This window comes from Panthera uncia, chromosome B4, assembly GCF_023721935.1.
Source record: "Panthera uncia isolate 11264 chromosome B4, Puncia_PCG_1.0, whole genome shotgun sequence".
NCBI lineage: Eukaryota > Metazoa > Chordata > Mammalia > Carnivora > Felidae > Panthera > Panthera uncia.
In genome coordinates, this window is record NC_064809.1 from 39,752,531 (window position 1) to 39,815,831 (window position 63,301).

At 47.0% G+C, this 63,301-nt stretch overlaps 1 pseudogene; it reads left to right on the plus strand.

The window, feature by feature from the left end:
• Positions 1-42,077: 42,077 nt before the first annotated feature.
• Positions 42,078-60,005, plus strand: LOC125919790 (60S ribosomal protein L34-like; annotated as a pseudogene).
• The last annotated feature ends 3,296 nt before the right edge of the window (positions 60,006-63,301 follow it).

Here is a 63,301-nt window from a genome sequence, read left to right on the forward strand (position 1 = left end):
CAAAAGCAGAACGTGAAACAGACACAGACATGGTGAGGTCATGAAGGAGGATGCTTGCACAAAGGCTCCTCCAGAGGAGTCCACAGCCCAGCATCAAGGAATGAACAAGGCTACTTCAAGCAACCTTAGAAAATGCCAAATGGATTCCTGGGATACAGAGCAAACCCACAAGCCTACCTGAGACCCAGGTCTTGGATCATTGGCTTGGTGCTTTCTGCCCAGGGGAAGAGTATACTCATTCCCCAGGGCTTTCATAACAAACTACCACAAAGTGGGTGGCCTGAAACAGCAGAAATGTATGCTCTCACAGATGTGAAAGCCACAAGTCTGGAATTGGGCTGCCAACAGGCCTCCACCCCCTCTGAAGGCTCTAAGGGGAAAACCTTCCTTAGGTTCTGAGGGCCCCAAGCATTCACCTTGGCTTGGAGCTGCATTCCTCCATTCACAGCCTTTGTCTTCACCTGGTCTTCTTCCCTGTGTGTCTGTGGATCTCAATTATCTTTCAGCCAATAATTGGATTTGGGCCCACCCAACATCCAGGATGATCTTATCTTGAGATCCTTACCTAATTCTATCTGCAAAGACCCTTTTTCCAAATAAGATCGCATTCATAAGTTCCACAGTTAGGGCTTGGATACCTATTTTTGGACACACTATTCATACCACTACAAAAAAAGGATTATGGACCTTAAAAAAAGCACAAGCACTTGTGATGGCTAATTGTATGTGTCAACTTGACTGGCCACGGGGTGCCCAGATATTCGGCCAGCATTATTCTGAGTGTGTTTGGAGGATGGTTTTTGGATGAGATTAACAATTTGAATGGATACACTGAGTAAAGCAGTTTGCCCCCCTAATGTGGTGGCCCTCCATCCAATCAGTTGAAGGCCTCAATAGAACACAAAGGTTGACTAAGAGGGAACTTCTCCTGCCTGCTTGTTTGAGCTGGGACATTGATTTTTTTTTTTTTTCCTGCCCTCAGACTGGAACTGAAATGGGCTCTTGTTGGGTCTCCAACCTGATGGGCATTTGGACTGGAACTTATACCATTAGCTCTCTTGGGTACCATAATCAGCTTACCATAATCACTTGGAACAATTCCTCATAATAAATATAACACACACACACACACACACACACACACACACACACACACGTCTTATTGGTTCTATTTCTCTGGAGGAACCTGATTAATATAAGCCTCATCTCTAGATAATTAAGAAGCAAGAAGTGCTGTGGTCCTGACTGGGCAGAGTACCTGAAGCTGGCTGGACACCATAAGCCAGAGGGAGAGTCTTCCCGTGGAGCTTTTGCAAAACCACAGTTACCAAATCAGAATCTCTAGAGAGGCAGTAGCAGGTATCCGAGAACAACTTCTAATAATTTATAAGGCTTAATGGAATTAATATCTTCCTCTAAGGGGCCATTGAGGCTAACCAAAATGCCAAGTTTCTTTGCTTTTAAGATGAAATTCTAATAGTTCAGTGTGGTAACACCAATTTCTTAATGGCATTTATATATTTTTTCAGTTAATGAAAATCAAATGATGAACTATTCTTTAATAAATGCAGTTTGGTAGATAAAAGAGATCTCAAACCAAGGATTCCATGGAGAGACTTAAAAGATGAATGCTATTTCTGCCCTTTTCTCTTTGGATCATTGACTCACCAGAAATTTCCACACATTACTTTGTACTACAATCCACCTTGCACTGCAGTTTAACACGGCAATGTCAGCTTTTATCCAAAAGCAGTTAAAAGATTCCTATGTAAAGAACATTCCAGCACTTTATATGAACTCATTACTAAAAATACGTCCCTTATATTGTTTCTGTCCTTTACATTGCAATTATACTTTAACCACAGGAAAAAGTTTGGGTCCTCTGACAAAACAGATGCTCATCTCCATGGATTACATGAACCACAGTCCTTCCTTCCTTGGCTACCAGGAAGCTCAAAGGGAAATCTGTCACACTTGCATTAATCACTCTTATTTTTTTCATTTCTACTGTCATCATTTCCCCTGCACTTCCTTACTGTCCCCCAATCACAGGGTTCTTTTCTATTTACCCTTTGTTAAAAAATGATCCCTTTGTATTTATGATTTTGCTTGTAACCCATCACAAATCCTGTTTTGCAAAATAGGGTAAGATATGAATCAACCCCAGGTTCAGGGGGGCAGAGCCAATAGTGAAACTCAAGTCTCCTTTTGCCACATCTGCTGTCTATCCCTGGAAATGGGCACCTTCAAGACCTCCCTCCTGCACTGCGGGGCTGAGCAGTCTTCCTGCTGACTCTCCCAGGGACTGCACCACAGGTCTCACACATGCAACCATTATGTTTAGGGACACCCCAAGGAGCCATGCTCTAGGAAACAGAAATCCCCCAGCACACAGTGCAAAGGCCATCTGTTCCCGCCTCTCCCCAGACTCTATGTCTGGGCTTCTGGCTGCCGTTGCAGGTTTAAGGAACTAGGTCCAGTTTCCCCCAACGCTGCAGATGCTGGCTGTGAAGGGAAACAGCAAGAAAGAGTCGGCCGATTCATTGCCGACTGTGCCGCCCTATTCACATCACGTGTGAACAACAACGACAACAGTAAAAGTACCCGCTATCATGTGTTGTGTGTGCCTCTATGCTAGACATCCGATATCATCACCACTCCTTTCAACAACCTGCCACGACATTTATTACTCCTGTTTTGGAGATGAGGCTTGCTCTAAGCCTGCTTTCCTAAAAAGATACAACTTGCTGGAAGTTAACAGCATCTCCTTGCCTGCGAAGGACTCATAAGCTAAAGTCCTCATAGACTTCAGGGAACAGCAAAAGTAGCCCCTGCAATATCAGTCTCTCTACTCAAAAACAGCTACATAAATTTTGACAGACTGGACAAAAGTGATTTTCACCCACCCCAGGCATATCACTTCTTCCAAATTTGGTGGATTCTGACTAGATTAATATGACCTCATGGACAAGAATGGACTCTGTTAACTCCCCCTTGTCTGTTTCCACCCTTGTCTCTGTTGCAGGAAGCACTTGGAGAGTCAGTGAACGTAAGGGGTAAAAGAGGGGGGAATGTTCGTTTATATGGACAAAAGGCGAATGAGGGAGAAACATAAATGTTGAGCGCAATCTAGAAGGCCCATTTTGGTAATGAGCAGAGGTGAGAAAGGCACCCATTTCAAACCTTCCCAGGCTGCCCCGGGGCCAAAGGCCAGGCCTCCCCACCCCCTTCCTGTGCACGGAGGTTGAGTGTCCCTCACAAAATGCTGGCTCTTCTGTTGTTGTTCTTGGAAAACAAATGTTTCCTTCCAAGATCCCCCTCCTGGTTAATATCTGTGTTCAGGACTCTGAGTCCCTAGACGCGTTACTATGGATTTGTCCAGGTTTAGAGATCTTGATTTCGCGATTTCCTCCCCATCTTCCTGGTCTCTCCAGACCCTGCTGAGTTATGATACAAACCTCCACTGGCCCGGAGGATGCTCAACTAATCCCACACTGTGCCTCAGCCTTCCTCCACGTTCCCCCCACCACCAGGATGTGGCTCTCTGCAAACGTAGTTTATTCTCACCGTAGTCACTTCCCAAACCCACTAAAACAGGAGGAAAATGCCAGTGGCCCCCATACTAACCTTGCACAGATTTCCCTGCCTCATCCTCCCTGTCCATGCCTCTGGGTATAGCCCCCACCTCCACCCCTGTGATCAGGTTCTGTCAGCCTGATTTTGAAAAACATGCATCCTACCCTGCCTACCAAGTTATACCTCCTCTCCTGCTTATGACATCCCCCGTGAGGTCAGCCACTGCATCCTATGACTACAAAGAAGATCAGGGCCATGTGGCTGGACCCACAGAAGGATGACACACAGTCCACCTGTGTCAAGTATGGGACCCAGAAACTTTGGGGAGAAGTTCCTTCTGTTATATCTGCAGCCTTCCAGGAGCCACCACCTGGCTTTGCTCTCCCCAGATTCCTTGCCCCATCGTATTTACATATAGATCTGTGCTGTGCTAATGAGTTGCCATTTGAGATAGTGTTTTACTCATGCTTTGATGTCTGCGTATGTTTATTCCTGATGAGCCCTTTGTAAACTCTCTGAGAGCATGGATTATTTCTGTGCCCTTCAGTGTCTCTCCAAAGACCCCCTACAGTGGGTCTTCCATCAGTGTTGGCTGCAGTGAAGCTGGCTGGGTCGGGGAAGGGCTAGGAATCGAGAATGCACATAAAAATATTTGAGCACACAGACACAATGATAAACTCCTACACTTCCATAACACCAGTTAGGAGTTAGAGTCTTACAACACCCTTTTAAGAAAAAATAGGGCATGTACTATTATAGCCTATATCATAGATGAGGAAACTGGGGCTCTGGAAGATGAAGTGACATCCCCAAATCACACTGCAAATAAACATGGAACCAAGGCTAGAAGTCTGGTCTTCTAGACCCTACCACAGTGTCTACCACCCTCAGCCTCTAAAAGGAAAAGGAAGGGGGTGGGGACAGCCTGACTGTGCATCAATCAATGAATGGATACAGAAGATGTAGTATGTGTACACAGTGGAATCTTACTCAGCCATGAGAAAAAAAGAATTCCTGCCATTTGCAACATAGATGAACCTTGAGCACACCATGCTAAGTGCAATGAAAGCAGAGGAAAAAAAAACTGTACTATGTAATATCACTTATATGTGGAATCTAAGAAGCCAAACCTATAAAAACAGAAAGTAAAATGGTGGTTGCCAGGGAATGGGGTGGGGGGATAAAACAGCTGCTGTTTAAAAGGTACAAACCAGTAACAAGTAGTAAATAAGCCATAGAGATTTAAGGCACAGTAGAGTGAATATAGACAACAACGTTGTACTACAACCAGAGACTAGAACTTAATTATTCCAACCGCCAAAAAGAAAGAATAATTATGTAACAGTGATACAGGTGCTAATTACCTCTACAATGGCAATCATATTACAGTATATAAATGTGTCCAATTTACATGTTGTATGCCTTATATTTACACAAGGTTATGTCAAATATATTTGATTTCTTTTAAAATGCAAAAAAAAAAAAAAAAAAAAGACAAAGAAGGAGGGAAACTCAGAGATGGCTGCACTGTAATATGTCCTTGCCCTAATCATTCCAACTACAAATTCAAGTGCAGGTACTACCCAAACTATAGATGGTAGTTCCAACAGGCTAAGCGTATGGGGACACATGACTCTGCAGGAAAATAGGTCATTTAAGCAGATCTATGCTCTCAAAGGTATGAGCCTATGCAAGGACAAGCAGAGACCAGGGGCAGGCATTACTTGGGGGCTGAGTCTGGGAATGAGGAGGAGAGGAAGGTGGTAGAGAAATGAGAGGTATGGTAGGATGTCCCAAGAACAGAGAGGGAGGCAAGGAAAAGGCACCAGGAGAGAGAGGTACAAGGGAGAGGGAAGAAGGATGGCAAGAAGAGCAAAGAAGAGACAAAAAGGGGAAAGAAGAAGGATACACACTTCTTCTGTGTCTCTGGCTTCCCTGCTATTAGGAGCATCCTGGGAGATAGAAGCCATAGCATGGGCTTTGGAGTTTTGCTCACCTTCTTTCCAAGGATCAGCCAGCAGAGAGAAAGTTAGAAGCCAGAAGAAAGAGAAGTGAAACGGTTAGCCAGGTTGTGACACCACCAGAGGGAAGCAGAAGCCTCCATCCAAGACTGATACTTGAGGCATGTTGCCAGCAAACCAGGAAATCCTCTAATCATCTATGGAGGAGGAGTGGAGGTCCACAATAAAGATGGCGCCTGCGTTCGAGGACAATGGGATTAGGAGCAAGAGGTCCAAAACTAGGAGACAATGCAGCAGTGCAAATGAAGGGACAAAGGCCCTGGTATGGTCCTTGTGAAAACAAGACACTCAGGCAGGTGACCCCAAAACATTTACTTCTTTTGGCAGAATATCTGTAGCTGATATTCACGTCTGTTTGTTCATTGTTTGTCATGTGTCCACCTGCCACGAAGGTATCGTCTGTCTTAATAAACCTATAAAAACAGAACCCACAGACTTTACCCTCTTGAGTAGGGGATTCATGAGGGTAGCAAACATGTTGGTATTTGGTGAGTGAATTTTGATGGGGACGGTCGATCTATTGGTAGGGAAGACGGTATAAGCATAGACAATGACGTTGATCAAAATGGTGCTGCTGACTCTGAGGATAGTGATGAGAGTGAAGACGGTGATAAGGCAGGTGGTAACAGTGGCAGTGCAGAAAGCAACAGACATGGAGTTCTGTTCCTGATGGGGGTAGAAATTCTGGTGATGGTGGTCAGAATGAGGAAAATGATCTCTGCAAAGTTAGGTCACCACTTATGAAATACTTTGTGTGTGTGTGTGTGTGTGTGTGTGTGTGTGTGTGAGAGAGAGAGAGAGAGAGAGAGAGAGAGAGAGAAGGAGACAGAGACAAAGAAACCGAGAAAGAGAAAGAGAGATATCATCTATAAATCACTCATTAGACTAGAGTAGCATGTGCCCCAGAACCCTTCCTAGAGAAACATCACAAGTGGCCAAAGTCAACAGCCACTGTTTTCTCCTAAAATGCCTAACAACAACAACAAAAAAAAGAATAGTAAATCTGTGGACACTTTTCCTTTCTCTTTGGAAATGTTCACTGGATTTTGTTATACATGGAGACGCTCACCTAGGAATTCCCTGGGGGAATTTTGAAATTATACATAAACTATACTAACTGAAAGGAACCTCAAAACTCATCTGAACTGTGTGGTTCTCAACCAAATATACATCAGAACCTCCTGAGGATTTTTTTCTTCACAATATTGGTGCCAAAACCTCATTCCATACCAACCACCTGAATCAACATCCCAGAGTTGGGAGGCTGGCATGATATTCCAAAAACATTCCTCAGATGGTTTTCTTTTAATCAACTCTCCTGATTAAGAACCTTCTATTTTACAGAGGAGACCAGCAAAAGCCACCACACAATACTTAGTGGTAGAGTCACAACCAGAATAGGGATCTTTGCAGCAAGTTCGGAGCTATTCTCCCTGCATGCTGTCTACCCAGTCCGCATGGCTTGCTGTCTGCTCTCATTGCTACATCTGGTCTTAAAAAAAAAAAAAAAAAAAAAAAATGCCTGGGAGTGTCAGGACCTCAAGAAGAGGGAGAGAGGAAGTATAACAGAGAAACCAAGAATCTGGACCAGAACAATGTCTGGCTTCCCGTGAGGCACATCCCAGGGGGAGCTCCAAGGTGAAGGGACATCCCAAACCCGGCCCCTCTCTGCACCCCAACTTGCTTTCCCACCCCACCCACATCACTGCCCCATACTTAGGGTCCCTGGGGAGGCAAGAGCAATTGCAACTCCACAAACCCTCATCCCCCAAACCCTGGCCTTGTTCCCACACTATTGCCAGCCAGCCCACCCTCCAGAGGCCCCCAAACCCAGAAGAAACATGCTCATACTTTCTTGGTGGGGACTTTGATCTTCAAGAACTCTGCCTCTCTGGCCAGCACCTGCCACGGGGCGTGTATCCGGACAAAGATGGATCCCTGGCTTTTACTCTGCAAGGTACAAAGGAAGAAGAAATGGAAACACTTAGAAGGACATAGCTTAAATTCCTGTTTCCTTAGCTCTCCCAAACTAGAAGCCCCGACCTGGCATTTCTTCAGTTTCTGGTGTTTGTTCTCTTTAACAAAACACCAGGGTCCTGTCCCCTCCTGCCCCTATCTAGTCACCAGCTCTGTTCCAGAAGGGCCCTATCAAAAACCACAGGGTAATGTTCCCAAAGTGTGGTCCCTGGAGGCTTGGTGGCTCCAGAAGAAAAGAAGAATTAAAACAAGTATGTTCCCAAGATTTGAAACATAAGCAATTACGATTTTTGCAAAAACCCTATTATAGTCTTCATAACAAGTACGGAGTTTACCTTTGCTAGCATTCAGTGAACAGCCTGCAACTCACCCCATTCACATATTTGTGCTCTATCATGCTGGGTCATAGCCTCAAATGACAAAAGTGGCTCACCTAAGCCCCAAAGTAAGGATACAAATAATAATGTAAACAGGGGCGCCTGGGTGGCTCAGTTGGTTAAGCGTCTGACTTCGGCTTAGGTCATGATCTCACAGTTCATGGGTTCAAGTCCCGCATCAGGCTCTGTGCTGACAGCTCAGAGCCTGGAGCCTGCTTCGGATTCTGTGTCTCCCTTTCTCTCTGCCCCTTCCCAGCTCGCTCTCTCTCTCTCTCTCTCTCTCTCTCAAAAATAAATAAACATTAAAAAAAATTTAACAATAATTATAATGTAAACAGTACAATGTAAAATGACATCATCAACATAAACCATGAACAGGGCTCCAGTGTGAATGTGGAATATGAATCTACGACTCAGGACAAGGAATTCCATGAGTATATAGACTTCACCCAAAAAATATAAAGGAAAGGAAATGCAGTGATGAGCATCTGAAATTTAGGTCATATTGATTTAGTAATCCATTTGGCCCTGGCCACAGTGTGTGTGATAAAAACTGGTCAGGGGGTCCCTGGGTGGCTCAGTTGGTTAAGCGTCCGACTTCGGCTCAGGTCATGATCTCACAGTTTGTGGGTTTGAGCCCCGCATCAGGCTCTATGCTGACAGTAAGAAGCCTGCTTGGGATTCTGTCTCTCCGTCTCCCTCTCCCTCCTTCTCTCTCTCTCTCTCTCTCTCTCTCTCTCTCTCTCTCTCGTTCTGCCCCTCCCCTGCTAGCTCTCTCTTTCTCTCTCTCTCTCTCAATAATAAATAATAAACATTAAAAAATTTTTGGTCAAATTATGATGTCAAGCCATAAGTTTCTCCCCATCTTCAAATAAAACCTCAAATTTTTTTCAAAACAAACACAAAAAGAAAACAACTACCTCTGACCTTAATTCAATTAGTTTTGTCACTAAAGAATGAAAGGAAACCAAAACAAGTCAGAAAAATGGGCAAAAGCCCCATTATTGGTGAGAAGCTTCTAAAACCACCTGCAGAGTTCATCACAAACGCGGTGTTCGCAGAGAAAGCAGAGCAAGCAGGCAGCACCATGCCTTCATTGGATGACTGTCGGAGATCACCTAAAACCCGTGCACCGTGGTGGGAAGATGCTGGTGTGCTGGCCAGCCTGCTACTGATGTCAGGGGGCAGCGTGGGAATCAGGTCCTAGTGAGTGTGCTCCACAGACAGACGTGCTTGTAGCTTCTTGACCCCCCAGGCCCCCTGAGGCTTCTACTGAATTACGGTGTATTTTGTGAAGCAGGAAGCACGGAGACCAGTACTGAGAAGACACCAACTCTGCATGCGACAAAGGTATTCCCGCTCACGTAAAAGGTGTCCCCTTTGAAAATCATTCCCCAGCTTCATTCATAAAGACCAGCTGGTGTTCATCAATCCATTCTCTGGTCTTGGTTTTGTGCTGAAGATAACAGTGGAAGCCATTCACATCCAGCCTCTTACCATCGGCTTTTCCAGTGTGCTAGGCAGAGAAACAGGTAGCAAACCAGAAGACTGCTCTCCCCATTGAAGTATATGGACTACTGACGGTGCTCACAGGACAATGGAGAAGATAAAGAGACACTTTAAGGTGTTCAGAATGCAAGTGAAGACTATCTCTATGATTCTGAACTGTGGGCGCACAATACATCCAGTAATTCACATACCCAGAACCTACTCCCCACTTCGGGGATGAAAGCTTATGATTTAAAAAAGGAGAAGAAGGAAGAAGAAATGAAGATTTTGTATGAAGACTGAACCACGGTATGAAAGTCTTGGAGGGTCCAGAGTTTGCAAACACCTGAAAATAAGAGCCATGGCCGTGATGCGTATATACTGAGTGCATATCATGTGCCAGCACAGAGCCAAACAGTCATGTGTTTTAGAACAAAGAAGATGTACGGCCACACCGTCAGGCAGGGACTATCACTGTCTCTCTTTTACAGTTGAGGAAATCAAGACAGGGAAAATTTAAATAATTTGTCCAAAGTTACACAGATAGTGTGACAAAAAGGTATTCGGATCAAAGCAGTCTATGCCCTCGGAGCCTGGAGCCTGTTTCCGATTCTGTGTCTCCCTCTCTCTCTGCCCCTCCCCCGTTCATGCTCTGTCTCTCTCTGTCCCAAAAATAAAAAAATAAAAAAATTTAAAAAAAAAAAAAAAACGCTGAAAAAGCAGTCTATGCCCTACCTGATGACTTTCTTGGCCATGGAGGCAGACATAACACACTACTGGGCAAAGTGAACAGCCACCTCCAAGAGCTGTAGCAGAGCATAAAGACACACTTTTCAGACTAAAGTCAAATCAAAGGATGGATAAGGAGTATACAAGGCAGTCCTAAGATAAACACTCAACCTTCCGGCTTCCATGGATGACATAGTTCTGACCAAACACTGGCAGTGGCTTTCAGCAAGGAATCTCCTCAATTTCCATGTCTGTCTGTGGTTACACTATCCAGGAGTACTAGACAGAGTTATCAATCACTTGCTGCTACTTCGAACTGTAATTTAAGCTTTTCTAACTTAGTGAAAATGAAGGGTAAGAAAGGAAACCACCTGGGAAGCTGACCTGCACCCCCAGCTCTCCATCATGGCCCCAGAAAAGATGTTTGTGGTGAAAGGCAGTGAACAGTACCATCCTTCTTACTGAGATGAAATCATGACTATTATTGATTTTAATACATGATGTTTTGTCTTTATTTTTAAATTGCGAAAAATGGTTTTTTGGTTTTTGGTTTTTGGTTTTTTGTTTTTTTAGAGAGAGAAAGAGAGAGCGCAAGCAAACAGAGGGAGCAGAGAGAGAGACTCCTAAGCAGACTCCACACTCAGCACAGGGCCCAATGTGGGGCTCGATTCCACAACCCTGGGATCATGACCTGAGCCAAAATCAAGAGTCGGACGCTCAACCTATTGAGCCACCCAGGCGCTCCTGTGATGAATGCTTTTTTTGAAAGTTTGCATAGAATTGGTAGCTCAAGTGTGCACTGAAGTGGCTACAGATGTTCAAAGTTTGAGGAAGGAATGAGAAAGCAAGGGTCAAATCTCATGACCTTGGTGGCAGACTGCTAGCTGTCCCCTGAAAGCCATTATCATCTCCTTCATCCACTTTAAAACTAAGTGTATAGCCATCCAGAATCAAGTCTGTATCTCTCCTGCAGTTAGATGTACCCATAATACTAATCATGAAGCAGCTGCCAGCCACCCTCTTCAAAGACAGTGTGCAGGTTCATCGTCCTCCCTACCCTTGACCTGCTGCCTGGAACATGGAGACAAGCATCTCAGACCTTGAGGTCAAAGTCAAGGCCAGAAACAGCAAAGTATCAAGAGAAAAGCCGAGTCCTAACCTCTCAGAGTGTTGTAACTGCCCTGGCCATCCCGGGGATTTTTACGTGAGACATAAAACTGTTGAGCCCTTGTGATTTTAGAGGATCTATTAATTGCAGCTCAACCTGTCTGCTCATTGCCTCCAGCAAAGCATACTTCATTCTCCTCAACTGGAACTTGTTTTAAATGAAGATAAAGGCTGGTATGCAATCATGTGGTGCTAACATCTAGTCATGACCCTTTCAACCCAGGCAATACTGTTACCTTCTCCTAAAAAAGAAAATCACACAGGGTGCCTGGGTGGCTAGGTCAGTTAAGGGTCCGACTTCGGCTCAGGTCATGATCTCATCATGGTTTGTGAGTTCAAGCCCCTCATCGGGCTCTGTGCTGATAGCTCAGAGCCTGGAGCCTGCTTCAGATTCTGTGTCTCCCTCTTTCCCTGCCCCTCCCCCACTCACACTCGGTCTCTCTCTCAAAAATAAATGTTAAGAAAAAAATTTTTTTAATTAAAAAAAGAAGAAGAAGAAAAGAAAATCATGGGAGCTGATGTGAAACATTAGCTCGTGTGACTGGCCATGTCTCCTGAAGAAAAACAAATACTTGAAAATCCCTGAGCAGAACCATCCCCAAATGCAGAAGCTCTCTTTACTAACCCAGGAATCTAAAATTGGAGATAAATATAGATTGAGCTTTAAATTAAAAAAATGGTTCCCTTCTTCTCCAGGCTCAATTGACTTCCATTCTTCCCCATATTTGAATTCTCTCAAGCACAGCAAGGGAGTGGAAAGAGCTTGGGCTTCAGATAAAAACAGATTAAGACTGGAATCCTGGATTTTATAGCTGGAGGACGTTGGACAAGGCACTGAACCAAAGGAGCCTCAGTTTCTTTATCTGAATAAGGATGAGAAATGTTGCAGGTCTGTTGTGAGGATTGAAGACAGTGTGTGAGGTCCCTGCCCCAGGGCCTGGCACACAGGCCATCTGAGACGTATCTATGGGCCATGACCATGGTGATTCCCTCCACCCAACTGAAATGACAGCTTTCTGACTGCAGGGACAGCATCTAGTGCTTCTTTTGTGTTCCTCAAGCACTTCCCACAGGGCTGGACACATAGGAGATCTTCCCTGAATCTCTGCACTCAATAGAAAAACTCAGGGAAAACCAGTTCCTGTTCCATTAAAATTGTGACTAAGTAATCCTTGTTTACTGCCCTTGAACTTTTAAAATTATCTACAGGATTTTCAAAATGTCCCATGTGTCCTAAAGGAATTCACAGGTTGAAAATAGAGCACATCTCCAGACTTTGAGGACAATGTCGGAAAACATGACTCTCTGAAATCAACACAAAATTCAACATAAACAGTGTATAAGAGCTTGCCTACCATGGCATATAACCCATCTCTGGAAGATATTTTATAAACATATCATCAATGCGACCAGAGGGACTCCCAAATCACATCAGGCAACCAAAATTCAAGTTCATGTAAAACAATCTACAACATGTAATTTGGTTCTGGTCATCAGACAAAGAAGAACCAGTGTCCAAAGACTTCTCTGAGCAAGCACAAGCACATCCATCTTGGGGACGCAACTATCCCAGAGGCAAGAAACGTGAAATATACAACAGAGCCATAAAATCTCTCCAGCTCAGCTGCAATGTCTTGTGCCACTCCTTTCACTATGGTTCTGTTTTCATAAAACCCTACAAATTCTGTCTGTCCAGCTCCCGGGTGAAGATGACTGCATCTCCCTCTTTCTCTGGTCAAAGGAAATGAATAGTATATGTAGGGCTCAATACCATCCATACTTTCAGGCATCCACTGGGGGCTTTGGAAGGTAGCCCCATGGATAAGGGGGCCTCCTGTACTCTTCAGTCATAACCTGAATTTTGGTTTTCTAGGTCTCTTTTAAGTTGTGCTGTCACTTGGTTTCCTAGACCTAGTCACCACTAACTACATTAATGGAGTACAGAGTTCACCAAGCAAAGCAGGTCCCCATCTCTAACCAGTGCCTTGCTTAATCGGCCAGTTTCCCACCCTCTCCCTCCTCCCTTCTTCTCTAAAGTTGCCTAGACAGCAGGCCCAATCAAATGCACCTTCTCTAAGGCACACAGTACCTCTGCCCTCTCCCTGGACTCCAGCCACATAGCCCTTCCCACTGTTCACCAACTGCTCCAGCCAGTGTCCCACTTCAGAACCTGCTTGTAAGCTATTTCCTCCTCTGCAAAGTCCTCCCCACCCTCAGACCTAGCCAACTCCTAACTGGTTCTCAGCTAAACATTCCTTCCTCCAGAAGACCTTTTCTGAACCCAGGATTATGCCTGGTCCCCCCTCTTGCCTGCATGGCTCCTGTCCTTGTCCTTCATAGCAATGGCCGACATTGCAATCACGGTGAGTAGGTGTTTAATGCTTGCCTTCCTGACAGACCTTAAGCTCTATGAAGACAAAGAATGTGTCTATCTTGTTGACTGCTTTGTCCTAAGCAGCCAACACAGTACTGACATATGGTAAACACTCACTAAATAAATATCTACTGTAACTTCAACATGCATAGATACCTAGTTCTGCTTAGATCTGTGATTAATTTTTTTAAAGTTTACCTATTTATTTTGAGAGAGAAAGAGAGAGAGAATGAACAGGGGAGGGGCAGGGAGAGAGATTGAGAGAGAGAGAATCCCAAGCAGACTCTGTGCTCCATGCACAGAGCCTTGATGCGGGGCTTGATCCCACAAACCATGAGATCACGAACTGAGCTGAAATCAAGAGTCCGAGGCTTAACTGACTGAGCCACCCAGGCGCCCCATCCTGTGATTAATTTCTAAAAATTGGCTACCACAGCCCAGAAAGTAACTGGTGACCTTTGGCCAACCACATTTAAATCTGGTTCTATTCTAAGAGAATAATTCAATTACCCTTAACTGTCATTTCTGAACTGTTTTCTCATGTTAACAACCCAAGTTATTCAAGATTCCACTTGACCAGGAAACTTATGAAGACCTTGCAGGAGGACCTCTCCATTCCTAACAGGAGCCCCCAGCCCTCACTGCATTTGCAGACCACTGCTTCCTTTCCTGGAGGCCTAACCCATCTGCACACATTCATCTGGTGCTCATAAAACACAATCTGAACTGAGCTGGGACCACATAATACCTGGAACCTCTCTACCTGATAGCATTAAAGGGTACTGTAGTATTAAGGAAAACAATCAGGGATACCTTGGAAAATAAAAGGGACATCAAATGTAAAAGTCTTTGGTATCTTTACTTGCCAAGTATCAGACTTCCATAGTACCATTCAACATCCTCAGCAGAGGATGCATCCAAAGCACAGCCAGCTGATGGGCATGTGGTGAATTTCAGAAGAATGTGCTGATTTGGCCAAAGTACTCTGGAGATAAAGAGGCCTCCAAAGATAGCTAACGTATCTTTCTCAAGTAACAAATGAAGACCTAGAACTCAGGAGACTCCGCTGCTTGGACATGGACATACAGCCAGTTAGTAGCAAAGCCAGGAATGAAATCCAAGTCTCCTGACACTCCATCCCATAATCCCCGTGTGGGATGGCAGCACACGTCCCCAGGGGCTCCGATGTGTCTGAGGTCAATCCTGAGCCTCTCCCTTCACAAGAAATCGGGCAAATGAGGGATGGAGGAACAGCAGTGTTAGAGGAGGGAACTGTACCCCCAGCCACCTTCCTCCAGTGTTCCCACCACTGCTCAAGGCCCTTGGCAGGGACCAGAGACCGAGCACTCCTATTGAGATTATCCATATTGTTTATGTCTTGCTGTTGTTATCCAAAGATTGCATGTGGCTTTGCAAGACCACGTCTTCCCTCTAGAGAAACAAGAATGAATGGGAGGCAGCCCTAGCCAAACACTGGAAACCGATACTCCACAAGCCTCCTTCCCACGCAGTCCTGCCAAGCCACCTCAATGCTGACCCCAGACGCCTGAGTGTACTCTGGTCCCGAGCCCTGCTGTGAGCTGAGAACATCAGCTGCAGCACATCATGGCCCACGAATGGGGCTGCCAGAGGAAGGGTGGGGAGATGAGCATGTAGACATGGAGAGGGACAAAGCAGGGACAGACTTATCTAAGATATCACCAACCTAGGCCATCTTGGATCAGCAGGGACCACAGGCATATGGTCCCACAGTGAGGGTGAGAGAAGCCCTCTGTGACTCCCACGTTCTCAAATCACCACAGCTGATGTGCATACACTAGAGGAGTTCTACCAGGTGGTGCTGAGACCGGGACTGGGGCAGCCATCACCACAGACTAAAGAGGAGTGTGGAGAAGTGGCCCTGAGACTTTTGAAATGTGAGCAGGAAATGAGGGGGTCCTCACAACTGCTCCATCTGAGGAACACCACGGTCTACCTGTGTCACTGTTAAGACCAAAGTCTTCACTTTTCTTCAGCCATCCGGAACTTCCAACCTACGGTCAGGGAGTGGGCTCTGGCCTGACTTCCTGGAGACCCAGGGACTTAGAATTGAGCACAAGTAAGAATGTCCTGGCTGGAGGAGGAGAGACGAAAGCTTGCCTTTCTGAGAAGCCATGGATGAGAGCAAGGGAACCCCCTCTTGAACCCTAGCCTCTCCAGACCAAGGTGGGGATGGGTCAGTGATCAACAAAGGCAAAGGGTAGGACTGAATGCCCACCTAACCCTGTCCCAGAAACCCAAAATATACCTGTGGCATGTCCCCTCTTACAGAAAAGACTTCACCTAGTCCCCAACCAAAGATTCAGGACAACCTCGCCAGGGTCCTATGGAAATTACAATTCAGCCAATCTTGTCCTTTACTGAAAGCAGCCATCCCCAAAGTTCCTGGAAGGGGAAGAGACACTCTATGCCAGGAGGATCTCTAGGGTCAGCTACCAAAATGGACAGGTGCCCAGAAGCGATTATCTCTGGACCCATACTGTAGTGTCTACTGTGTGTATCACCTATTACTGCACTCCAGACAGGAGCCCTCTAGAAAACCTCTGCTCAAAGCCCAGGTGAAGATAAAGCAGTGAGAGGGAACCTAGGAGAGCCAAGGAGTCAGACCCTCTTACACACCAAGGGCTGAGAGAACCTGTTCTCCCACCAACCCCTGAGTAGAGGCCCCCAAGGGCAATACAGCACCCTGGAAGGAGTATCACATGAATAGAGTGCGAATAAGTGTTCTCTGGGTCTCATTCTACTTCAAAAATACTGCAGAAGAAATGGGGGGAAATCTTCACCATACATGACACGACATGGGAAGGCTGTGGGTACTTGGGCCTGAGGACCCAGTCCTGGAGCTTGGCTCTGTCACACCAGCTGCGCCATTTATGACAAGTCACCAAAGCTCTTTTTTTTTTTTTTTTTGAGTTTATTTATTTTGAGAGAGAGAGTGAGAGAGAGAGAGCACACACATGTACATGTGAGATGTAGGGGCAGAGAGAGAGGGAGAGAGAGAGAATCCCAAGCAGACTCCACACTAGTGAGGGGCCTGACATGGAGCTCGATCTCACAAACCATAAGATCATGACCTGAACTGAAACCAAGAGTCGGATGCTTAACCAACTGGGCCACCCAGGGGCCCCATCACCAAAGCTCTTGAAACTCAGAGACAATGTTAAAATAATTGTAAAAATTAATAATAATACTACCTGGAGGAGAAAAGGATGAACTATACAATGACACACGTAGAATCTTCTGCGGAGTAGATAGGTTTGTTACCTCAATTCTGATGATGGCTTCACAGGTGTGTACACACATCAGAACTCAATAGATTTGATACTTTAAATATCTGTGGTTTATCACAGGTCAGTTGCCATGTATAAAGTAACAAGCTAAACAGAATCCATCAGCCAGGGACCAAATTTCTACAAAAATAGAGGACAAAAATGCATCAGCCCCTAAGATGCTGGCAGAAAGGACAGGGCCTCTTGCAAAAACTAAGGAAGACTGGCAGGGTTGGGGGTGGGGCTGATGACCAGGTTGCAGGGACACATGGCCAGCCCCAGACAGAGGGGGAAAGGTCACAGATAAACCATAAGGAAAGACCGGACAAAAATGCTGCCCTTTCCTATTCATCACAGTGAAACTATTTTGGACAGTCGACATCCCGCAAGTGGAATCAGATGCTGCAGAAGGGTAGCTCTCAGCGGTGTGTGGGCTTCCCACTCACCCCCAGCAGGACGCTGAGAGCATTTCAGTGCCCAGAGGAAGGAAGAGCAGATGCACAGAGGTGGGCAACAGGGCCCCCCGTTGGGTGGCCGATACAAACTCAGACCGGGGATGATCAATAGGTCCTGGGTGGGCTGGCACAGTCCCAGTTTACTTCTCTTGCCTCATCATCCCATCCTATACAGCACTGTAGCATTATCAAAAATGCTCCAGATCGGACAGTAAATCCTGGGGTCACCCTGTGATCAGCAACAAGCACCACTAAATTCAACAGCCATCAGACCTTTGGGCAGCAGTGCCCAGGATCTCCTTCCTGACCTTCCTTCCTTTGACCCTGTGATAAATGTCCCACTCAGAGAGAAGTATTTCCAGGCATTTAAAAGCCCACTGTATTACCTCTGAAAGTACCCTATCATTAATATCCCTCCTAACTCAAAACTTATGTGATTCTTTGATTTTGATACTTTTCTTCCTCCTTGAAGACACTTCTATAAAACATTCAAGCTATCATTAATTAACTCCTCTCCGTCCCAAAGATGTGCCCTTGTCTTCTCTTAGCGGTGACTCACCTCTTCCCTAAGGAACAGCTCCACTATTTTCTGTGATTCAATCATCTCAACATAGTTCAATTGAACAAGTATTTATTGGACAACAACCGTGTGCTCTGCAATGTGCTAAGAATTAAGGGCATACAGAAGAAATATAAGCTATCATGCCATCACACGGCTTTCAGACTCTTTGGAAACCAGATGAACGATATCTAACACATAAAACAGATGAATAACATCATAACTAGGCAGTAATTAATGTCCAAATAGACAGGACAACTAGTGAATGTTCACTTGATTCTTGCTTCCCTTTCACTCATCAGTAATGCCAGACTTCTGCTCTGAAAGCAATTCTTCTCCTGGATCTCAGCCTATGTTTTCAGTGACCTGATCCTATCACCAACTCCAGGGATGAGCCCAATTAGCCTGAGCCAATCAGCATATCCCTCCCCTAGGCCAAAACAATTGGTTCTGGAATATGTTTGTAATGCAGTCAGAACCAATACGATGTGAGGAAATGTTGGCCAGGGGTTCTGGAGAAAGCAGCTTTCTCTTTCTGGCACAAAACTCTGGGGAGAATAGTGGAAGTCAATTTGCTCCATAAGGGGAAGACTGGGTCAGCCAAGGGACCACTGAGTAAACAGAAGACGAAGTAGAACCTGCAGAAGGTTAAGCAGAGAGATGGAGAAGTAGGGAGTCCTTGGGGACATCATCTGAGCTGCCAGATCAAGCTTCACCAAATTCACTTATGAGCTTTCTGATTACATGAGCTCATCAATTCCCTTTGTTGTTTAAGCCAGTTTGAGTCCGGTTTTCTGTCAGTGCAACCAAGAGTTCTCACTGCTGTGAGAAACCAGTGAAAGAGCTGCGTCTGGGCTAGAGGAGCCAGAGAGGATGCCTTGGAGAACAGGGAGCTTGAGTCATACTGTGAACACGATATGATGGGATTTACATATGCGAAGCGTTCTGGGTGGCACAGAAGAGAAGAGACAGGCAGACAAAGGTACAAGGAGGAATGTGTGCAGTGTGTGGAGACCAGCCTGCCTACAGTGAGGTGGAAGCTAGGGAGCCAGAGGGCTGAGCTGTGGGCTGTGCTGGCCACACTGCTCACTATGTTACTGCTGCCCGTGAACCTAATGACAGCGACCTGGACGGATCAACCCTGTAAGGTCACCTAGATTCATTATATCTTCAACAGGAGAGAGAAGAGTAAGCATCCCGCTTTTCAGGGAACCCTGAGAAAATGCCTTCCTCCTTTCTCCAGTGGCGCTCAAGTTGGGAATTTCTTCCTATTCTCCAGTGAGCCCAAGAAATACAATAGGTGGGCAGTGACTGCCCATCCGCTCTGCAGTTGGTCTAGACTGTGGTCAATAGAATAAAGGAACAAGCCTCCTTTGTGCCACTGTGATCTTCTGCAGGTCAGGGGAAGCAGGCTTCGTAAAGGCAGGGCTCTGGCTTTATTCTAGGGGCCATTCATCCTTCATAACAGAGATCTTATATAGGAGGCAGGGTAGACTTTGAACATGTACAAAGAAGCTGTAAAACCTTCCACAACACTAGTTTATGCTTTATTCGGGTAAAGAACCCTTTCTTCAAATAGTTCAAAGGACTACCCTGGTTGAGCTGCGGAGGACCAGAACATCACCTGCTCAGCCATCTTTGGCCCTGATATAGTCTCTGTGCCACCTTTATGCAAACCACAAGAGGTGTACATTCCCCTTGGAAATGGGTGAAAGCTTCTGATTGTCACACTGACTAGGGAGCGCCACTGTCATTTAGTAGATGGAAGAAGGGATGCCAAATATGCTTCAATGTTTTAGAAAGCCCCGCATGAGAAAAATTCTCTTTCCTGAAATAAACAGTGCTCTGTCAAGAACCACAACCCTAGAGCTCAAGGACCTGTAGTCGAAAACCAGCATGCTGCCGGCAGATTGATCAGACCAGACACAGAAGCGGGCGTTAGCAAATTATCGCACCAGTTGCCTGCCCCCACCCCACCAGACCCAGACTTAAGACATATTAAGGTAGAGCTTAATGAAATTAATTTATGAATAAAGGCTATTAAATTAACCAAGATCTAGATCTTGGATCTGATACTGAGGAGCTGATGAGGGACACTCAGCAAACGACCCATCATGGTGATGATTAAGAACAGAGGAGTTGACTATTTTGTGGGCTTCAAAAAATACTCAGAACCAGCCCGTCTGCTAAGAATGCTACGAAAATAATCCATTAGCCTAGAGTGGTCTGGGGGCCAGAGGATGAAGTAGATGGGGTCTCTGGGAAGCAGGGTACATTTAAGGAAGAGTCCAGAGAGACTCTGCCTACATTCCAGATCTTTCATATGCCCCTGTGTGACAATGGATATGGTAATGTAGTTTCTCTGAGACATGCTTCTCTTGTTGGTAAAACAGAAAAATGATCATCTGAAGCAGCAGCGCCCTCACAGAGCTCCTGTGAAGACTAGCAATGACACAAGAAAGGTACCTCTCATGACACCTGGCACATAACACCAACAGCAATTGAATTTTGCAGATGGTGTCTTTAGGCCAGAGGAATTTGAATTGAGGGGGTTTGTGCAATCCGGTTTCCAGCATCCTCCCTCTTTTCCCAGAAAAACCTGGCTCCTGGCTCCTAGGGCATTTTTTCCCCTATATGAAGCAAGAGACCAGTTTGGAACATGTACCCTCCATGCAGCCAAAACAGGCTTTTCCACAGCCGTGGGAGCACACTGCCGTGGGGCTGGCCCTGCCTGAGACCACCCGTCCCTCCCTGTGGCCTCCAGTTGGGAAGAAAAGGGGTCATCAGCCATGCTAATTAAATCTACAGATGATAACAAACTGGGCGGAGCTGCAAACAGCACCAGAGAGGATGGGGAAATAAATGAGAAGGGACTTGGGGAGTTTAGAAAATATGGGACAGGAAATAACAAAATGAGATTCAATGCAGAAGAATGTGAATAACTAACTGGGGGGAATAATCAGAAACATAGACACTGGTGGGGGGAGGGCTGGGAAAAGGCTGGGAGATGAGGAGTTAGGCAGGTGACAGGTGGCAAGTGGGAGAATGGGTAGCAAGAGGTGAGCGACAAGGAAGGGATGGAAGCCTAGTGGTGAGGCCACACGGATAAGGGGCTGGTGTCAGCTGAGCCGGTGCCCCAGCTCCCACCGGGCTGGGCGATGCAGCATTCTCCAAGGCTCACTTCCAAAGGCAGTCCTCCATGCAAGCTGCAACTCAAGTCACACCTGCTCCAAGAAGCACTTCCGGACTCTTAAAGCAAGGGACACTGGTCTCCTCACATGTCACTCATCTGTGACATGCATCACCATGTCTGACTGTAGGCATCTCTGACTTCCTTGCCTCCAGGGCGACAAAGACCCAACTCTGGAGCTCACTGGCTCCTCCTGAAGCCATGTGCTAAGCCACTAAGCCCATAGTAGGTTTGCAACAAAAAGGGGGAGGAGGCAGTGACATCATCTCAACACAACAAAGGGAAGAATTTCTCTCCTCTTCATGGGTCAAGATGATTTCTGAGGCTTCTCTGTCTTTATCCCTATCCTGGTGCAATTAGCCTAGATCATGGTGTCCCGGAATCAAACACGTGTTGTCTGTTTAGCCCTTTTTCAGGCCAGAATACAAATCAGAGGTCACTCAGGGTCCAGGGAAAAGAGGACGAATAATGGGTTTGGGGAACACGATGAAGCATACACCCCAGCCTCGGCTGACAATTGATGATGACTCTTCTGATTTGGCTGTGATGCAGGCAGTGGCTTCGTAAAACTACAGGGGTTTCCCTGAGGCACTTGCCTCCTTTACGCAGAAGCTTCCATGCTCAACAGCAATTGGGAGAACAACATGTAACTCATTCTCTGGGAACCTAAGTGAGGCTCTGCAGAGAAGTCATCGCTGCTGGGGGCCACTGTCAAGTCAAGCTCTTAGAAGAAAGGCAGGAGTCCCTCATTAAATCCAAGAACACCACTGTTCTCACTAAACATGTGTGTTTCAAGGGATAAAAGGAGCAAACACCAAAAATTTACTTTGAAGCTAAGCCTACTCTGGCATCAGGGACAACTGGAGGGGAAAGTCAAGAACCAAACATGCAAAAAATCTGCCTCTGAGAAGCTGGGGGAAGGGAGTATTTTTAGAGCATCTTCTCGGCATAGCAGGTTTACCGTATCCCAACCCAGCAGGATCCTCCACTATTGCGAGGTCTCTGCGGAAAGCAAGCCCCCCGTCTTTCCTGCTCTCCCGGACCCACGCTATTCCAGCACCACTTCCCCCCAAGGACGAGCAGTGGGAGAGACTAGGCATGAGCTGATGACACAGAGCTCCAGGTCCTGGTGCCAGCTGTGCACTTGTACCTTAGGGACGTCACACCCGCGCCTCTCTGGGCCTCTGCTTTCTGCTTACCTGTACAACAATAAGGTTGAACTCAGAAGGTTCCCTTGCACTGACAGATCTTTGACTCCATGAAAGGTGGGAGTTTTCTTAGCAATTCATCCTGAAGCACGGGCCTTTCAGTCATTCTACCGCAAAAGTAAGTTGATGGGCTGCAAAGCCCCCCATCCTCCCAGGGGTAAACTAGAGCACAGAGTCACAAAAACTACCACCGCCTAAACAGAGTATTTCTTCTGTCTTCTTTCCCCAAGGCTCCCAACCCTATTCTCATATTCCAAAACTTGAAAGGGTCAAAGGTCCAACTCGGGAGAAGGCACCTCTCTGCTGGAAGAAAAATACAGCAGACATCAGCCAGCAAGAGTACTTACCAAACGTTAGTACTTACCCTAACCAAGTCGGCCCTGTACAGTTGTAAAGGCCATGTAATGCACAAAGATGTCACATTACTAGGGGGTCCTAACCATAGAGAAGTTATCTTAGAGTTGACAGTTTTCTGACACATGGCAGTAAAGTGTCTTGATCTAACAAAATCATGTTAAACCAATTTTTTTTATTTTTTAAATTTTTTTAATGTTTACCTAGTTTTGAGAGAGAGAGAGAGAGAGAGAGAGAGAGAGAGAGAGAGAGAATGCAAGCACAAGCAGGGAAGAGGCAGAAAGAGAGAGAGGGAGACACAGAATCCAAAGCAGGCTCCAGGCTCTCAGCTGTCAGCACAAAGCCCAAAGCAGGGCTCCAACTCATGAACCATGTGATCATGGCCTGAGTCAAAGTCAGACACTTAACCTATTCAGCCACCCAGGCGCCCCTTAAAACAATTTTTACAAGAATGGAAGCAAGGCATCTTGAGGAAGGGAGACCTTTTTCTAATTGGCACAAAGCTACCATATGGACTAGCTGTGGCCCCCGTCTTAACCCTGGATGTTGGCCCACAGGAAAACAACCAGAGAGGGGACAGGAGAGCTCAGTGTCCCTTCCAGTGCCCCAAAGCAAAACCTGCTCTCAAGAATCAATAATCTGGAAAAGTCTTCACAGTTGTAAATGACCGGTAGGTCAAAGCAGAACACCTCCTGTGAATATATATATATATATATATTAAAGGATCAAGCAAGGCAATAATTTCTTAAAGACTGGGTGCATGCCTTCCCCCATCAAGTCCCAAGGCACCCAACACAATGCTTATAGCAAAGTAAGCACCCCAACAGCTCACTGGAATGAAGGGAACCAATGGAGGAATGGAGAACCTACTAGTGGGTAATCAAAGAATCCAGGACTCCTATGTCCTAGCCTACAAAGAAACCATGGCTGGGTAGGAAACCCAACACACTCCACTTCAAGTCCCTTCAATAATTCCTGCACACAGGACATGCTCAGGGAGCTTCATGGGCGCCTCTGAAACCAGAGAAAGTTAGAGATACACAATCTTCTAAGTTCATTTTATTCATCCCTGCAACCAAGAGAATCAGAGAAGCAGTCCAGAAAATAGTCTCAGGATGTCCATCAGCCTTAACAAGGTTCAGGTAAATGAGACAGGAATAAAATACGTCTGCTGTCCTCCCTCTCCTGATACCCAGCTGTTTCAGAGCGCTCTCCATTGGACCCTCCACCTGCCTCTGTCTTGCTCTGAAGGGTCTGTGCCTTGAGCATTCCCTCATCCTGGCTCACCTGCCACTTAACCCACATCCTGTCCAGCTAAGGGAGGCCCTGGATGTCCTGAAGGAGCTCACAGTCTAACCCCGGATTCCCATGCTGTGAGATTACCAAGAGACTGATTTGTCAGTCTATGACAAGGCAACCCCCAGAGGCACTAAAGCCTGGGGTAGATCTGCTCCCACAATGCTGAACTGTGACAGGGGCTTGAACACCTTCTGCTACCAGTGACTCACAGCAGGCATGAAGGCCCATGGGGAGGCTGATGAGGGAGAAGACAAAAGTCCAGGGGTATCTCTAAAGAGGCTCAAAAATCATGCCACCTAGTTGATGGTTACACAGTTCTGTGAATATACTAAAAATGACTGGGGAAGCTTTTAGGGTATTAGAATTCCATTTCCATTTTTTTCAAATCATGCTACCTAGACCTCCACTTCTGCCCACAAAGAGGACCAGCCCTGTTAGGACTCTGGAAGAGCCTCCTGGATAGTGCTTCCCCAAGAAAAGGATGTGCCCATGGTCCTGGGAGAAGACAGGAAAAGAAATGGGTCCAGAATCTGATGGCCCTACTATTCCTTCGGTATGACTTTGGTGGTGATCTAACTACTCTGATCCCTGGCCCACAGAGTGGAAGAAATGGCAACCTTCACAAGACTGCTATGAGGAGCCGGTGTGAAGAAGTGTGGGAGACACCGTCTACGGGCATACGCATGGCAGGTATACATCTTTGTATTTCCTTTGGTGATAGGAACCACTGCACTTGGGCCTTTTCTTTTTCTCAATATTTGGTAACCTGGGCAGGTCAGCGAGGCTACTATATGTGACCAACTTCTATACTGCTGTAAATAAAAAAGACAGGGGGTGAGGACTGGGGAGGTTACAGGTCCTGCCAGGGTCGGAACTGTAATTTTTGCTCGAAAGTGCTGAAAGCAGTTTTCTTTGTCTCTCTCATGATACCTGGTGTCCCTGGGCTCCTGAATTCTGGCCTGTGTCCTCTGGCTCTATCACTGAGCTGCCCAAGCCTCTGACTGTGGACAACTTTTATGTTGCTGTACAGATGACAAATCTGGGACTGCGTGGGCAAACACTGGCCAAGTCATTTTGCACCGCATGGCTGTTGCATTCCCCTCCCCATCCATGCCCCTGACCTGTCTCTGACTCACTGGAGGGACCATGGCTGGCACCCGTCCAGCACACTGGGGGGAAGCCAAGGGGAGTCTGCTCAAAGACTCAAAGAGGCTGGGAAGAGCAGGTCCTAGCAATGAGGGATGGGCCGAGCTGGAGCATCATCTCTGGCTGCTCTTCTAGCCATTCCATCAACACATCGGGACAAATGAGGTGTTTCTGTCAATCACTGAAGATGCATGGCATCCCGACTGAATCCTCCCTGAGCTGATGCGGCTGCTTGGGAGACATTCAGCATCTAAAGAAGCTCCTTGTCCAGGCACGGTGAAGTGTTCTAGAGGAAAGGCTCTGCAGGTGGCCAGAGCATATGTGACAATCTGCATGGGGAGCTGTAAAGCATATCAGGGCTCAGTGACAGCCTCACAGCCTTCTTGAGGGGCCTCTCAGCCCCAGGGACACCAGCTATGGCCGTGAAGCAGTAACATGGCCCTACTCCCACTCCGACCGAGGGATACCCACAGAAGCCCAGACTTCACACCCACACGTGGGAAGATGGGAATAAAGTCCTCAAGGCTCACTTCTTCCACACACAGCCATGGAGACCCCAGTCTGAACAAGGAGGGGCTCACAGACAGAAGCCCTACCCAGACCCTGCCCTCAAGTAGCATACAGACTAGGGAACCCTCCAAGAGGCTAGAAAAAAGGCCTGAAAGTCTAAGGGCTGAAGAAAAGTCAAGAGAGAGGGACAGCTAGGAGGAGTCTGGGCTTCCCAGTCCTTTCTCCTAAAGAGCCAGGTTATTCAGTCAGTGTCCTGGGGCTCAGGTCACAAATGGCAGAGAGAAAAGAGACTTCCACCTGACCTGCCATTCACCAGCTGGGTAAGCTTGGACTAGACACCTCGATCCCCTTCCCTTCCCTTCACTTGTGCAATGAATGGTGGAGGCAGACCTGTGAGGACCCTTGCAGCTCCAGGGCTATGTGCTTCTTCGATGCTTTACACTGAGTCACTTTTATTACCACAGCATGGCCTGCAGTCCATGTAATCCTCTGTGGTCACAGCCTCCTGTCCTTGCTTAGCCCCCAGCTTTGGCCTCTCCTTGACCCTGGCTTCTGTGTGCACCTGTAAAAGTGTACCTGTGGGCACACAGCTCCCTCCCAACCCTTCATGCCTCCTGCCCGCCTGCCCTGTTTTCTGACTTTATACCTCCCTGTCAAAACCTCAGTCGTGGCTCCAAAGTTCTCCCCCAGCCAGCTCCTCAGGTCACCTTTCCCTGACTGTGTTTGTAGCTGCACAAACAAAACTTCGGAAAGCCCCTAAGAATAGGGTCCATGTCTATTTTCTATTCAGAACTCTCACCTGCTGAGCCATCATCTAGGTCAGGGGGCAGCAAGCTTTTCCTGTAAAAGGGCAAACACTCAATATTTCAAAGTTTCGCAGGCCCCATTGTCTCTGTCACAACTACTCAACTCTGCTGATGTGCAAAAGCAGTCATAGTCAATACATAAATAAGTGACTGCAGCTGAATTTCAGTACAATCTTATTCACAAAAATAGGTGGTAAGCTGGATTTGGTCTGCATGCCACAGTTTGCCAATGATTAATCTAGGGCAGGTCTAACTGATAGACACACCTCCGCTTGGCCCTTCTCTCAACACTGTGATTGTCTATTCAAAGCTGGCACTATGGGTTTTTTTTGATGTTTATGTATTTTGAGAGGAGGAGTGTGAGCCCATGCACATGCGCAGGGGAGGGGCAGAGAGAGAGAGAGAGAGAGAGAGAGAGAGAGAGAGAGAGAGAGAGAAGCAGTGCAGAGCCCAACACAGGGCTCTATCTCACAAACCATGAGATCATGACCTGAGCTGAAATCAAGAGTGGGACACCCAACCTACAGAGCCACCCAGGCGCCCCAAGCTTTTCGTCTTTTAACTGCTGGATCCCAGTCTAATACTGTGCCTCATATATACTATATATGTATATCCAATAAATGTCCTATTACCTCCCTGATATAATGGCACATGTTTCACATCTCATGACCTAGGGAGATCATCTCTAGGACAGACCCATGAGATATCAAGAGGCAGACAAGCCCCAATGTGAGGATGGCCCAGAGCCGAAACCCAGCCACACAAGTTTGTACAGCGCCTGCCAGGGAATGCAGGGGAGGGCAAGCTGGCCTGCTGGCCTCAGCACGGCTCTTGGAGGGAACTCCATTCTGCTACATCAAAGGGCGCACCTCTTGATCAAAAGTTTGGACCAGACACACTGCCTCCTGGATCTTCCTCCACCCCCTCCCACACTAACTAACCCCGACTAATAGCCCTCCAGGGACCGGGATCAACCATGGAAGGCAGACATCTGTGGGAGCTTCCAGGGCCTTTCATCTGAACCCATAGCAGATGCCTAGCGTCTACCACCAACACATTCATTATGCTGCACAGGTAAGACGGAGCATCCAGACCCATCAGGCCATTTGACTCGAGATATCCTTGTGACAGACTGGGAGGATCCTCATTCTACAGAAGACCAGACTGAGCTCAGAGAGGCTGTGACTTGCTCAAAATCACGGCAGTAAGTGGCAGAACTGGTCCCAGGGCTTCAACATGATATGAGCACTACGAAAAGCTGATGTGACCAAGGCTGCATCTAGAACAGCAGGGAGGAGGATTCTTTTCTCACTGATGCATTTCAAGGGAGCAGAGGGACAGACAAACAAGAGCCCATTCAGGGGAGAGACATGAGAAAAGAAGAACTCAAGACCACATCCAATGAAAAATGGATGAAGGTGTCTGAGTAGAGAAGGCAAGGGTATGGGTGAGGGATCACGATATTCGGCCACCTGAGAAAGAAGTAAATGTCCCTCATAGTCCACTGTCTGGCCATGCCCCTCCTCCCCTCCCCCCAAAAAAGAGATAGACAAACCAAGAAACAGACTCTCATCTATTGAGAACAAACTGATGGTTGCTGGACATTAGGTGGGCAGGGGGACAGGTGAAAGAGGTGATGGGGATTAAGCAGTGCACTTGCTGTGATGAGCACTGGTGCTGTATGGAAGTGGTGAATCGCCATATTGTACACCTGAAACTAACTGTATGTTAACTAACTGTAACTTAAATAAAAACTTTAAGAATCACGTTCTAACATACGATTAGGTTCTTAGAGCATTATTTTAATTATTTCACCAGCCTTTTGGAATAAAATAAGGCAGTAAATAAACATTCCTTCATCAATTGCCATCTTGAAGTGAAGAGAGAATGGTTATTATCGTGGGTTGAATAGTGTCCTCTAAAAATCCACTTCTACCTTAAACTCCAGAATATGACCTTATTTGGAAATAGGTCACTGCAGATACAGTCAGTTAAGATGAAGTCATACTGCATGAGGGTGGGCCCTAAATCCAATGACTGGTGTCTCTGTAAGAAGAGGAAGGGACACAAAGAGAAAAAAAGACAATGTGAAAATGGAGGCAGAGACTGGAGTAATGCGGCCATGAGCCAAGGAATGCCATGATTGCTGGCAACCACCAGAAGCTAGGAGAGGGTCATGGGCCAGTCCTCCCTCAGAGCCTCCAGAACGTACAAACCTGCTTGATTGTGGGCTCTGGCCTTCAAAACTGTGAAAGAATAAGCTTCTGTTGTTTTCAACCAACAAGTCTCGGGTAATTATTTATGGCAGCCTTAAAAAACAAATACAGTTATGGACTTAGAAATATTAGGGCGCCTGGGTGGCTCAGTGGTTAAGCATCCAACTTCGGCTCAGGTCATGATCTCACAGTTCGTGAGTTTGAGCCCCGCGTCAGGCTCTGTGCTGACAGCTCAGAGCTCAGATTCTGTGTCTCCCTCTCTCTCTGCCCTTCTCCCACTCACTCTCGCTCTCTCTCTCTTTCTCTCAAAAATAAATATTAAAAATGTTTTTTTAAAAAGAGAAATATTATCAGGCTAAGCAATTCATAGGTAGCAGTACAACATGGTGGTTAAGAGCACACAACATGAGGCCAAACCACCTGGGTTCACATCTGCAGCCAATGCGACCAGCTGTGCAACCTGGGGCAAGTTATGTAACTTTCCTGTGCCTCAGTCTCCCCTTCTACAAAATAATGAAAGTATCGACCTCCTAAGACCATTGTATGGATTTAGTGCATTAGTACATGTAAAGCACGAAGAACAGAGTTTCTGTTAGGGAACAAACCTTATAAATTTTCGCTATTACAATCAGCTAAAGCAGACTGGGGAATCTGAGTTTTATATTTTATTATAATCGCTACTCTAACAGTAGACAGTAATTAGGAGTCTCCACCTAATAAAGTGGAAAGCACTGTACCAACCAAATTATGTTTGATGTACTTTCTAATTCTTACAATGAGACTGTAAGAGAAGTAGAATAATCCTCACTTTATACGTGAAGAAACTGAGGCTCAAGAAGGTTGAGTAACTTGTTCAGGACCACATCGTAAGAAGGGATGCAATTAAGATTTATACTCAGGTCTATGTGACTTTAATGCCTTTTCATAATATCACACTGGCCCCTTGGGCAGGGACCAATTCAGTTCCCTACTATATTACCAGCCCTAGCACCATGCCTGGGTAATAGTACCTGTGCCCCAAACACTCGACTGCCCTGAATACTGGCATTAGTGACTTTCTCTTAAGCTCAGCCCACATGGCATAGAAGCAAGTACCCAACACCAACAAAGCTAGACAGCAATCCCCAAACGAACCAGGATGGGAACGTCAAATTCCCACACTGACCTATATAGCATCCTATGTGGACACACAAACTTCCTGAAAATGTGTCTTTTGTTACTTAGAGAAGCCAGGGAAGGTGGCACTGAGATTCAGCACTCCCCTGAAGGAACACGCTGCCTACTAACTTCACTAAGATTTCAATTTTCCATGGAAAATGGAGCAGGAAGAAAAGCTGTACTCTCTAAAATTTTATTCTAAAGCAGAGTGCTACTCCTGTTCTACTCAAGTCTATCTTAACATTTTATTGGAGAGAAGAAAGTGGAAATGGCCACTGAGAACATTAACCCTGGGACTGCTGGCATAACCACAAGCTTGAAGGGTCTGTAAGGATGGAACAAATCATTACAACATTTTCAAGGAGCAAGAAAAGTGGGAAGGAGGAAACCTAGGGGGTCAAGGAAGACTTCACAGAAGAACAGGCCTGAGCTAAGACCCATATCTTAGGGGAGGAAAGACCATGCCAGGTGGAGGAAAGAACGTGGGCAAAAGCCTGGAGGCAAGAGGCAGCGTAGCAAGTGTTTGGTGTGGCCGGAGTCTAGGGTGTGTGTCTGGGGTCGAGTCATTGAACAGACCTACTGGAGATAAAGTGAAGACATGGGCAAGCGGCTAATCACAGAAACCTGCTATAACATGTGTGAGGAGTGTGAAGTTGATCTTAGGTGCTTAGAAGCCACTGAAAGATTGTAAAGGGATTGACTTGATCAGATTTGTATGGAAAAGACCACCTCGATACAGCATGAAGATGGTTTGGAGCAGGCAATCTAGGGATCAGTTGGGAGATACTGCAATAATGTAAGAGTGGGGGCCAGGTACCGAGTGCTGGAATCAGAATGGTGGCACTGGGAAAGGAGAGGTGGAAACGGATATGGGAAACAGGACTGACGTGAGTTGGTCTCTAAGTGGATGTGAGGGAAGGGAGACATCTAGGGAGGCTTCCAGATTCTGACATGGTTGAGAAGGAGAATGGTTAGAACAACCCCCAAGATAGAATCAAGAAGGTTACAGGACTGACAGAGAAGATGTTAAGTTCATCTACGAACATGTGGAGTCTGAGACATCCAGGCACGTGTGGTCAGGAGACAGGCAGGAGAGCCCGGAACACATGGGCTAAGTTACGTAAGAGCATTTGAGAATCATCATATGCATGTAAATAATAACTTAGCCACAGTGACATGGGTGAAACATTCCAGAAAGAGTGTTTAAAGAGAGGAGTAAAAGAAAAAGGAGAAAAGGAGATGAAGATGAAACTCTAAGAACACTGCTACTTCAACGGAAGATAAGGGGGGGGGGGGCGGGGGGTGAAGCACATGAGAGGGAATAACAAGGATGCCCAGAGAAGCACAGAAAATGTAGGTACAAATCATGTTACAGACCCTGGAACCTTCGTAAGAGAAAATACCAAATTGGAAGTGGTCAACTGTGTCAAATGCAAAAGAATGATCAAGTAAAAACAGGACTGAAATGATCTTTGATTTCGCTGAATGGAAATATTAAACAAAATTAAATAATATAGAGCACATTAACATAGTTCCTAAAATTTAGCAGACACTTGCTAAATAGCATTTGGATGGATGGACAGATGGATGGATGGAAGCACTTCATACTGACCACCCCGACCTGAACTCACTGTCTGCATCATGGGTTGTATTTGCGATGGTTTCTTCCAGAGCCACAGAGACAAAGGTGACCTCACGGCATCTCTTCCAGGCTAAGTTATATAGTCATCTACCTATATCTCTACACAAAAAAGAACTGTCCAGTCCACAGAATAACAAGAAAAAAATTCATAGCTATTTTACCAAGAAGAGTCTTCCAAAGGTCATTCCATCTATCCCCCTGCCTCTGGCAGCATGTCAAGAACAATTTTTAACTCACGCCATCAGTAACATACAGAAACCCACATATGCATGCATCCAAATCAGACTTGCCAGAAGGAAGGGAGGAGTAGGCTTGCGTCTACCCTACCACCTCTTGCATCTGGCGGGGGGAACGGAAAAACTCGTCATCAGCATAGCTGCTGCCCCTGGAGCCAACAGCACAACCGTAGAGCCAAGTCTCTGTGAAATGCATCAGATCAAACTCAATGATCAATAATAAAATCAACAGCCTTCGCAAAGCCAAAGGGGTTGAAATTCAGAAGGGGCAATCCTGTAATTTCTCCTGGGGCCATACAGCACACTCATTTTTGTGAGATTTACAGCTTTAACCAATTCTCCGGATGCAGGACAATGTTACAGAAGTCAAACCTTCTGACTAGGTGAGAGGCCAGGGTCAGGGGAATAATGATATAACAATCAGAGAGGCTCATGGACCCCTAGACCCCCTACTCCCACCAACTCTAACAAGAGAAATCCAAACTGCTTATGAGGGTTAACCAATCAAACCAGAAAATCCAACAGCCATACAGTTCAGCTGGAAGAATGTTCCTTTATTAAACAAACAATGTGTCTGGAACACTTTTGGTCTCATTGTTCCATTCCAGGCTGGAGACTGAAGCTATAGAAATAAATTAGCAATTTCAATAATGCTCATCCTGGGCTGACTCTGCTGGCAAATTGAGACTCTTCCTGGCAGGGGCCAAGAACTGAGTTAACTCTTGCAGGCTATGGTTTGGGGGTGAGGGGTGGCAGCTGGAGAGGCATAGAAAAGAGATCTCAAATTGTAAACCACTAGTGAAAGAGGAAGACTGGATAGCACTGAGAAGAAAGGTGCTGCCTCTTCTTCAGGGATCTTTAAGAATGGAAAGGAGCAGGCAAAAACCTCTCTGGATTGAGACTGTATGCCAGCAATACCAGTAGACCCTGACCCATATCCACTCAGTCAGCACAACCCATCACCTCTCCTAGGGTCTGAAAGAAATAACGCCTCTCCCCAACTCAAGCTTCCATCAGTGGGCCAGGTACACCAGGAGAAGGTGGACGTACTCCCGCGAGGCTGTGGTCTGCATTTTACAAACGAGAAAGTCTAGAGTGATTTCTGGGGACCACTTGACTTCAGAACCTTCTGCTGTGCTCCATCTTCTCCACTTCTCAGGGAAGCGAATTTGGAGAGCCATGGCCCTTAAATGACACCTTCAAACAGCAAGGCCAGGATCTGGATGCCTCCCCACAGGCATGGAGTAGGGGCTGTGCCAGCTTTGGGTCGTGGCCCACCGGCTGGACAGAGGACAAGAGGACATTCACAGCTTGGTCAGACATCAGAGGGACTGGTGGCCAGAGGACTAGCCATGTGACAGGTCTTCTTTTCCAAGGTTCAGAGGAAACCGACATCAAAGCTAGGAGAGGCATTAGCTGGGTGGTCTGAGAGAGCAATTAGGGAACAGGAAAGGAATGGAGAAAGGAGAGCAGAGCGCCTGGTCGCCCACATCCCCAAACAGCGCTCTCTTTGTCTTCCTGACACAAAGTCCAGCAGCAGACAAAGGCCCCAAGAGAAAAGGCCACGACCTTGCTACAACTAGGCTCAGGGGGCATTGCGACCCACAAAGCCATGCAGTGCCGTCCACTGGAGAGATGACAGACAAAGGGAAAATTCTCAAGAAGAGAATGAGGTTAAGAGCTGGAAAGGGATGCTCCCAGGTGCCTCAGTCAGCTGAATGCCTGACTCTTGATTTCGGCTCAGGTTGTGATACCAGGGTTGGGGGACTGAGCCCCGTGTCAGGCCCCATGCCGAGCATGGAGCCTGCTTAGGATTCTCTCTCTCTTTCCCCTGCTCATGTTCCCCGCCCGCCCCCACCTCTCTCTCTCTCAATAAAAAAATACAACAAAATACCCATAATTTTAAAAGAGCAAGAAGGGGAGATGAGAGCAAAGAGGGGTGCTTGTGGGCAGAGATGCCTCCCTGTGGCTTTCCTGCTAGGAAAGGATCCTTAAGGCGTGTCAAGCACTCACCATACGCCCTCCTGGAAACCACTAAGGCCACCACCTGTGTGTTGGCCTCAAATCTCAGAGTGGCTCGGTTCCCCTCCTCCGGCTTCCTGTCACCAGCTAGGATGCTGAAAACTAAGATCAGTTAAATAACTGAGGCTCACACATACAGCCCACACTCACTGCAGTGCAATTTAACCTAGAAAGAAGATTCACACGCCCCAGGGGTAGGTCCACATACTCTACCTATAAAATAGACCTGGAGAAGACGGGTGCCCCAGAGCTTACACACAAACTTACAACAGCTCTGTGCAAGCACTCATAGAAATGTCACTTAGTGGTTTGTTTCATATGCATCCTGAGTAATTTCTCTTGCTCAGTCATCAATGCCATCAAATAGCACAAAGACTTGAGTGGATTTGTACCTGCATACGTCTGCTCAGCCGTCTGACCTCTGACTGTTCTGCAGGACTCTTCTCTGAGTTTGGAGAAGAGGGCCCCTCAGGGAAGCAGGGAGAGCGCTGGGCCAGGAGCTCAGGTCTTCACCTCAAGCCCCTGCTTTTCTACTAGCTAGAATTGAGGCCTTCGCAAGACACATTGTCTTGCCAGGCCTTGGTTTTTCCATGGAAGCAGGAGGTTGAATGCAGTGACTAATGTCACAGGTCATTTCTAGCTGTAACATTTTCTGGGCTTATTTAATGCACTTGAAACAGTGCCAAGTATTTATAATGAACAACTATAATAGCAAACATTCCTTGACCTGGTCAAAAGGTTTGAGCTCTGTAACACTGTGCCAATGTCCGGAAAACTGGTTGAAGCTGTAAATGTCACAAACGTGAGCATACCATATTGGCCTGGGAGAAATCACAGGATTGCTCTCTCTGCACGTCAACCCCTATGTGGCAGACACCTCTTGAAACCCTTCTGGTGCATTATCTAACTTACTTACACCTCACACCAGCCTTGGCGAGCGTATCTTATAATCAGCATTTGACAGAGAAACAGAGGTACAGAACAGTTTAAAATGTGGCCCAAGGTCACACAACTAGTAAAAACTGGAGATCTCAAACCCCAGGCATCTATCTCCAGACCCTGAACACCGAACCCTGACATTCTGTGGCTGCACCGGCAGTGAATGAAGGGAAGGGCATTTTGGAAATTTTTTTTTTTAACGTTTATTTATTTTTGAGACAGAGAGAGACAGAGCATGAACAGGGGAGGGGCAGAGAGAGAGGGAGACACAGAATCTGAAACAGGCTCCAGGCTCTGAGCGGTCAGCCCAGAGCCCGACGCGGAGCTCGAACTCACGGACTGTGAGATGGGAAGGGCATTTTGAATCTGGGCCTCTTCCCAGCCAAGGTGCCCAGCAACACTAGACTGTGGCCACGGTGGGCAGTGATTCTAGCTGCTGCCAGCAGGGTGCTGTAAAATTCATGAGAGCAGAGGATGCAATTACTGGCATCTGGTCAGAACACAAGGGCAGCTTCAGTTTCGGACATGTCGTCCCACCCCATCTACCTGAGCAGTCTCTTCTGCAGACAGCGTGAATGCCAGCCAAGTGCAGACCTGAAAGCCTGCCCTTCTGCCCCCTTGCCCAGCTCTCCTTCCCGCTGCTCTAATTGCAAATATCTCCTGATGAAAAGCAATCACAGCATGATGGCAAGGTAGCCTGAAGGCAAGGTCAGCTCACTAAGGCCCCGAGGCCATCTCTGTCCTGACCCAGGACATTCCACACTTTCTGCACCATTCCAGATGTGGTGGACAGGCCATGGCAACACAAAAGCCAGGAAACTCTTCCTGGGGGCCAGGTGACAGTGTCCAGCCTACTTCGGGAAGGTGTTTCCACCTTGCCTAATAGTCTCCTTTGGAGGAAACAGCAATTGCTTAAGCCCTTCTCTCCAACCTGTGACCTAAGAAAACACACTGGGCCTGCAGATAGCTCTGGATCATCTGGACGGAAAATGGACCAAACAGAAGAGAGAGGAAGCCAGCAGGCAGACCTGAAACCCACTCTCTTCCCCCAGCATGGTGAAGGACATGGTGAAGGACAAACAGCCCCAGGGCAGGGCTACATGGATGAAGAGCAGAGAGGACCCAGAGCAGGATGCACCAACTTCCCATCCGCCACCATCAGAACCATGTTAAAAAATCTGGTTCCGATTTGCTGCAGCCATCCATTGCCTGATTCTACCAGAAAGCACTACATTCTTGTTCTGCTATTTCATCTCCCTCTGGTCCAGCCTGCTCTGGCCCCGTGTCAGATTAATATTCCTATTCCGTGGAAGCTGGACGAAATTTCCTCTGGTGGGGTTGACCTCTCCAGTTGGCCCCGGCTTCCCGGAAGCTTACAAAGCCAGTGGCAGCCACCACCCCTTCCCCAGTGCTGGGATCCGGAAGCATAAACACTCGGGGCGGCCTCGGACTCACACACAAACTTATTAGGAAAGAGTGAGGCTTTACAAGGTGTCAGACCTTTCACCAAGCCTTCAGGTTGGGAGACCTGAGCTCGGGCTTTTGCAGGGAGAGAATAACTGAAGGGGAAATGCCCTAAAGGCACAGACCAGGCTATGTCTGAAGGTCGTGCTTACTGACTAATGACCAAGGCTCGGCAAAGGGAGGTGGCCGTAAGCAAGTACAGTAATACTTAATATTTACAGAGCAACTTACCGCATGTCAGGCACTGTGCTACGTAAGGGTTTTAAATGCATCATCTCATTTAATTCTCTCGACAAACCCAGAAACGACACACAATTCTTTTTCCCATTTCACAGATGGAAAAAAAGGTGAGCCTAAGAAAGGTTTGGTAACGTGCCCAGGGTGTCAGTAAGTGGCAGAGTGAGGCCTGAACTCACTCTGTCCAAATCCAGAGTCCCAGTCCTTAATCACTGAGCACACTACCAGCAGGGTCTGAGTTCTTTGGATCATCCCGTAGACCCATTCAATCCTTAATGAGCAACAACAGGGATCATTTTGAGGGCTGTGCAGGGGCTAATTAAGACCCTGGGCCAGGACAGTCCTGCCTGCATCTGCCTTACAGACCCTGACTGTGAATCAACACATACACAAGAAATGGGAGTCTGTCAAGGCAGACTCCAGCCAAAGCCAGAGCAAACTTTCCTGTGTCCGTCTTTCTGGAGATGTAGACCGTTGCCCCTCTCCATGAGCAGGGATCACCAGAAGAAAACCACAGATCCTATCACCCAGTAGATGCCTGCAGTGGGCCAAGAGGACTCTGAATAGAGTCCTGACCTGGGACTCAGGACCTGCATTTGAGGAGGAGAGGCCCTTCCCAGCCTGCAAACCGAAGCTGCCCTGACCCTCCCAAGCAAGTTTAAAAGCAAACAGGAAAAGCAGGTGTTCAAAGAGCATCTGTACACTCATGGTCACAGCAGCATTACGCACACTAGCTGAAAGGTGGAAGCCACCCATGTGACCATTGACAGACCATGGATATACATACGGTGGACTATTATTCAGCCTTAAAAAGAAGGGAATTCTGCCACAGCCTACAACAGGGATGACCTTGAAGACATTGTGCCAAGTGAAATAAAAGGACGCAAAAGAACAAATACTGTATGACTCCCCTTATATAAGGTACCTAGAGTAGTTAAGTCCAAAGAGACAGAAAATAGAGAACAGTGGTTGCCAGGGATTGGGGATTGAGGGGAGTGGGGAGTTAGTGTTTAATGGGGACAGAGTCTCATCTGGGGAAGATGAACAAGTTCTGGGCGTGAATGTGGTGGTGGTTACCCAACAATGCGAATGTACTTTATGCCACTGAACTGTATGCTTAAAAATGGCCAGCATGGCACACTTTATGTTATTTAAAATTGTGTGTATAATCTTATGTATGTATAGATATTTAAACTATGTGTATTTCACCACAATTGCAAAAAAAAAAATTATAATGTGATGTCTCTTGAATCTAATAGCCATTAAAAATTTGGCTTGAGGCATGCCTGGGTGGCTTAGTCGGCTAAGTGTCCAACTCTTGATTTCGGCTCAGGTCATGATCTCATGGTTTGGGGGATCAAGCCCCTCGTCAGGCTCCACGTGGAGCCTGCTTGGGATTCTCTGTCTCCCTCTCTCTCTGCCCCTCCCTGCTCATGCTGTCTGTCTGTCTCTCTCTCTCAAAATAAATAAACTTTAAAAAATTTGGCTTGGATCTTAAAAAAAAAAAAAGTCAAAAAGGAATAAGTAATTCACAAAATCCACAGAAAGCTACGTTCACTAGCCTCAAACCCCAATGAAATGTTAAGGATAGATTCACTGAAATCCAGGAAAGTGAAAGTTAAATCTTCCAACATTGAATTATTTAAGGAGGTAACCCTACCTGACACAGCAGCATCCTCAGTAAAAATGTATGATTCGAGGCAGATCATTCACGAATGGGCTGGGACCAACCCTGAGAACCCACTGCTTCCCCAGTGAAGACTTTGATCCTGGGGACCGGCCCATTCCCCGGCTCTGTGGCAGTCCCTTCCCACCAGTGTCCAGGGAAAAGGGGGCGCCTGTCTCCTGGAGGCCCAACTAGCCATATCACTGAGTCACAACTGGTTTTCTCTCTTCAGCCATTCTCTTAGTCATTCACTAATGCTTCATGTGCACCTTCTGCATGCCAAGCATGGGGTGGGGGGGGGGGGGGCAGGGCAGAGCTCCAGAAGCAGAGAAGCAGGGAGCATGAAGGGAGCAGGGGAACTAACGTTTTGGAACATTGCAACATGCCATGCACACCTCTAAGCTCTCCACAGGCATCATCTCCTGCACGCCTCACACAAGCTCTGTGGGGCACATACGGCTGATATGGCTTCTTTTTTTTTTTTTTCCTTTGATGTAAATGCCAACTCTTCATGAGAGAGACAAAGCTTCTGGCACTTACACAAGGATTTGAATCTAGACTTGTCTGGCCCCTGAGTCAGGGTGCTTAGCCATGATTCTGCCCTGCTCATGAGGAGATACAGACATTAATGTCCCATGACCGCTGCCCTCAAGGAGGGCACACGCTGCCGGGAACAGCAGGACAGGAGCAGTTGTAGTCCAAGAAGAAACTTGCTCAAATGTGGGTCAGCATATGAGCACCCGGCAGCCTCAACAAGAGTCAAGACACCTACACGCAGATGGGACTCATAGACGCTAAATGTCTTGTGTCTTTATCTCCTTCCCCTGCTGACGGCTTTCCTGGGAACCAGGACCATGTGTCCTCCTCTCCATAGCCCCTCCTTCCCGGTGCCACACTGAGAGTGACAGAGTTGGGGTGTGCTGGCCACCAAATGGACAATCAACCCAGGAATGACAAAGTGGGGTTCCCAAGGAGAGGGAAAATGAGGCCTTTTTAGGTCAGGGCCTGATGAGAAGTAAAGTCTTCTTAAAGGGGGGCCGTGCCTGGTTTGTAGGGTTTCACTTGGTAAAGCTACCCTCCAAGGCTCTTTACTGCCTCCTGGTGGCCTGGAGGACTCTGTGGCAGTTGTGCAAATAATGCCCTGGGGCTAAGAGTTCAGACAAGATAGATAATCATAGGCAGTGTGTCTGTGGACAAGCAAAAGCAGGTACACAGACGGAAAACAGGACTCATCGGGTCTATGCCTTCTCTGGTCTGTGGCCCCTGGGGCTTAAGATTCCACTCTTTTTAATTTTCTGCCCAGACCTGCAACTTGGGGAAAACAGTTCTGCCCAGAGGTGGTAATTCCCACCTGTACTGAGTCCTTGGCAGCATGGAAAATCTCCCCCCAGGGGCCTGGGGAAAGTGGCAAGGCCTCTTGTGGCTGCACAGCTCATTCCTCTAGGATGACAGCCGCTCTAGACGCTAGCAACCTCGATGCTGGCGCACTAGCCAGAGGAGAATGTGCTTCCAGCTGGTCACACTGGAACAGCATCGGGTAACAGAGTAAGACCCTGTCTTAAACCCTGCGGGGCCCCCCAGAGGTGGGCCTTGCACCCAGAGCCCAAGGCAGACGTGTACATGTCAGAACAGATAAACGGACTGCTCTTTTTATAAGGTATTCATATACCTAATCTGGAGTTAATTATTTTTGAGTGGCTCTTTCAGGATTTTCCTAAAAGCACATATTAAAAGTGAGAGAGAATCCAACCCAGAAAGAGTCCAACCCAGCAAGCACTTCTCAAGCCCTGTGTTAAGGACCAGGGAGTGCAAGTGGATTTCTTTTTTCTAAAATTCCCATTCTTGTGATACACATTCAAGCAATATATACCTTTTCTTTGATTTAAAACATACATACACGAAAAGGCTGGTGCCCGTATCTGACTACACCAGGTCAGATTTCATCACTGCCAGGATGGCATGGACAAGTGGGGCTCTTCCTTTGCCAACCAGCTTCTCATGAGATGAAAATTTAGTTCCTCTGACCGCCTTTCCTACACTCAAAGATACAGCCCACAAACAAAGAAATTCAAGAGTTACTAGATGTTCCATGACATTCTGCTTGAAAAATTTATACCTAAAGCCGATATCTTAATACTGGAAATTCCCCATGACAACATTTCCACAAGTCTTGAGTTCTACAAACTTGTAAAGCTCTATAAACTTGTAAAGTATCAACCATAGTTCCCATTTGGCCATCTAATAGATAATAAAATCTGTAATGTTTTATTTCTCTTAATCTCATCTGCTCAACCAAGGGATTTCCACTGTCCTTTCTCTTGCAGCTTATTGAAAATAAACCATTGGGTACTTAATGTTATTAAAATGAAGTAACTTGACGTACAGTCTACTCTGGATAAAAAGTTTTCCCATGATTATTTACGGATAGGCTGTATCAGTGGTTCTCAAAATGTGGTTCTGGGACAAGCAGCATCAGCAGCTTCTGGGAGCTTGTTAGGGGTGCAAATTCTCCAGCTCTGAGACTAATGGAATCAGAGAAACTCTCAGCGTAGGGGCCAGAAAGCTGTGCTCTAAACAAGCCTTCCAGGAGTCTCAGTTCCAGGTAAGAGGACGTAAGCATGTTCCCTGCATCTTTTCTTCTGAACACAGCTACGAAACCTGAACAAAAGGTATGGAGCAGCAACTCGAGAATTCTGAAAGATAAACAGTAGTAGGCAGACTGAGGAACTAGGGAGCTCTTCAAACTAACACCAAACTGGTGTTTTTCTCCTTCGGTATCCCCCCGCTTAGAGCCAAGGCAGTCCAAAAGCCAGAGGTGGGCACCACCAGCCCGGCAGAGAGCCCCAAGAGAAGCCCTCTAGTGTTGGCTTGAGAAATTTAAAAAAAAAAAAAAAAAAAAAGGGAACCTCAACACTCAGAGAGAAGGGAAGCAAACCCCCATTTTTTTTTCTTTTCTCTGTGCTTTTGCACCCTAGCCCACAGGCCTCTAGAAGTCTAAGGGAAAGGAACCTTCTCCCCTGAACAGAGGGGCTGTGCCCCCAAGAGGGTGGAGCAAACCCCTGTTGCTGTTTCTCTCTCTCTCTGTTCTCCCACCGCTTGACCCAGATACAGATGCAATTGTGAGAAATATGCGGCAGAAGAGGGTAAGCAAATCCCAAGGTTTCTGGAGAAAAGGTGACAAAGGGGACGTTGGAAAACTGGAAGGTACAAAAAGATCACGGAGAGGGAGGAGCACAGCAAACTGTCCCCATAAAGCTGTTCATGAACTCCTTCACTCACCCCTGGGCTGTAGGCACATGCATCTGACCCTAAACAGTAGGCTACATAAAGACTGAACTACGTGGTAGACCGCTGCCCATGTTCCAAACTAGCCACCTGGGAGCATCTGCGGGACAGATCCAAACAGCACAAGGCTTTGAAAATGAAACTGATATTGAAACCACGGTCCACAGAGGACTGGTCAGAACTTGCAGCCTCCCAGGCAGATCAAGTGCCTGCTAAAACACAAATAGGATTTAAACAGGACCCAACATCTAATAATATTGAAAATGTCCTTGACGCGCTCAGAAATTATTGAGCACACAAAGAAACAGAAAATGATTTTATGGGAAAAGGCAACAGATGCCAACTCCAACACAGCAAAGATACTAAATACCTGGCAAACACCTTTAAGCTACTTTAAGTAGCTATTATAAAAATGCCTCAGAAAGGGACACTCTTGAAATAAATAGAAAATTTCAGCCAAAAAAAAAACAAAAACAAAAAACCAGAAGACATAAAAATGAACCCAATAGAAGTTCCAGGAAAAAAAATACAATAATCAAAATCAAAAGCTCATTGATGGGCTCAATAGCAGAATGAGGGTGACAGAAGAAAGAGAATCCTTCAAAAAACCAATAGAAATGATCCAGTCTGGCTCTCTTCCAGGGGGATGGCATCCATAAGCATTCAGAATGGTCCAGCATTTGACATGTCATCATAGGCTGTCCTACAAAGCAGCCTCTAACAAAACTAGGCTATCCTGAACCCCTGGTAAAGAATCGTTTACCTTTATACCAAGGAGATCAAGAAAGCCCTAAAATCTGCATGTGACGTGTATCCAGGCCAACTTCAAGGAGTCTGCGCTGGGAGACCTAAAGTTCTTATGAGGTTGTCTAAAACAAGAAAACATGTCAGCGGGGTCCATGATGGTTCCATGCGTGCTAAGTGTGTTCATGACAGGATCAAGTGTGCTTTCCTTACTGAGGAGCAGAAAATCATGGTGAAATGTTGAAGCCACAAGCACAGAGTCAGAAAGCTACATTTTACAATGAATCTCTTTTGAGTAATAAAAAAAATTAAATTAAAAAGAAATTATCCAATCTGAACAACAGAGAGAAAAAATAATTGAAAACAACAAACAGGACCTCAGAGACCTATAGGACATTACCAAAACGATCTAATATTAATGCCACCAAACCTCCCAGAAAGACAAAAGAGTGAGTTCAGTGCCGAAAAGAAATTTTTTTAATAACTGAAAACTTCCTCCCAAATCTGGTGAAAGATAGAAACGTACAGATTCCAGAAGCCCAGAAAATCTCAAACAGAATAAATCCAAAGAAATCCATCCTCACACATATCATAATCAATTGTTGACAAAACTAATGACAAAGATAAAAAAAATACTAAAGGTAAACAGAAAACAACTATCTGAATGAGTACAGATTTCTCACCAGGAAACGAGAAGGCCAGAAAACAGCAGAAGAACATTTTGTAAATACAGACCGAAAAGAACAATTAACCCAGAATTCTCTATCCTGTGGAAATGTCATTCGCAAATGAAGGTTAAAATAAAGGGCTCTCAGATGAAAGAAAACAATATCACTTCCTGCCAACAATAAAAGCACTGCTAAAGGCAAGTCCTCAGACAGAAGGGAAACTTAGAACATCAGGAATGAAGAAAGACCCACAAAAATGGTAAATATCTGAGTAAATGAAATACACCATTCTATCCTTCTTGATTTTTAAAAATGTGTTTAGTAGTTAAAATAAAAACTATAACATTTCTGACACATTTTTCAATAGATGTCACTGTAGTTACATAAGAAAATGACGAGACAAAGCAGGAAGGGACTTATGAGATGGTAAGGTTTGTGTACTCACCTTGAAGTGGTAAAACACTGATTCTGAATAGACTATAAAAACATAAGCATATCTACTGTAATTCCTAGAGCAACCGCTAATCAAAACATACAGAGAAACATAGTCCTAAATAAGCTCTTCAGGTGACTCTGATAATGCTCAAATTTGAGAACAAATGGACCACCTCCATATACAAACACACAAGAAAGATCTTTCAATCTAATTGACATCCTGATTAGTAGTCCCTATGACACTGTATCTCCAGCTTTAAGAGATACAGGGGATGATTTCGACCTAAAAAAAGTTCTAAAGTGATTATCAGGAGAATCATAGGACATAAGCAATGAACAAATAAATAAGCCTGTTTGTCAATTCCCCAGCAGGGTAAAAGGGGCAGCTCTTTCCCACCCCTGGACTAGTAATCAAGGCTGGAGACTGGACATCTGGTTTTTGAGAATCACCAATGGTCCTTGTGAGGGGAGTCTGATGGAAAAAACTGAGGGCCTTGCTGCCTACCAGTTGTGGTGGGAGGAATTCACTTGGCATTTCTGTGCCTTCGTCTTCCCCTCCTTTGAAGCTCTACCATTCTATATGTCAAAATGAAGATGAAAAGAGTAACACCGAAGATGAGGAGTGCTTCACAGAAACCTAGGAGGGTTGACAACCAACACTTCGTAGGGATATTACCTGTTTCTTAAGAGAACAAAGAAACTGACAGAAATAAACTGGGTAATTCTCTCAGCTTCCTAGTGAATTAGAGAAATAGCCCCAATTAATTATTTTGGGCAACTGAATTTCAAAGAAATCCCTTGCCTGAAGCCCCAACTGGAGGGGATCTGAGTACAATAAGGAAGGTAGGATAATAAAACATTCTGGGTTAAAAAAATAATTCAAGAAGACAACGACAAGAGGAAAAACTCTGATTGAGATAATCCAGGATTTCAAGCTCTGAAGAAAATTCTAAGTGGAGATATAAATTCAGGAGTTCTCTTAACATGAAGACGGCAGCAGAAATGTTGGAAATAAATCATCATGGGAGTAACTGTAAAATGAGAAAAGGGAGCCTAGAAATGACATTCAAAGCAGCCCAACATTTAAATAATAACCCTGGGGCAGCCTGGGTGGCTTATTGGTTGAGTGTTTGACTCTTGATTTCACTAGGTCATGATCCCAGGGTCGTGGGATCAAGCCCTGCATCAGGCTCTACACTTGGGATTCTCTCTCTCTCTCCTTCTGCCCCTCCTCTGCTCATACACATGTGCGCACTCTCTCTCAAATTAAAAACATAAAAGCAAAAATCAAAAAGTATTAAAATAATAATCCAGCAGAATAACCCAGCCAAGAAGACTGAGAGGAGGTGGCCAGAGAAGTCGGAGGGAAATCAGGAAAGCATGGCATCGGCTTAGATAGTGTTTCAAACAGGAAGGAAAGGTCAGCTCTTCTGAATGTTGCTATAAGGTTAAGGAAGCTGAGAACTAAAATATCTGTTACGTTTTAGCACCAACCATAAGGGGACAGTCATCTATGGCCCATAGGGGCCATTTGGGGCACAGTGGCAGGAACAGAAGTCAGACTGAAGGAGCTTGCTTAAGATAAAAAGATTAAAAAAAAAAAAAAAAGCCAGAAAATGTAAAAAAAAAACAAAAACAAAAAACTCTGAAAGGCTGTGAAATACCTAACATAAAGTGCAATGTTTACAACAAGGAGGTATTAGCACAAATACAGTCGAACAGAACCACAGAATAAAATAGAGAATCCAGAAGCAGCCACACACACTTGTTTGATGACATGGAACACTACAGAGCCACAGGAAAGGACGGTTCTTTCAACAAACATTGTTGGGTCAATCAGACATCCATGTGGAGAAAAAAATTAATCTTGACTCACAAACATGCCACACACATAAGAAAAAAATCAACTTTATGTGGACTACAGTCCAAAAGTGAATTGTTAACCAATAAAGTTCTGGAAGATAACATTAAAAAATATATTCACAACTTGTACTTTAAAGGTGATGATTTCTCAAACAGAACACAAAAAACACTAATCATAAGGAAAAGATCAATAAATTAGACTAGAATAAAATTAAGAAACTCTATCCACCAAAAGGCACAAATGAAGAAGGAAAGGAATACCACAGAGTGGAAAAAAGATATTTGGAAAACAGATACTCAGCACAAGACTCATACCAAGAACATATGAAGAACTCCTTCAAATCAATGAGAAAAAGGCAGACAATTCATCTCTTAAAATGCTGAAAGACATGAACAAGCACTTCACAAAGGAGAATATCCAATGGCTAGGGAAAAAATACATGTGAAAGGTTTTCATCTCATTAGCCATCAGAAAATGAAAATTAAAACCACACTCAGACACCACTATGTATGTAGCAAGAATGGCTAAAGTTAAAATGACTGACAACGCCAGGAGTTGCCAAGTATGCGGAGAAACTGGAACTCCTGTACACCGCTAATGGAGAGTATAAATTAACACAAAAACTTTGGAAACTGGTCAGTTGTGTCTACTAAAGTTAAACAAACATATATACCATATGACCCAGCACTTCCCCCCACAAAGAATACCGATCAGAAGTACATTCACCAAGGGGCGCCTGAGTGGCTCAGTCGGTTGAGCATCTGACTCTTGATTTTGGCTCAGGTCATGATCCCAGGGTCGTGGGATCAAGTCCCACATTGGGCGACACAAGATTCTCTCTCTCTTTCTCCCTCTGCCCCTTCCCCCATGCATTCACCAAAAGATTTGTAGAAGAACAGTCAAAGCAACACCATTCATAGCTTAAAGCAGAAAACAATGTCCACTGACAGGAGACTGAGTAAGTAAATTGTGGTACACTCGAATGAAATAAATACCCTTATAGTAGTGAATAAACCACCACTACACATAACACAGATGAACATCACATACTTAATGTTGAGGGGGAAAAAAAATGAGGCACTAAGTATATACCAAATGATTCCATTTACATAAAGTTCAAAAACAGGCAACACTCATGCCTGAACACAGAAGTAGTTATGGTGACCTTTGGACAGGGGCCCGTGACTGGGCAGAGGCCCAAGGCGGGTTCTGGAGAGCTGGAAATGTTATATTTCTTCATCTGGGTGGTGTTACACACATGGATCCACTTGGTGATAATTCATCAAGTCCTACACTTACCATTTGTGCACGTACGCTTTTCTGATATATGTTACACTTCAACAGGAAGGTTTCTTTAAGCCTGGCTGTGAAGAAGAGGAGCGAGCAGGTGATAACTGGAGGGGTAACAGGGTTGAAAGAGGGGTTCCCAAAGACAGGGGGAAAAAAGGGTGGGCATGTAAAAGCAAGTGGCAGCCAAGAAGCTTGCTGTCTCTTGCTAGGGTGGGAGAGACTCCCCCTGCTCTCTGCCTGAGCTGGGACTTCACATTCTGCCCTTGTGTGCCTGTGCATGAGAGACACACAGTAGACTACTTAAAACAACCCCTTTGGATGGTGCTTCCAGGTTAGAAGCCAGCAAATCTCTCTTTAACAGTCATTTCTTTTTTTAGAGAGAGAGAGAAAGGGAAGAAGGGAGGGAGTCCAGGCACCAAGCAGGGGAGGGGCAGTGGGGAGGGAGTGAGGGAAGGGGAGAGGGAGAGAGAGAGAGAGAGGGAAAGGGAGAGAAGGAGACAGGGAGACAGGGAGAGAGAGAGAGAGAGAGGGAGAGAGGATCTTAAACAGACTCCATATTCAGTGAGGAGCCAGATGCAGGGTTCAATCCCACAACTCTAGGATCATGACCTGAGCCAAAACAAAAGAGTCGGACGCTCAACTGACTGAGCCTCCCAGGCTCCCCTAACAGTCATTTCTGATCACAGCTCAGAGGATTACAGACTTCATGTTATTAGGAATTCTAACAACTCAGCCAACTAGCCAAGTCGCATGAGTTCCATCTTCAGAGAAGGAAAAAGATACATGCAGTGGGTTAGCAGCTATCCCCCAAAATCACTTGGTCCCTCAAAGACCATGGATCCTGGGACCTTCAGTCAGGTAGATCCACAGAACCCATGAGAATAAGGTGGCAGCACGTGTCATGGAAAGTGCATAGCACTGAAATGGAGCTTCGTTTCATCTCTGAGAGCCTCAGTTTCTATAAAATAGGAATAATTTCACAATAACTACTACCCCACAATAGCTTTAAGAGAATATGAATATATACTCGGGTGACCACACAAATGCTTGTTCCCAGGGCACCTGGGTGGCTCTGAACATCTGACTTTGGCTCAGGTCATGATCTCGCAGGTTCGTGAGTTCAACCCCCACATCAGGCTCACTGCTGTCAGCCTGTCAAAGCAGAGCCCGCTTCGGATCCTCTGACCCCCCTTCCTTAGTTGTGCTCTCCCAAAAATGAATAAATATTTAAAAAACAACAACAAAACAAAACAAAACAAAACAAAACAAAAAACGAATGCCTGTTCCCTTTCTCCTCCCCCTTCCCGAGGGGAGTGGAAGGTTTTCAGAAAAGAAAACCAGCTCTGCCTTGCAAAGAGTTCCCACACACCAGGGATGCAAAGGTCTCTAGGGTTCCAGACGCATGTTCTTGAGACCACGCAGTCTCCTGATGCGATATATGCCAAGAGCTAATCCCTCTCCCTCTGCAGTCCTCCTTCAGCCCATCCACACGGGTTTCTGTGTTTCTACATGGCTTGGGTGTGTGTGCTTTTCCTAGACTGGGAAGGAGGGAGACACGGCAGCACAGTGTGTGTGTGTCTGTGTTTCAAGCTGCAGCTGTTTATTTCCCCAGTTGAATTTTAAAATCACTCCAAATTCATCAGCATCTTCTGAGGAAGCCTCCTAAACAGCAACATGTTCAAAACTCAGAAGCTGTCCGGGGATAGGGAGAAAGAGCACTGGGACAGGGAGCAGGATGCAGGAGTTCTGTCTTTAACAGCTTTCTCCCCACCCCCACCCCCACCGCCCCAGCCAACCCCCTTCCCAGGTCACTCAAGTTCTGACAATCTTGGAGCAGCCATCCCACTCACCCTCATTCACACTCCTGGACCTCAATTTAATCATGGTAAACCAAGAGCCCTGGGAGGCTAGAGAGGTACCACTGCACCCCACATCACCTTCTAGCTCTGGGTCAAGGTAAAGAGTGAGGCAAGATATAGCAGGAGGAAGACAAGGTTGTTTGGACAGGCATCTGTTTCTGAGCCCCTCCTCACTGAGAGAGACTTAACTTTCCATGCTTAGTAGTGAGCACCCATCTAGAGAGCAGAGGACAATTTGTAACACTTCTGGGAATTGGAGAAAGTTACCAAACTTCCATGGGCCTCCACCTGTAAAATGAGACGAGCATTAAAGACTCTCAAAGGTCCCTTGCAACTCTGACATTCTGAGTCATCGGGGTTTACAATAAAATAAAATAAACCCTCCCTTTTCTAAAAAAAAAAAAAAAAATGGGGGGAGCATTCACTCTTCTTCTGCATTTAACTTGTGGCCCCTGCCATCCTGGCCCAGGCCCCTACCTGGACAGGAAATGGCCCCAACCCCCTCATCCAGCGGGACTTGGTGGCTTCATCTGCTGAGTATTTAATTAGAACTGGTGATGGCTGTTTGGACAGAGCCAAGGCCAAGAGGGCAGGAAGGCGTCCCCTTGTTCTCGGCTCAGGAGACTAAGAGAAAGCAGAACAGCTGGGACAGGTCTCGGGGTAGGTCGTCCCCCTGCTGGCAGCGCTCGATGGCTTTCTGTGTTCATCAATTCAGATGTCCTCCTGGGGAGAGCCTTGACTTCAGAGGGGTGGGGCCCCTCTCAGCAGAAGAACCGGCTCTCCCCAGCCCAGAGCCCGCTCCATTGGCGGTTTGCTTTCCGAGGGCTGCACGCAGCCCAGCAAGCCCGTGCGGTACAGGCTGCAAAAGGGACCTGGAGATGTTAGCAAACCCAGGCAGGAAGTAACAACGAGCAGATTCAACCTGGAAAAATGTGGCTGCTGCATCTGGGGATAAATAATCAGAAACACAAATACTCAGGTGGGAGGGAGATGCCTGGAACAGGAAGCGGCCAGACAGCATTTGGACAGGAGCTTGCAATGTGATCTAGTGACAAAGAAATTGCTGGGGGATTCACGAGCTAGATGCACGGAGGTGATACCCCAACAAGAACAAGGAAGGAACAGGGGCGGGGCCGAGCAGCTGTACTGCGCCTCTCTAGAGGCCAGGACTAGGTGGACCAAGGGACTGAGATGGCAGCAAGAGAGGTTTAAGTCAGACTCTAGAAAGAACCTTGTCCCTAAAGTATAGGGAGATATTATCTGAAACGATGGAGAAGTCTCTAGGAAGATGTTTGAAGGACAGGGACACGAGAAGCCTGTTCCAGAGGCAGGGGCGTGGACAAGATGACCTCCAGATATCTCATGCAGCCCACCGAGGAAAATGTGAATCTTCAGGAAACAGTGAGCTGACCTGCTTATTGGTGTCACAGGACACAGAGGATGGAGCAACCCAAACCAGCCAAAAACACTGAAATTCAAGATCTGGGAAAAGTCATACGACTGTCCTGAGTCTGAGACAAAGCTGGGAAAAGAGCTCCAATCTGCAGATTGTCAGACTCTCTCCTCCTCAGGCCCAAAAGGAAGATATTTTCCAATCTTCCCACTGGCTCCACTGCCTGGGACATGGGAGCTTCAAAATGAGGCTCTGGAGACACAAGGCATGTACATGAGACCCAGCGGGGCCAATCAAATGCATGCCATCTGACCGGCTCCTTCACCAACACATGGTTGCTCTAGAGGGAGTTAGGTTAGACACCAAGAAGAACTTCCCTCTTGAGTTCTACGATACTGCACAAGCAAGCAAAAGAGCCAGTTTATATTCTCTCTTCCTCTGGTAGGATAAGAGGCTAGAATGTGCTTGGAGCTATACAGTGCATAGCTGTTCTCAGCAAAGCACAGCAAGAAAGGTACGGTGTGCCTCCCTTCAAACTTGAGATTTGAAAGTCCAGATTTAGAAAGCAGAAAAATTGCACTGATTTTTCACTTTAAAAATGGACTTACTGGGGCACCTTGGTGATGTGGTCAGTTAAGCATCCGACTCTTGATCTCGGCTCAGGTCGTGATCTCACAGTTCGGGAGTTCGAGCCCTGCATGAGGCTTTGGGTTTCTGTCTCTCCCTCTCCCCCATTTGTGTGTATGTGTACTCTCTGTCTCTCTGTCTCTCTCTCTCTCTTTCTCTCCCTCTCTCTCAAAATAAATAAATTTTAAAAATTTTAACTGGACTTACTATAACAAGTTACATTAAAATGCTTAAAGTTCAATGAGGATTTTAAAATCAGGCTAGACTGCTAGCCCAAACCAGGGCACAAAGATTAAAGATCTAGTCACAGGCCCGGGAATGTGAAGGTCTGTATGATTCCAGGTGAGCCTTCCTGGCGACCAGTCAGCCTTCTGGTAGGTATTTATTTGATACTGGGTCTTAGCTTTTGAGAGAGATTTCCAGAGACTCCAGAAAGAAGAAAAGAAAAAAAAAAAAGCCTTTTAAAGAGGGGCTGGCTCCTCAGGGCATTGGGACAACAGGCAGGTGTTAGAGTCTCCTGCTGGTCCATGAAGCCAGACCAGAAGACAGATGGATGTCATCTGGATGGGAGACTACATCTCATGTACAGACAGGTCAGCCTAGAGGTCAGCAAAAGACAGAAGTGTTTTAGGGATCTCTGGATCCGAGATCAAGGAACTAGAGTAACAAGGAAACTGAATCTCGGCATATGCCAGGCACGGCTCTCAGCACTTTGGGGTATGTCATCTCACTGAATCACCTGTTTCCTTGACAAATATTAAGTACCCACAATGTGCCAGATGTTTCTTCAAAACAACTCGAAGAGATCCAATTAGAAAACTAAAGTGACAGGAGACATCATACGGCTTGCCCAAGCTTATACATCGCTTAGTGGCTGAGCTGGGATTCAGATGCAGTCTGGCATTCCAACTCTGCTTACATCAGAACTTTCTCCCTCAGGAAACCTTCCAGCCCTGCCCTCCCTGGTTCCAAGCAAGACAGTTAGAATGTGTATCTACATACATATGCCAACGAGGTCTGTGCAATTTGCCATCACCCAAACCAGTGAAGCTGAGGGGTGGTGCAGATAAACCACAGCCCTTTGGTCCTGGAGGGTGTTACACTCTGGGTCTGAGGGAGGGAGATCCTAGCATATCTGTCTGATTCAGCTTGGCTTAGGCTAAGATTAATGACTGAATTAGCTTTCATTTCCTGAGCATCCTAACAGCAGGAGGGAATGACCCAGAATGCAGGAGGCTGTGAGCAGATTAACCACTCACCCTCCATAAGTAGCCACACATGGAATAAACCTGCACATTTACAGGGGCCATCCTGCATGACCCTGAAAAAACTGTCTGCCTTCTGTTTCTTCATTAAACACTGACCTCCCCAGATGTACTGACCATGTCCTTCATCCCAGATCAGAACAGAAGCCTTCGCGCTTAAAGGGCATTCCATCCCAAATGGTGCCTGGCTGTTACAGCATTAGGCTGTAAGGTAAGCGGCTTAGGACAGCTGGGGTAAAGGAAGGAGGGAGGCCGGTCTGGGGCCATGGTCCTTGAAAAAAAGAAAGAGCCAGTATGGTGTGATTTCCAGAGCCTTGCTCCACCTGCTGGTGCCCAAAAGCCTGAAGCTTTGATCCCTATTCAAGTGTAGCGGCTTCAAAGCAGGGTTACATGAAGGGTCTGAAGGAAAGACTGGACAGTCCACATAAAGGATGTAGAATGATGGAGAAACCAGACGGGGAGAAGCCACAGAAAATGCACAGAAAAAGCACGCTCAAGACCAACGCCTCCTGGTCCCCCATACCCACTCTGGTGCCTGAAGGCAGGAAAGGGCAGCACACACACCTAGGGATCATCCCAACCCTGCTCCACAGAGAAGCTTCCAGCCCGGCTCAATGTCCTCCCTGCTAGGGTCCCGAGAAGCTCCGGATGCCACACTGCCCCGATGCCCCACAGCACCCCACGTGCTCTCCAGCTCTTGCTGTGTCCCTCCCCAGCCTCACCCTCCTGGCAAACCCTGCTGCCTCTCGCCCCTGCCTACTGGCTCCACGCCCATCTAATGGCCTCAGGGCCAGCCCTGAGCAGATGGATTCCTTTTTTTTTTTTTTAATATTCTTTATGATTATTTATTTACTTTTGAGAGAGAGAGAGAGAGAGGGATGCTACCCACAAGTAGGGGAGAGGCAGAGAGAGAGACACACAGAATGTGAAGCAGGCTCCAGGCTCTGCACTATCAGCACAGAGCCCAACATGGGGCTCGAACTTACGAACCGTGAGACCATGACCTGAGCCGAAGTTGGACTCTTAACTGACTGAGCCACCCAGGCACCCTTGAGCAGACCAATTCTTGCCACAAACACAAATTACAAACCTTGTAACTAAAAGGTGTCCACAGGATGCAACTGTTCCCCAACCCACAACCTCCCCAGACAGACAGGATGGAAGACAGGTGTGCCCAACAGGGAGCAAAGAGGTAAGCAGAATAATCTCAAGTCCAGAGGCTACCTTTTCCTCTCCTGAACCTGCTTTAGCTGCTGGCAATCCCAGTGGTGAGAATATGGCCACCCTCTCCTCACACCAAGCTCAGATGACAGAAGCATTATCCCTGGACGGGTGGGACACCACAGTGACCGAGAGCTCAGACTCCGGGTCTGTCTGTATCCCTCCCTGACACTAGCTGTTGGACCCTGACCAAGTTAGGTAACTTCAGTTTCCTTATCTACAAAAGAGGGGGCAGTAGTGGTAAATACTACAGAGGGTTGTTACCAGGACTAAATGAGTTACTTGATGTATCTAGCACAGAAGTCATTGTGCTCATTAAGAATAACTTGGAAGGCAGCAGCAAGATGCCCAGGGAGGGAATGGTCCAGATTCCCATGGCAGGAGGGAGAGAACAGGTACCCCCCCACCCCAACACCGGCAACACTGAGACCAACAGTGACTGAATGAAAGTGGGGTCCTGATGCCAGAGGGGCCTTCGGAGCATGGCCATGGGTCACATGGGCAGCTCCTGCCACAGTGTCCACAGCAAACAGGACCTGTGTCTTTTTCTAGAGGACTGGATAATCATATCACAGAGAGTAGCCTGGCATAAACACAACCACCGCCAAGGGCTTCAACACAGTGGTCTGTGGCATTGTGGGAGGTGCCCACCAGAGGAGAGCTAGAGGCTGCTAGAAGAAAGAAGAGGGAGACAGCTAGAGAGGAAGGAGGATGGAAAGACAGAAAAGGACAGCTGATAACCCCTGGGGCTCAGGGCACCAAACCCCCCTCAACACTGGGCCCAAGGGCAGCCTGTAAGGGCTCAGGTGTACCCACAAGTCTCCTGACCACCCACCTCTCCTCAGGGTGGGTGGCTCTGAGGGGGAGGCAGCCTGCTGTCACATTTTCTTCCCTGGTTGGGGAAGGAGGTGAGGGAACCAAGAAGGAGAAACAGGAACTGGGAGGGGACTCCCCAGGAAGAGTGAAGGGACAGGTTCCCGGCTGGAAGAGGGGCGGGGCTGGGTTGCAGAGAGCGCCCCATCTCTGGAAAGCCTTCCCTGCCAAGCCTAACTCTTGTGGATCTCTTCCTCCCCTCGGCTCTACAGTGTACTTTCTCGCTACACATTGTGCTTTGAATCAATTCAACAAACACTGTTGAGCACTTACTATGTGCCAGACATTGTTCAAAAGAACAAAGAAAGAATGAAACACAGTCCCTGTTCTCAAAGTCTTCAGTCAATCCAGGAACAAGTGAAGCTCAGAGGCTATACTAAGTGCTTGGGTGATGTTGCCCAAGTACAGAATAAGGAGCATCAAACAGTGAACAGACACAACAGAGCATCAAATAGCATTTTTAAATAGTGCAAAAGTGAGCCTCTTTCTAACTTTCCTGCAAAGATAAAGTCTCAGATGCCAACACACCTTTAACCTCTCCAACACTAGCTAAGCCTCCTTCTCAAGGAAGAGTGAGCAGTACCCCCCACCCCCAATGGCCTAAGATCTTCCACAGCTGCTGCATCCAGCCAGAAATGAATGACGTTATTTGGTTTTTTCTGTGGTTTATTTTTGCATTACTGTCTATTTCTTGGCCGGTGATACTGGTTCTCTATGATAAGGATATGGTATTTCCTTTTAAAATAAATTTAAGGGGTATCTGGGTGGCTCAGCCAGTTAAGTGTCTGATCTTTCATTTCAGCTCAGGTCATGATCTCATGGTTTGTGAGTTCGAGGCCAGTGTCGGGTTCTGTGCTGACAGTGCAAGGCTTACTTGGGATTCTATCTCTCCCTCTCCCTCTCTCTCTCTCTGCCCCTCCCCTGCTGGCACTCTCTCTCTCAAAATAAATAAATAAACAAACATAATTTTTTTTTTTTTTTTAACAGGGCACCTAGGTAGCTCAGTTGGTTAAGCATCCGACTCTTTAATACCAGCTCAGGTCATGATCTCACAGTTCATGAGTTCAAGCCCGGCATCGGGCTCCAAGCTGTTAGTGCGAGCCTGCTTGGGATTCCCTCTTTCTTCCTCTCTCTTTGCCCCTCCCATCACCGCATGCTTGCTCTCTCTCTGTCTCAAAATAAATAAATAAACTTTAAACAAATTTAAATAAAATAAAATAAATTTAAGTTTAAAAAGTGAGCCAACTTAGCAAAAACAATTCAGCAAATAAGAGTAGAGAGAGTAAACTCCTGACACTGGTCAGCAGTGGTATTCAGGATCACGACCACGGTATTCAGAACCGGTGCTGTGAGACTCTCCAGCCCAGAAGAGACGCAGTGAGCACATGTGCCTGCATGAGGAGGTCTCGTTTCCCGGCTCGACAGTAAACTTCCCGCACCTCCTCCTCCCTTTGGGGATACCTTCATGCGTTCAGAACATGGACAGAAAATTCAGCTCAGCTCACAGGGAGGGTAAAAAATTGGAAAATTAAAGCAGAAACGTGGACAGGTGGGAGAGCCAACTCGGGCCCACTGGCAAAGAGGAAACCCCACATGATCCCTACAAAGGACGGTGAAAACAAGGACACTTCATTTTCTGACAGCCTACAGTTTAGGAAGTATGTTCACCTGTGGAGGGTGCTGGCTACCCATCTCAAATAAGAAAAGAGACCCAGCATGGCTGACAAACGTGCACGAAAGCACACATCAGTGAGTCCCATTTGTGGCCCTCCACACACAAAGTTCTCCCCACTACATTCTGCTGCCGGACAAGTCCAGGTGACCTGCACAAAGTAACTCCTACTGACGGCCACTGGTCTTCTAAAATGTTCCGCTAGCAGAGCTGGGACACCCAGGCCGTGCTCACAGGCCATGGTGTGAGCTGGTCCGAATGCACCCCCTCAACTCCACGGCGCACAGTGAGAACAGTACATAGCAACACACACAATGCCGTAACCGTGGGCGGGTGGTCTGGCAGGGAGCCAACCACGAACCCACACAAACTCTGAGGGCTCTGGGGCTTCAGCTCCAAAGCCTTCAGGTTCCTGTGTCTGCGCTTAACAAAGAAAACTCAACAGACCAACAGACCCATCAAATTCCACTCCTTCTGACTTCCTGTTCCTGAAAAGGTGCTAAAACGCCACAGGCCCTCTCTGCAGCCAGGGAAGCCTCGACCCTCCGAGGGCCTGTGGATGAGCTAAATGTAAGTTCCCTGGGCTGGACGAGTTCAGAGGGAGGGAGAAACACAGCTTTAGCTAAAACATTCACAGCCAGAGATACTCCACCCTTTGACACCTGACAGCAATGGAGGGATCCCCAAGTGGAAACTCAACGAGACAGTTACAAGAATGCCAGTTGGTCACCTGGCCCCTTGGACTGCTGAGCTGGATGGGGAGTCCAGCTACTATCCACGGTGGGCTGGGGTGCAGCAGATGAGAACCCCAAACCAGCGATGATCAAGGGATGGTGAACACATTCCAGAAGATATCACAATGCACCCAGGATTTCCTAGAAGCCACTGGACCAAAAATGGCAATCTCTATGAATCTTGCTGGGGAGATTCACAACACTCTTGCCTTAGCTGACCTCCAAGCCAAGAGGGATGGAGGGATGAGGGAAGGTAGGGCCTCCACAGAGCACTGTCTATTCCAAAAGACAATGACACAGCTAACAACCCTACCATCTCTTCATCCTTTTGCTTCCAAGGTACTGTCACTTCGTCCTCCTCACAGTCATGATGCACAGAACAGGGGAGGCTGGGAACACATCAGGGGCACTGTTGCTTTTGTTTGCAGCCTGATGTAAACATGAGAGGCAGAGAAGCCATCATCCTGCTCAGACTCACCAATCTACTCGCCCTTTGCTCATCCAGAACAAGGGTCAGCCTTCTTAGCAGACTGCATCACCAGGTGCCATATGTTGACAACTGCCTGAATCCACAGGGGCTGTGGAGCCCCATAAGAGCTGTTACAACACCCTTCATAAAAGTCCTGCAAACATTCAAACCAAGACCAATTTTAGTGGAAGGACTCACAGGATGGGCAACAAACACCCACAACCAAACCTAAGTTGCAAAATTAAACATGATCGGCCAATTCTAAGTTTTCCTAACATTAATATTCTTGTACTTCTCATCCACTTCCTCTGCCCTCAACAAGTACTTACTGGCAGACAAGGAGTAACAGCCACCAAAGGTTTAAGGAAAAGAACAATTTTAAATTGAGAAAATCATCTTTATCACTGTAATTTTCCAGTAAATTGAAAAAACAGTAGCAATTTTTATGTTAGCATAGACTACATCAGTCTAAGTCATGGAAAGCGAGCACTCTCAAGTACATCGTTTGAGAATCCCTGATGATGCCCAACCTTCTCCTTTTCCAGATGGGGAAGTCAAGGTCCAGAAAGAAACCAGCTGGTGGTAGAACAGAACCTAGAACGCAGGTCTCTGGTACTCAGCCCAACCCTCTTTCCTCTCCATGTCCTTCCTGAGTTCAAGCATATTATGGACTAAACCACATACTTCCAAATGCAATTAACCATGCAGGCCCCAAGTAGCAGCGGCAGCAGCAGGGAGGGGCTCAGGGGATGTCACAAGTGTGTTCTGTTCACATGCCCCTCAAATCATGCCCCTGCCTCAGGGCTCCCCAGGAACCTTCTCTGAACCAGACAGTCTCCAGACAGCAGCTGGTGGGCATCCCCATGTGGCCTCCATGTGGGGAGGGATCCCCACAGCAGCCAGACAGGACCGCCACTCACTGCCTGAAGCTTCTCCTCAGTCTTAGAGGTTATGTTCACGGTTTCATAACCTTTTTTGGGCCTTGGAGCCCTAAGATGATCAGCTAAAGACCAGCTATAGACCCCTTCTCAGAATATTTTTAGATGTGTAAAATAATTATACAGAATAATGAGGAGACTAAGTATATAGAAATATAGTTATTAAAATATTTAAGGGGCGCCTGGATGGCTCAGATGGTTAAGTGTCTGACTTTAGCTCAGGTCATGATCTCACAGTTCGTGAGTTCGAGCCCCACATTGGGCACAGCAGAGAGCCCTCTTCGGATCCTCTGTCCCCTCTCTCTCCAGCCCCCTTCACTGGGTCTCTCTCCTTCTCTCTCTCTCAAAATAAATAAATAAACTTATAAAAAAAGTATTTAAGCATAAACTCATGATATAATCATATACCTGTTTCTTTATCAACACAATAAATAGCAAGACCTAGCAGCACAACCCAAAACTGTCATAATTTCAATTTTTTTAATGTTTACTTATTTTTGAGAGAAACAGAGCATGAGTGGGGGAGGGGAAGAGAGAGAGTTGGACACAGAAACCAAAGCAGGCTCCAGGCTCTGAACTGTCAGCACAGAGCCTGACACGGGCCCGAACCCACGAACTGCAAGATCATGACCTGAGCCGAAGTCGGACATTTAGCCGACTGAGCCACCCAGGCACCCCTAAACTGAGCATGAGGATCCGTGCTTTTGGAGCTTTGTGCAACAACTATATCATGCAACAGAAATCCATGTATGATTTCTATCAGCGACAAACTCACAGGAACTCGTAGTAATGTGGCTTTGTGCCTGTGTCCTTAATTGAAGTAAACACTAAGTTCCAGTTAAGTGTTGGTGAAAATAAAGTACAACTTTCTAGCATCCAGGTTTATGAATTCTGCCCCTGAATTCTATTCACAAAACTCCCAAGGTTTCAGAGCTCCCGATGCTGCCTCAGAGCCCCAGGGTCATCAGATCTGAGGCACTGGGGCACCCAGATGAGCTGACCTAGGGTGGCTGGGAGACCCTGCCTGCAGGAAGAAGGAGACACTTAAGGCTGAAGTGGCCCCAGAACCAACCTCACCACATGCCAAGCATCAGATACAACTACCAGGTGTCTCCAGACCTGGAAGGCTCAAAGAAAGACACTTCCACATGCAACACCCACTTCAGCAAAACTTCTAACTTGCACAGCATCTACCAGCAGCTCAGCGTGCAGAGGGTGAATCCTGCCCAGAGACCTGATAAGAATAGAAGACTCAGCCCCCTCACTTCTGTAAGGACCCAAGCATCGGGGAAGAGAAAGGGAAGGTGAGCCAGCTGAGAGCTTCCAAGCAGAGGGAGGACTTGGGGTCACCCAGACCATCTGTCACTCTCCTGGTACCCTCTCTTACTGCTCTTTTAGATAGACTTTAGGTGACTCTCTGCAATCAGGTCAGCATCCCCTAATAGACTACAAGGTCCTTGAAGGCAAGGACCACATCTTAGTCACATGTTTCATCAGCTCCCAGGATGTGGCACCTGTAGGCGCTCAGTCAACATGTGCTAAATGAGAGGCAGGAGAGGGTGGCAGGGACAGAGTCTGGCAGGCCTCCCCTGGAGCTGATCCCTTGCGTGTCTTTACAGTTGAAGTGACTGCCCAAGCAGCCTCTGGTCCACAAAGACCTCAAACTTATCAACTGACAAACGGAGGGTGGCCTTCCTTCTCCATGCCTGTCTCAGGGCCCAAACCATCTAGCACTGCCCTGAAGAGGCAAGATTAATTAGCAGGATAGAGACCAACTTTTCCGTGACCAAGTGCAGAGGCACATGTAAATGATAGCAGAAAGCACAAGGGATACTCAAAATATGTTAACAACCGGCACCGTGTCTGAAGTCAGAACAGGCACTGGCCAAGGACCCTGGTGCGACAGGTCAAACCAGGAGCACCGGTCAGACCCCAGCCCTGCGGGAAGACAGTAACTCAGCTCCAAGGAAGACAGAGCTACCAGAAGGAAGTCAGTCCCCCTTGACCTGCTTGTCGGCACAGACTCTCTATCATCAGTGTTTCATTTATGTAAGACATTACCTAGCAGTGTGACCTTATACAAGCCATGTCCTCCCAACTTTAGGCCCTGTTCTCTGACGGAATTGAAAGAAATGATCCAAAGCCCTTCCAGCTCTAATATCCTATGATTGCATTTTCTCATATATCACCGGCTGCACCTGGTAACAGAAAGCCAGCAAGACACACAGCCAGCTAAGGTGGCACACAGGCCAGAGGCCCTCAGCCAGGCCAGTCACTGACCCTTGCCCTCTGTCCTGTGCGGTGGGACTGGCAAATCAAAGGCTGGACACTCCTTCCAGCCCCTTTGGAGGAATTCTAGAGACCTCTAGAAGCCCTGGTCAACAGATGGAAGACACCAGACATGAAGGACATGAGAGAGGGCCACACCCCAGCTCCTGTCCTCTGCTGCCGAAACCCCTGGCCTGCTTTTCACCAGACCCACTGCCCGAACTCTTTCACGACCCGGACGGTGCTCGCCTCCGGATGGGCGACTGTGTAGACTAAATGTCACCCCTGGAGAGTCATTTTAAGAGAACAGGGGGAGCAGTTGCAAGGCACAGGTCTGCTCCTCACCAGCCTGACGCCGGCTCGGACAAGGGACAACGGCTGCTTGCACCACCTCAGCAGGGTCGCCATTAGCATCGAGCAAGAATACTGAGTGTCCATTTTTGTTAACTCTTTGGAAAAGGAAACATCTACCCAGTTTTGGGAGGCCTGACTTCCCCTCCTCACTTTTCTCTGTACTCCACCCCCAGGCTGCCGAGAGGCCTCCCCCTCGGAGATGAGATCCAACCAGCCCTGTGGAGGCTCTGCTCTGCTCAGCTGTGCAGCCCCAGGGGCAGGGGTTGCTGGGGCCCGTCTTTGTTGTGTCCCCTGAAGATCCCTTAGGGTAGGAGAGAGAGGCAGGTGAGAAGCCTAAGGCTCCCTCGTGCGGCTTCAGGGTGGGGCACGTGGGACAGGAACACACGCAAAGCCAGGGGGAAATCACCACATTTTCCTCAGTCATTAGCACAAGTCAACAGCAGTGTGACTGCTACCCACACCCGGGGGAGCGCAGCAGCCATCACCGAGAAACAGCACGGACTGGGGCGTCATTAGTTCCACATTTGTATTTTGCCTGTGTTCGCAGGAGACTCTCCTCTCGGAATTCTGAGGAAGGAACACTAGGAAAGTGCTATCGAGGGCTCGGCAGGCATCTCTGGTGCAACAAAGACCCCAGACCCTCAGATGGAGTTCGAACCTCAGTTGGATCTCGAAGTAGGTGCACCGTGACGGAGCCACTAGCCTCTTAGCCTGGTTCCTCATTTCCTTCAAAAGATGAAGATAACAGCCGCCTGGCAGGATAGTCCCAAAGACGAAATGAGGGAGCACAAGTGAAAGTGAGATCCACGTTAGGAGGCACACTGAAGGCATTCAGGAAATTGGGTTCCTCCCTTTAAACCACAGACTAATGATAGAGAGCAAATTTCCCAGTCACCCCAGCTCCATCCAGGGGCCTAGGAGGACGCACTGTCTAATCGGAAGTATAAAAACTCTTCTGAAAAGGAAGTGGGAACAGGAGGTGATGACAAAGGTCAAGAAACAGTGGCCTCTGGCTTTAAGAAAGTGAGAAGACATTCTGATATTCTTGGCCCACATCTTTTCCCCTAAATCAGCCTTCCTGGGAGATCTTGACATCCTACACCCCAGACGTCCCCCAGCCCATTTCTCTGGCTCCATGCAGTAATTTGAGTTAGATATCAGACATCCAGGGCTCTAAGGTGAACAGTCAGGTGTCAGGGTCATTCTAAGGCTGATGGGGAGGGGTCCCCTCTCTGTAGAGAAGGAAGCGATTTGGTCAGTCCTGGGCTCCCACCTGACACCAAGTCAGAGAGGAGAGCACTACCTCCTGGTGCCTCCCAGCTGGCACCATGCCCCTTCCAGGCCTGGCTGTGCCAGAAGCAGCCCAGGGACCTGTTGGAGATGCCAGACCAGGCTGAATAAAGGCAGCTTCTGCAATCGGTTTTCTGGTGCCCTAATCCCAGGGGAGCTAGCCCCAAGCAAGGCGGCCCCTAGCCTCCCCATCAATACCCTCTCCTCCATTCCCAGTTTGGAAGGTCCAGCTATCCACACAGAGGGAGTTGTGGGCCGTGCCTGCTAGAATCTCAGGGCCTGCAGGGTGGGTGAGGACCTTTACACCCTAAGTCCACAAATGCCCCCTGCCCCCAGACCTGCCACATGCCTAGCGCTGCGCCTGGTTCTGGGATGCCCCCTGGTGCCCCTTGTTCATCTGAGTCTCTGCCTCTGTCCTTCTCGCTGTCTGGGTCAGGGCAGGAGGTTTGGAAAAGGGTAGGAGGAGGTGTGTCACAGAAGGCCTCATTCAGCCCCCCGGCTCCACAGCCCCGCCTGGAGGCCCTGGGTGGGTAAATCCCTCAAATGCTCGCATTACTCGGCAGTGATGCCCGTCTCTAGACAGGTCACCCTCATGAATCCAAATTGGCAGTGAGGCTGCAGGCATCTCTGCCACCCACAGGCATCTCCAGCGCGACGTCTTCAAATGAAATCTAATCAGATGGCTACACGTAAGAAAACATATATGCAAACTGTCACCTGATAAATACTAAACAGCCTTTAAAACATAAACAATGTCCATACATGGAACTACGCCCACTGACTGAAAATGCAGAGCACCAAACAGAGGCATGCACCAAACATCATCCTGTGTAAAATTCACTCAGCCACCAGGGGCGGAAATGACTCCTGTGATAGTCAATCAACTAGAATTTGATGGACACAAAGTTCTTTTGATCTATAAGGCTAAGTGAATAGTTTCTAATGGGTCTCTGATACAAACCCATTTCCTCTCCATTTATCTTAAAATCGAATTGAAACCAGAGCCTAAAAGACAGCAGGGCCCAGACGGGCAGGGGTAGCTGAGCAGATGGGACCACCACACTCACCCTCCAAGCTGCCTTCAGGTGCAGCCAAGCCACGGCCCTGCTCCCGGGAGGTGCCAGCTCCAGGCTGCTAGCTCATGACAAAGACTGAGCATCCTGACGCACAGGAGAGCTCTGCAGGCCCCCATAGGCCCCCAGGAGAGGTGCTCGGGGGCTCCGGCTAATGAAGCTCCAGCCAGTGTTTGGCACCAACATGGCATCACGGGGGAGGGGCGCGAGGGGGAACCAGAGAAGATCAAGGACTGCCGGCCCTGAAGGAGGTGACAATTCCTTCTCAGTCTTGTTGGGGTGACACACGGTAGGAGGCCACGTGGGTGCCCATCATGCTGGGGGAAGTCATCGGGTAACTGTGGTGACGGCAACTTACTCATCCATTAGGAAAACTGGGTTAGATGCGCGTGCAGAACGCAAAGGATCCCAAAATACAGGGCCGAGAGGGAAAGTCAGGAATAGAATAAGCTGTAAAACAGGGTACCTCCTAGGTAAATTAAAAACATGTACAGTTTCAAGAAACCATCACAGCCAGCGGAGCCTAAGGAGGCAGGATACCTATACGTAATGTGGCATCTGGGATGTGATCCGGCACAGAAAAAGGATAGGAGGTAGAAGCTAAATAAATCTGAATAAAGTAGAGATTTTAGTTAATGATAGTATATCAATACTGGTTCATTAATTGTGATAAAGGTACCATATTAATGCAGGGGCACCGGGATGGCTCAGTCGGTTAAGTGTCGGCTCAAGTCATGATCTCACGGTCGTGAGACTGATCTCCATGCTGGGCGTGGAGTCTGCTTAAGATTCTCCCTCTCCCTCTCTCAGAAAGAAAGAAAGAAAGAAAGAAAGAAAGAAAGAAAGAAAGAAAGA